This window comes from Pituophis catenifer, unplaced genomic scaffold, assembly GCF_029215685.1.
Source record: "Pituophis catenifer annectens isolate HBS135680 unplaced genomic scaffold, rPitCat1.0.hap2 SCAF_2, whole genome shotgun sequence".
NCBI lineage: Eukaryota > Metazoa > Chordata > Lepidosauria > Squamata > Colubridae > Pituophis > Pituophis catenifer.
This window is the reverse complement of record NW_027256882.1, coordinates 228,156,972-228,229,060: the sequence shown is the minus strand read 5'-3', so window position 1 is coordinate 228,229,060 and position 72,089 is coordinate 228,156,972. Positions and strand designations below refer to the sequence as shown.

General features: G+C 38.7%; 1 protein-coding gene across 1 annotated transcript; it reads right to left on the bottom strand.

Annotated features, from left to right (window-relative positions):
• Window positions 1–38,936: 38,936 nt before the first annotated feature.
• Window positions 38,937–71,203, bottom strand: LOC139311217 (cytochrome P450 1A1-like). The gene is given in 8 exon segments (XM_070935605.1): window positions 38,937–39,268; window positions 40,847–40,933; window positions 41,434–41,554; window positions 41,916–42,005; window positions 44,604–44,727; window positions 45,805–46,633; window positions 71,102–71,122; window positions 71,124–71,203. Coding segments are annotated over 8 exon segments (1,635 nt in total). The 3' UTR covers window positions 38,937–38,985.
• Window positions 71,204–72,089: the final 886 nt, after the last annotated feature.

Below are 72,089 nucleotides of genomic sequence, written 5' to 3'. Positions count from 1 at the left end.
TTTTTCAGGTTATCCTCCTGTCATTCACATTACAACTAGTCAATTGAGACGAGAGGGCATTGACCCTTCGAGACCCCAAAGTTAGACTATTGCCTTGATTCATTCCAGGTTGGTCTAGTGGTTAAGGCACCAGGCTAGAAAGCAAAAGACCATGAGTTCAAGTCCTGCCTTAGCTATGAAACTCAGCTGGGTGACCTTGGGCCAGTCATTCTCTTTCAGCCCAACTCATCTCACAGATGCAGGAAAGACAGGAGGAGGAAGGTGTGTTGGATATGTCACTGTCTTGAGTTATTTGTAAAAATAATAAAGGCAGGAAATAAACAAATAAATAAATACTGGATTAAACGGTGGAAGTCTTATACAAAAGAGTCAAGGCCAGTGTGGGCCACAGGCTCAAAGCATCAAAGAGCTTTGAAGGCATGAGAGACTTTTGAAGAATTAAAAATGTGATTATTTTCATCTGCCATTTGCTCTGACACAAATCTTACCCTCTCAATTTGAAGCTTAAGCTTTTCTGGGCTTTTTTTCCTGGTTCCTCCCATCAAAGTTTATTTTTCACAGCCAGGATGGCGACATCAGATACAAAGAGCAATTCCTTGGCACCTTCATCTATTATTATACTTGTGATTTTTTCTTGCTATTGTTTGTTTGCTTCTACGTTGTATCATGTCAATCTTGCAAAATTATTTCAATAACTAAGAAAAGAATATTTAAATGCATTCTTGGCCTGTGATTCGCCATCTAAAACTTGTACCAAGGTATTTATAGGAGAGATATTTTACTTGCTGTTCTTCTAATGTACTGAGTGCTTGAGTGAGAGAATTTACAACTTACAAAGGTTTGATGAGCTGGAGACGCTTATATATACCATATTTATCGGAGTATAAGACGCACCGGAGTATAAGACGCACCTACCTTTTTTGGTGAGGAAAAGAAGAAAAAGAAATCTCCCTCTGCCTCTGAGCAATTTTGCCTCATTGCAGCAAACAGCAAACAGCCTGCTTTACTTTCAGTTTCGTTTTCAGCATAGCTTGATTAGCACAAGGGGAAAAAAATCTGCAATTTACCTCTTTGCAACAAGCAGCAGAGCCCTGTGCAAAACAGCTGAGAGCAAATCAGCTGAGAGTCAGGAGGCCGATCTAATCAACTTGTGCTAATTAGGCTGTGCTGAAGCTGAAAGGAACTGTTTTTTCTTGCTGTTTACTTGCAAGGAGGTAACTGCTGCAAGGCAGAGGCCAAAGGGTGGGGGCCACCCTTTGGCCTCTGCCTTGCAGCAGTTACCTCCTTGCCAGTGGGTGGGTGGGGCTACATTCAATGTATAAGATGCACCTAAATTTTCACCCCCTTTTAGAGGGGAAAAAGGTGCATCTTATACTCCAAAAAATGTGGTAAATTTGGAACCCTGGGAATATTTGTGTTAAGGGTCGTATTGAGAGGTGGGCATCACATACTGTAACAATCAGTTCGCCCAGAACCGAAAATGTGAGAGTGCGCGCCTTCCACGCATGCGCATGGCATTGAAAAATACCGATTATATAGGACGTGATAGCGCCAGGGCGGGTGGGCGGGACCAGTCGCTTGTCGGAACTTCGGTTTGCCCGAATCAGTCCGAACCGGCAGCAGCCCACCACTGGTTGTATTGGCAATTTCAGTTTTCAAGTAAATGACAACTCTGTTTCTCTACCTCTGCATTCCATACAAATGGTGTTCACAGAGAGCAGATTGTCTGAAATTGACTTAATGGAACTCTCCCAAAAGAGGATTCTTATCTGTATGGCTTATTGGCAGCACTCTATAAATATCTGTTTTGATAACAGATGCATCATTTAAACAGTGGTAGTAACATATATCTAAACTTATACGGCAAGAAAAAAAAAACATGATTTGTATATAAAGTGCTAAAAGATGCAAAAGAAAGAGGATTCTGTTTACCAGAATTAAGAATATATTTAGACAGTTGCTGTTTGGTCTGGATGAAAGAATGGATGTTGCTAAAAATAAGATATTTTTGTAATTAGCTCACACCCCAAGATTTGAATGGCATGGATATTTTTGGTATGGTAAAGTTAAAATTAATATGGATTTTAAAAATCTCATTTTATTATACAATACTGAGATTATGGAATAGACGTGAATCCAGGTTGTGCCTGAAAACACTTTGTTAGATTTTAAGTCAAGAAGCATATCTTAGCAGAAAACTGGTAGACTGATAAAAGGTTGACATAGCAAGAGTTATGTACACTGATAGCATATACACCAAGATAAATTCCTTGTATGTCCAATCACACTTTGCCAATAAAGAATTCTATTCTATTCTATTCTATTCTATTCTATTCTATTCTATTCTATTCTATTCTATTCTATTCTATTCTATTCTATTCTATTTTATTCTTGGAAAACTATCAAGGAGTACTTAAAATCAAATCAAGCTAAATCAGTGGATTGCAGAAGGATATTGTTGTCAATGATTTTCTCATTGATGATTATATGAAAGATTTAAAATAGATAAAAAGAGTAAGAGTGTGGAGCAAAGCAAGACAGAATTTGAAATACAATTGTGTACTGATGATAACATGTAATTGCTAAAGTGTTTGAAACAGGAAAAGCAGGTTAAAGAATAAATTGAACTTAGAATTTTGGTTATAATATACAGGTGGATCAATAGGGAAATGTGTGATTAAAGATGCTGAGATTTACATTGGGGTATGATCTCAATGTGAATTTTTATAAAATGGTGTTGTCAGTTTTGGAAGACAATTTTCTTTTTTGCTTCTTAACTGCTACATATTTTAGTTGGGGAAGTTGAGGGGGTTGTTGTTGGAGCGGTAGAAAGTTAGTCATAAAAACATTCCATATTCAAGGACTTTTGCCTGCATCTGATGGAGACTGCCTGAAGATTGTATCCGGTGGAGTGTGACGAGTTGATTGGACAATGTGATGAACTTGTGGGTGTGGGGCAGGGCTGTGAACTGTTAGATGGGTGGAGAAAACCTGGAAGCTTTCAGATTCGGGTTTTCCCAGATGTGCCAACATGACACCTCTAATAAATTGGAACTTTAAGGAACCTCAGGCCTCAGAGTTTTATCTCTTTGGAGGTGTTCCTTGGAACCCTGACAGATGTATTGTTGGTACTGTGGGAAGAAGTATCCATGGTTCAGTTCCAAGCCAGGAGAAAGACACTGGAAACATGGAGGCTGATTGGGAAGATGGTTTAATGATGAAACAGAACCACATGGGTTCTGGGCAAGCTGACCACATGGAGTTGAGAGTGGAGGGTTTATACCTTCTCTTGGGCTTTGCACTTGAGCTTCCTGTTCCTATGCAAGAACATGTATTCTATTGGCTGTTGTCAGACTCCCGTGGGGCCATGTAAGGGTTATGTATAGGTCGTAGTTGGCTCTGTAGGCAAAGTACAAATCCTAGGTGTTTGTCTGAGCTAAGTTTGGTTGATGTTTCTGAGAGTAATGCAATTCCTATTGTGTCTTAATGGCTTTCGTCCTGTTTTGGCTCTTGGATGAGGGTATTTGCTTATGAATACCTATGAATTATGAATTTGCTTATGAACCTTGGCTTCTTTCAATGAGCTCTTTATCTTTTAAGTGCTGACATCTGCTGAGGGCTATTTAAAAATGTGGGGGCTGCTTTCTGTCTCCAAAAGCATGTTTCTCCATTTCTTCCTTTAGGGAAATATAATATTCTGCATTTTAATATTTCCTAAAACATTTCATTCTTCTGGGGAGGTGGCTTCCCACAATACATAACACCAGAGAAATTATTAAGAATGTATATTGAAAATATGAACAACAGGTTTTTAAATATCAATATTTATTTGAAACCGGAACTTTTCCATTTAGGGCCTAATGAATATAAAGCTAGAAAAAAACCTATGGCAGAATATTTCAGTATATGATTACTGCAGCAATATTACTATATGCACAGAGATGGAAAGATTCAATACTACCCACTATGGAGAAATAGTTGGTTAACCTGACAAATTTTGCTGAAATGGCTAAAGTAACTTATTTGATTAGAGAAAAGATACTATCTACATTTATTAGTGACTGGAAACTTCTTAAGGATGTTTTGCGTAAAAATGAAAAAAATGGAATATTATTTATGGTTTTGATGATTAGACAGGATAGAAGAGTAGCATGTAGTAACTTTAGAGAAAGGGGTTAAAAATATATATTCGTACTTTAACTGCTGTGAATATCGGAAATCATGTCTTTTTTTTCCTTCTATTTTTTTTCAACTTTTTTCTTTTCTTGTATGATTTCTTTCTTTTTCTTTTTTCCCCCTGTATTCTATATTAGACTGTATTAGTTTTTTAACTTCTTGTTTAAAAGAAGTGGTTAATATATGGTTTTGCAATAAAAACCATATATTAAAACAAAACAAAATATTGATTGCCTTTACGCGTGCTAAGGATTTTTAACAAAATTTGAATGATAATTCCAATTAGCGAAATGAGTAGTTTTTACCTTCGCTCAATATACCATACATAATTGTTAGGGTGATTTGGACAGCTAGAATAGTTCTGCAATTTATTCCCTCAACATGTGTTATTTTAATTTAATCAGCTGGAACAAAGTACAGGGCTGCTAAAGGGCCCAGAAATAACATAAGCATAATAAATTATACAGAGTAATAATGGGAGGTATTAATTGCTATGCTCTTGTTCTCTTGTTTTATCCACTAATTATATTCATATATCATTCCTTGTATATAAATTTGACTTCAATTATTTTTGCTGTCAAAGAAGTAAGAAGGCAGTGGGCCCTAAAGGCAGATGGTGTTATGTGTATGCATCTTTTTTTTAATTTAAGTTTATTTTTAAACAGCTAATGAAGAGTTTACAATTTTTCAAAAGGAAAAGAAAAAGGGATATGGTGTTAAGCAACTTTATTACACAAGGTGAAAGAACCTGCTGGATGAAGCAAGGCACAGCCTCAGAAAAGTATGCAAAAAAATAAAAAACAAAACAAGCAAAATAATGGGGTAACCGCTCAGGGAGTGGTAAGAAAAAGAGAAACTTGGAAATATATTTATAGGATAATGTATGTTGTTGTTAGTTGCTAAGTCATGTCCAACCCATTGTGACAATGTTTCTCCGGGCTTTCCTGTCCTCTACCATCCTCTAGAGTCCATTTTAGCTCACACTTACTGCTTCAATGACTCCATCCAGTCACCTCGTTCTCTGTCATCCCATTCTTCTTTTGCCCTCAATCTTTCCCAGTATTAGGTTCTTCTCCAGTGAGTCCTTCCTTCTCATTAGGTGGCGAAAGTATTTGAGTTTCATCTTCAGGATCTGGCCTTCTAAAGAGCAGTCAGGGTTGATCTCCTCTAGGACTGACCGGTTTGATCGCCTTGCAGTCCAAGGGACTCACAGGAGTCTTCTCCAGCACCATAGTTCAAAGGCCTCAATTCTTTGGCGCTCAGCCTTTCTTATGGTCCAACTTTCACAGCCATAGATTGCAACTGGGAAAACCATAGCCTTGACTATACACACTTCTGTTGGCAGGGTGATGTCTCTGCTTTTTAGTATGCTAGGATAATGTATAGGAATATAGTTAGATCAACAGGAAAACAGACAAATGAAGTAATTCAGAGACAGAAAGATAGGAAAGAATGACATTTTCAAAAAAAAAAGAGAAGGATGCATGGATGCATGTAGGCAAAACCTTTGCCTTTGTATGATGGAGGTTGATGGAAAAAAATAAAAGCTTTTATCGTGCTAGGACCTGGGGAGAAGTTGGTCCAGCTAAATGCCTATCCTTATGGGGGAAAGTAATATGGAAGTTTCATTTTAGGTTATAGGTAGTCCTTTTTTACTGACCATAATTGGGACTGGCAGCTCAGTCATTAAGTGAAATGGTCACTAAGTGAAATCCACAACAGTGTTGTATTCTTACTTCAGCTTTCCTATGCTTTACAAACCTTCAAAGATCGTAAATGCAAGGATTAGTCACAAAATTACTTTTGTAATGTGAATGGTCACTAAGGATCACACACCTTAAAAGTATTTGACTCACTTTAAGACCATCGTGACTTATGACCATAAAGGGCAGACTCCATTACTTAGGCAGGCTCCTATACTTAATGTTTCTTGCTGATGATAATGGTTATACCAATTTGCTAAAATGCTCCAAAAGGGAATATCTGCAGATGAGAGCAACTATTACAATCTTCCGGGTCAAGGATATGTTTCTTAAAATCTATTTTATAATGGTCAGACTTGCCCTATCCTGCACAGAAGCATTTCGTCAACTCCAGAACAAACCCGTCCTTTCCAGATAAATTTAATTAACCATGAGAGATTAAGGACTGAATATACTAGCAGTAACCTGGGTCCCTCCAGATTTTCAGGGCAAACAATTGATACTGATCTTACAAAGCCAGAATGAACTATGCAGTATAATCTCTCACTGGTATACTTTAACCCTGGGTGTCCAGCAACTGGCTGGGGAATTCTGGGAGTTGAAGTCCACAGGTCTTAAAGTTGCCAAGACTGGACACCCTTGCAATCTAACCAAACGATTAATATATGAGCAGATTTGGCTGCTTGTCTTGTCAAAACATTTTACAAATCAGGTGCACTCGACTGAACAAACCCATACATTCTAGTTATAGCAATCTTTTTTCAAACAGAGACCCAGGTTGTTCATTGTCCTTATAGCATACACCAGGGGTCCCCAACCCCCAGTCCAGGGCCGTGGCATGCCAGAAACTAGGCTGCGCAAACAATCGAAGCCCCATCAACAGGACGCAGGCAGTATGTTAAACCACACCCTCTCCGGTCCACGGAAAAACCTCTCTCCATGAAACCAGTCCCTGGTGCCCCAAAGTTTGGGGGCCATTGGCATATACCACATCCGTTTGGGGTTTTGTTTTGTTTTTCTGATTTCCCCTTCCACCAGCACAACCAACACTGCGCAACAGAGAAGTGTACCAAGTGCAATTAAATTCAAATGTAAGACTCTCTGAGGAATGTGAATAAGGAATATCAGGAACGTTCCTGATAACACAACATTTGCTTAAAGTCAGAAGTCCTGTACTGAAATTAGTACAGACTAGACAAAACAGTTAGGTTAACATTTCAGAAATTATATTGATTGGGTTATGCTGAACAACTTGTGAATATATGAAGCTTTTATATATCAATTGATTTAACAAGTGAAGTCTGCAGTATTATTTCTTAGTAACAGATTCCTTGTAATAAGAAGAGGATTCTTTATAAGTTTATACGATCAGATTTTAAAATAATAAAGGTATGTTTGTTTCTTTGTTCCAACAGATGATGAAAATATTCCTATGTCATCACACTCTTGGCTGTGGAAGAAAAAAAGGAATTCCATCTTTCCTACAGTTGAGAGCAAAAGTGAAAGCAAAACAGGTATAATTGATTCATTTTTTGTAGCTTTAATAATTGTAAGAAAATTGAGCAATTTCAAGATAGCAGAATCTGATTGCCAGTTTGCCCCACAATCTCTTATTTCAAAAACAAATTTTAACTCTAGGTAGAAATGCTTAGGCATAGGGTTGTGCACTTTTAAAACAATTTGGAACAGAATAGAGCAGAATAGAGCTTGTCTTTTGTTAGGTTTCTACATGAGTCTGATATAAGAAGCCACCTTCGTGATTTGTATTCAAGATATAGTTGTATTAATGATCTGACTCATTAAAGAGCTAGAAAAATGGGGTAAATCTTCATTAAGATACACTGATACACTCACGTGATAAAAAGACAGCACAGAAGAAGGCATGGAGCACATAAAATATGTAATTCTTTTTGGGGTACAAGACCCAGAGGAAAGGCAAAGGCCATGTTCATGTTGCATGGCTGATGAAGTCATGCCCTCCTTGAGCCAAATGACCAGTTTCCATACACCAGTACTGCACAGGCTGGCATGTCTTAATCTGAATTTTCAAATCCTCCCAAATTTTCCCTGCTTCCCCCATCTCCCTCTCCTCTTCTGTTCTCCTTCTCTTCTCATTCTTCCTGGCATTCCTCTTTGCCATCCCAATGGTGAAATAAGAATAGGTGCCGCCACAGTCAGGGTTATGGTGCAAAGCCATGGATTGATGACGTGCCATTAAGTCATTTTCAACTACTATCAATCACATGGATAGATTTTCTCCATGAGGATGATACCACATATACTCATTTTTATTTTTATTTTTATTTTAAAGGGCCCTATTTTGACTTCCCACTGACATGTAGCTTCGGGAGGACAAAATCTGGCATAGTTCTGCAGAACTTTTCAAGAATTTTATCTCTGTCCAAAAAAACAAGGGACTCATTAAACACCTCTGTCAGTTATGTCAATAACATAGTTAACTGGAGGGAATTACTCTAGCTTCAAACAAACTCTGGCTATTTAGAGCTAAAAGTAACTCTCAGAGCATTAATTGACCCAGGTCAGTTTTCTTCTATTCAAGGATACCACAGACACCCACAACCCTTTTCAGGATGCAAATGTGGCTAGTGGGTAAAGAGAAAGAAGAATTGCTAATACAGGTAGTCCTCAACTTACAACCACAATTGAGCCCAAAATTTATGTTGTTAAAGCGAGACATTTGTTAAATGAGTTTTGCCTCATTTTATTTAACAATTTAAATAAATGATTCATTTTAACAATTGCCACAATTGTTTATTTATTTATTTATTTATTTATTTATTTATTTATTTATTTATTATATTTCTATACCGCCTTTCTCCTGTAGGACTCAAGGCGGTGTACAGTCAAGAAAAATATAGACACACAAACATCATAAAATTGCTAATTAAAATTATTACTTAGTTTGGTCAATTAAATAAAACCCAGAATTAGATAACATTTAAAAAATCAAATTGTTAAGTGAATCATTGCAGTTGTTAATTTAGTAACATGGTTGTTAAGTGAATCTGGCTTCCCCCTTGACTTTGCTGGTCAGAAGGTCGCAAAAAAGTATTACATGACCCCAGGGTACTACAACCATCCTAAATATGAACCAGTTGCCAAACATTTGAATTTTGATCACCAAAACTAGCAAATTATGGTCAGAATATGAATGTCAGGGTTCCAAATAACACCCCCAATGAAAGAAAACTACGAGACTTGAGTTTCCTCAAAGTTCCATTTTATTAGAGATGTCATATTGGCACATCTGGAAAAACCCGAATCTGAAAGCTTCCAGGTTTTCCCCACCCACAAGTCCATCACATGATCCAATCAAAGCACCGTCCCAACTGGAGATGCCTCCCAGTTATAGCCACCCAGGTACAGGGCAAAATGTCCTTGACTTTCTGAGAAAGGAATATATAGTCATAATATCACCCTGGCTCCATACAATCCCCCCTCCCAGTTTCCCACAGTAGTAAATGTGGCAGGCCTGAAGATCCAACGAACAAAATGTCTTCCAGGCCTGACAATGAAGCTACCTGATGACATTAGTGTAATCATAATTCAAATTTAATTCATGATTCATAAATTGGAGGCTAGACATTATGTGACAAATGTACTTTGTTTTCAGATTTCAGACATACAGTCAAGAGAAGCTATAAATCTCTTACATTCACATTGTAAGTCATTACGGTATTTCATATTAGGTGAATGCAAAGTTATAATGTTGCTTCTATGAGTCTGGCAGTATTAAGAGTAATTATATGTTCCAATAGTTGACATCATGGCTGTAATTTTCCTCTTTGTCTGAGGTTTTCACAAATGAATCTCACAAGATACTGAGAGCTTCATAAAAAAGTGAATATTGTAAGGATGTTTAACTGTTTGCCTGAGTCTGCCCAGAGGCATATGTATAATCTTATGAATACTCCCTCTTGGCCAAAACCCCTTCTCTAGGAATTTAGCTGAGAAACTCTGGAGTTTTGTAATTTTCAAACCAATTTTTCATTTTCTCTGGAATTAGTGAACAGGAAAGTATCTTCTCATCACGTTTCCTGTCAGTTTATGCCTCACATTCTTGCAGCCATTTTGATCACTGGGTTCAAGATTTGTTCAGTACCAGAATGAGGCTTTTCTCATGTGTGCTAGTATGTTACCCAGACACTGTACAAATCATGTGGAAAGGTTTAACACGCTGTATGGTCCAAGCTAATTCAAAATACGCTTCTAGCATTTCCTTGTGCGTTTCCATATTTACACATTTCCTTGTTAATGTGTATTCTATGAAAAAATACCTCAACATTGCTCCTCAGCAAGGAGGCAATGAGTAGAGAGCTACTGGCATTTATTCCTCAAACCGGGTTTAGTGCACCCTGTTATTAACACAGCTGCCTGCAATTTCTGCTGGTTCGAATCTCTCCAAGGCTCAAGGTTGACTCAGCCTTCCATCCTTTCTAAGGTAGGTGAAATGAGGACCCAGTTTGTGGGGGCAATAAGCTGACTTTGTATAAAATATACAAAAGAATGAAGGCTATTGCTTAACGCATTGTAAGCCGCCCTGAGTCTCCGGAGAAGGGCGGCATATAAATCAAATTTTTTTTTAAAAAAAAAAACATGGTTACCTTAATCCTAGATCTATGTACCCAGGCCTCTCAACTGTTACAATCAAACTTAATCTGAATAAGAGTGCACAGGTATTCATTTCAGAATTAACATTTAATTTATTTACCTACTAAAATAAACAAAGGGTTTTCTCATGTCCCATATGTTTACCTCGCATATATACTTAGGTGTGTGTTTAGACATATGATGATATAGATATAGATATAGATATAGATATAGATATAGATATAGATATAGATATAGATATAGATATAGATATAGATATAGATATAGATATAGATATAGATGTATAGGTACAGGTACAGTACAGGTACAGATACAGATACAGATACAGATACAGATACAGATACAGATACAGATACAGATACAGATACAGATACAGATACAGATACAGATAGTGGTGTGGTAACCTAGAGGTGGAGCTCACAATCAGGAGGCTGTGATTTTGATCCTAGGTAGTAGCAGATATTTTTCTCTCTGGACGCATTGAGTAATTGTCTGCTGCAAACTCCACATAGGCATCAGGAAGGGCATCCAGCCAATAAATGCTTGAGCTCTGTTCAGGCACCCCGACTCCACCTCAATGCAACTGGCCCACAGTGCCTCTGCCAGCAAAAACAGAACTCGGGAGGGCTATGTGCGGGGGCCCCCGAGCTCTATTTTCACTGGCAGAGTGGGGCAGGAGGCTATTGTGACTGAAAACGGAACTCAGGAGCCTGTTTTCACTGGCAGAGTAATGTCTAGCTGGCCACGTCCACCTTGGCCACGCCCACCCCATACCCCAAGGTCAACCACAACCCTGATGTTGCCCTCAATGAAATCGTGTTTGACACCCCTGCTGTAGAACATCCGTATACATTCTTCCATCTCTGTTGTAATAGAGAAGAAAGAGGATGTGGCCCTTTCACTGGAATAAAATAAGCCAAATTTGAAGTCTTTGACATTGCCTGATTTCAACAACCATTGAAACACTATTGTTACATTAAAAATCTGACTATAATAGTTTCTTGTGTGTACAGATGGCATATCCTGTGAGACTGTGGTGAATTACATTTTTTTTGAACAAATAGCCCTAAACTGTTTTTCCCAGAGGATTGTGAACAATTCAGGGAGATTTGCATTAGGAATTGCTTATGGCAAGAGCCACACTTTTTCTGGGCCAGTTTTATTTACAAAAGCTTGTAAACAAGCTTTTACATTTCACTATCCCTCATGTAATTTGCTCCAGCCTCACCTAGCAAGACATAATGTTACAATTAGGAGACCGAATAGATAAAATCTGGAGAAGCATGAATGTTTTGTCCTCTGCATTATAAAAGTAGTCCTCGACCTACGACCACAATTGGGCCCAAAATTTCTGCTGCCAAGCAAGACAATTGTTAAGTTAATTTTGCCCCCTTTTACGATCTTTCTTGCCGCAGTTGTTAAGAAAATCACTGCAGTTGTTAAGTTAGTAACATGATTGTTAATGGGGGGGCTGCCCAGAAGGTCACAAAAGGAGACTGCATGACCCCAAGACACTGCAACATAAATACATGCCAGTTGCCAAGCATCCTAATTTCAATCACGTGACCATGGGGAATGCTGCAGCAGTCGTAAATACTAAGTCACTTTTTTCAGTGCTGCGGTAACTTCGAATGCTCACTAAATGAATGGTAGTAAGCAGGGGTGAAATGCTCCTGGTTCAGACCGGATCGCCCGATCCAGTAGCGATGGAGGCGGGTGGTTCGGAGAACCAGTAGGAAAAATCCCTTCCACCACCCCCCCATGCCCAGCTGAGCCATGCAATCATCAGAGGCTTTTTTTAAAAAAATTTAAAAGCATTTTTTTTACAACCTCTTCGGCAGAAAAAATGCTTTTAAAAGTTTAAAAAAAAGGCTCCGATGATCGCATGGCTCAGCTGGGATCATCAGAGGCTTTTAAAAGCATTTTTTCTACAACCTCTGAAGACAACCTCTGCTTTTAAAAGCCTCTGACGATCCAGCTGAGTTGCCTGATTGGCAGAGGCTTTTAAAAGAAAAAAAGCCTCTGCTGATCAGGCAACTCAGCTGGGATCGTCAGAGCCTTTTGAAAGCATTTTTTCTACAACCTCTTCATCGAAGAGGTTGTAGAAAAAATGGCTTTAAAAGTAAAAAAAAAATTGGCCACGCCCACCCAGTCACATTACATTCTCCCCCACTCCCCAAGCCATGCCCACAGAACCGGAAGTAACAAATTTTAGATTTCACCACTGGTAGTAAGTCAAATGTACCCAGCACAATATTGTAAGCTGAGAAGAAAAGGGAAAGGAGAGGGTCATTTCTAGTTGATTTTGCCTCTGTGCAGATCTCATGACACAAACGGAAAGAAGTGTGGCAGAAGAGGGTAGATTTTTAGAATACGTAGCCTAGAAAACTGCATGTTTATCGAAGCAGCAGTGCAAGAATAGAAAACTGAAACTCAAAGAGGAAGTAGAGACAGGTTGGAAAGTGTTTATTACTGTTTTAAGCCTAATCACTGACCAGAGTTATAATACTGGTATGTTCAGCATCCAATTATGGAAAAGAATTTGCAGCATGGAGAAAAAATAACTATAGAACACAGGTAGTCCTCAACTTACAACTATAACTGAACCCAAAATGTATGTTGCTAAATGAGAAATGTATTACGTGAGTTTTGCCCCATTTTACGACTTTTCTTGCCATGTTTGTTAAGTGAATCTCTGCAGTTGTTAAATTAGTAACCCAATTGTTAAGTGAATCAATGGCTTCCCCATTGATTTTGCTGGTCAGAAGCTGGCGAAAGATGGTCACATGACCCGGGGACACTGTAATTGTCATAAATGTGAGTCAGTTGTCAAGCATCTGAATGTAAATCATGTGACCAACTTTGAACGGTCACTAAGTGAATTGTTGTAAGTCAAGGATTACCTGTATTTTGAGAAAGCAACAGAATATTGAGGGAAAAATCACATTACAAAAGCAGGTTAGGAAGGGTATTTTGTACTATAAAAGTGAATGAATGATTTGATTGGTCTATAATTTTTGATATGTAACCTGCATTATATTGAACAACCTAGCAGTTCGAAAGCAAGTAAAAAATGCAAATAGAAAAATAGGGACAATCTTTGGTGGAAGGTAACAGAGTTCCATGCGCCTTCGGCATTTAGTCATGCTGGCCACATGACCACGGAGACGTCTTTGGACAGCACTGGCTCTTTGGCTTTGAAACGGAGATGAGCACTGCCCCCTAGAGTCGGGAACGACTAGCATGTATGTGTAAGGGGAACCTTTACCTTTATAGGCTGCAAAAATCCAGACAATCAATAGATAGTAGTAAAGATAATTTTCTTCATCGCTTGGCTGAATTTTGCATATCTTTAGTTGGCCCACATCATGAAATTCTGTACAAATGGAAAAATCCTGATTTTTTTCTATACTTATTTCTCCCTTTATTAAGGATGACATACAGTACATGCTTTTTGAATGCAATGGTAAGAGTAAATCATAAAGATACTGAAAGAGATCAAACAGCAGGACAGTGAAATTGAAAATGTTGGTTCCCTTACAGTAAGCACAATAAAACTGATTGATCTACAGCTTTATTATTTGGTTCATTATTTCCTTCTTGTATTTAAATCCTGCTTTTTTTTTTTTAAACTTGCCATCAAATTGTGGTGTTTTAAAAAAATATTTCTTAAAGGCAACGTACATTTTTATTCAGAACAGTATTCAGATTTTCTAAGAGTATATTTGATACAAAGTTCCTGAAATACACTGTGCCATAAAACCATACTTTGAATCTCATGTCTCATGTCCTACCTTAACCATGAAAACTCAGCTGGCCAGTCATTCTTTCTCAGTTCAGCCCACCTCATAGGGTTGTTGTTGTAGGGAAAATACAAGGAAAGCATGTTGGATATATTTGCTGCCTTGAGTTATTTTAAAAGTAATGAAGGGAGGGAGGGAGGGAGGGAGGGAGGGAGGGAGGGAGGGAGAGAGAGAAGGAAGGAAGGAAGGAAGGAAGGAAGGAAGGAAGGAAGGAAGAAGAAGAAGAAGAAGAAGAAAGAGAGAGAGAGAGAGGGAGGGAGAGAGAGAGAGAGAAAGAAGGAAGGAAGGAAGGAAAGAAAGAAAGAAAGAAAGAAAGAAAGAAAGAAAGAAAGAAAGAAAGAAAGAAAGAAGGAAGGAAGGAAGGAAGGAAGGAAGGAAGGAAGGAAGGAAGGAAGGAAGGAAGGAAGGAAGGAAGGAAGGAAGGAAGGAAAAGCAAGCAAGCCTTGGTGGCACAGTGGTTAGAATGCAGTTTTCCAGGCTGCCAGCAGTTCAATCCTGACTGGCTCAAGGCTGACTCAGCCTTCTATCCTTCTCAGGCCGGTAAAATGAAGACCCAGATAGTTGGGAGCAATGTGCTGACTCTGTAAACCGCTTAGAGAGGGCTGTAAAGCACTAGGAAGCAATATATAAGTCTTAAGTGCTATTGCTATTGCTAAAATAGTCACCATCACAAGCATGTTGATGTTTGAGACATGAAGTTCTCTCTGTCAACTACCTTTGGATTTCAGAAAGAAGTGAAGGGATTTACAGCACTGAACCCCCTTACATTCACTGCAGTTTCTCTGATACAGAATATTATTATTTTTTTAGGTTTGATTTTCTAGGTTTAACTATATGAATGAAAGACTTTTTTTTTCTCTTCCAGGGGCCTGGATACAAACAGATTTCCCATCAAGTTCCCAAGTATCTGAAGAGGGCTTGAGAAATAACGTGGAGTCCAAATCACAATCAAATATCATCTCATGGATTTCCTTGCCTGGAAGTGTTACTGATGTTATAGAGGAGATACAAGCTCATCCAACAAAAAATGCAGCCATGGAGGAAGAAATTGGACAGAGTAAGAAAGGCCAATCATTACACAAGTTACTAGGATTACAATTTCTAGAATTATGCTTGCAGGGAATTAATTATTTTAATTCATCTGACAAGGATAACTTTGAAGAAGTCATAGATCTCTATCTGAATTTCAGTGCTGCTGTCCTGACAAGGCACCAATGCTGAATGTTCAAGATAAGAAATATCCATTGCACTAATGATTGCATGTATACATACAGGTAGTCCTCGAATTGTGACTGCAATGGAGACTGCCCATCACAGTCATAAGCCATAAGGTGGTAATTTACCACAGTTTTCTTGTGGCAATCATTAAGCGAACGCCATGGGTGTCAAAAGTGAACATGGTAGTCATTAAGCAAACAAACCCATTGTTTTCTGTGGCACAGTTTTGCCAAAAACCAGAAGTGCCAGTTTTCAACAAAACCATTATAAAACATAGGCATGTGTTTATGAGACACTAAAAAGGGCTATACAGGTGGCTGGGTTGCTGAGCCCCCAAAGTATGGACCGGGGTGGGTTCTAATTTTTTTTACTACCGGTTCTGTGGGAGTGGCTTATTTTGTGGGTGTGGCTTGGAGGTCATGTGACTAGGTGGGCGTGGCTAGCTGATCAGTCATTTCTGGAAGGTCCTCGCATTTACGACCAAGTCCTCGCACTTACGACCTGACTCATTTGTTTATTTTTAACACTGATCAGCTGTAGGACGGCCCTTTGAAGCCCTGTGGCAAGAGTTTAAACAGGTTTTTTCCCTCTAGTCATCAGCTGGGACTCAGGAGGCTGCAATAGATTGGGGGGTGGGACCAAATAAAAGGTAAGAATAACGTGGGTGGGGGGGGCTGGGAGGGGGGGGAGAGAACCGGTTCAGTGACGTCATATTGTCACCGCTACCGGCTCGGCCAAACCGGACCGAACCGGGAGGAACCCACCACTGGTATGGACCTGTGACTTCAGGGAGGAATGTGACTGTCCGAACTTTGGATCTGGACCGTAAATCCCCTTTTTCAAGGTGGTCATAACTTTGAGTGGTTGTTACATGACCAGTCATAAGTGAAGAAATATGTCTATATGCATACAGTAGATATGCACCCATCATATTGAGGGAGGGGGGTAAGAAACATTATGAAAGTGCATAAAAGGAGTAATCTGCAGCACACATGGGGAAAGACAAGGGAAGAAGTACATATAAAGCCAGCCTGGTTTTCCACTTGATTTGTTTTGCAGGTGAAACTTTCTCAAATGAGAACAAGAGTTTTGACAATAGTAAGACTTCTTTTGCAAAACGTCTCAATGAAAATGAAGAAAACCAAAAGGAAGCAGAGGAAGGTACTTTGCACAACATACGCAGAAACTAATACCATTGTAGCCCGCCTGCCATTTCATAATATAATTCTCACAGCAAAATTTGAGTCTTTCCTTTGCCATGTCTTATTTTTATACTAGATATAATTTCTCTTTCATGGCTGCATTGAACTTAAAAGCCCTGGGAAACTTGGGGAGACGAGAATGTCCCCAAATTGTAAGGCAAACTGGTATCCTCCAACTTTTCCAGGAGGCTAATGAGTTGTTGAGAAAGACCAAAACTGCACAAAGTACCTGTGCACGTCCTCCTCTCACCTCCTCCCTCAGTGAGGTGAATTATGCTGCCTCAATGGCATGAAACGCCTTACTGAAACCATCACATATAGGCCTTCTGCTTTGTATCACTTGAGTGCATCTTATTTTAAAGTCCTTTTACTATTGTGTTAATGATAAATGTATATGTATTCTTCATATTTTTATATGTTGCAGGTTATCCGTGTTCTCCTGGACAGTTGTTTCCTGATGTTCAGATGGATGGATGCCAATCCAAAGAAGAGTTATTTTATATTCCCTATAGGTCAGCTAAATTATACATTACCAAGGTAAACAGTGATGATCATTTCCGACATACATTGATTTTATCCAATAAGGAATATGGTAGCAGGATGGGAAACAGAAAAAATACCACCACTGTAAGGGCCCTTGCAAAACATCACCAAAAGTACCAAGAAAACGATATAGAAAGGCAAGTCTCCTAAGAAAGTGGGACATTATTTGTAAATAATGAACATTAATATATCAGTGGTCCATTTTCACATTCATTCTCATTTAAATGTACTGAACACAAACCAGTTCTTTCTTCCTTTTCCTATTGCAATATTTGTCTCTTAAGAAAACGTTTTTTTCATGGTCATCTATTAAATGAATAATAAATGTCAAATCGGGGTTTTTAAAACATTCTGCCCTGAGATAGAACTACGTTTACACCTGGTTCAAGACACAGACATTTTTACTCAAGTGCTCAACAAGGTAAGATTGGAATGAGATCTTCCTTTGCAGCACCTGATTTGAAGAGCTGCCTTTCCCTTGACTCACAGAAAGATCCCGCTGATAGAAGGACGTTAAAAATGTTTCACAAATCTACAAATATTCATCCAATGAACAAGAGAGTACCATGAATACAAAATACATGCCTTAAATGTTAGTTGTATGTCCGCCGAGCCCAATGGTGGGTTTCAAAAATTTTTACTACCGGTTCTGTGGGTGTGGCATGATGGGCATGGCATGGCTTGGTGGGCGTGGCAGGGGAAGGATACTGTAAAATCTGCATTCCCACCCCACTCCAGGGGAAGGTTACTGCAAAATCCCCATTTCCTCCCAATCAGCTGGGACTTGGGAGATAGAGAATAGATGAGGTGGGGCCAGTCAGAATTTTTACTACTGGTTCTCCGAACTACTCAAAATTTCTGTTACCGGTTCTCCAGAACTGGTCAGAACTGCTGAGAATTCTCTCTGGCCGAGCCATACACCATACCGTGTATGTACAATTTGTTCCTTAAACATTTTTATCACTTTACTTCTAAACCTGTCTCAGATTTTAAAAATTACAGTTGCTAAGTATTACAAATAGTCCTCAACTTAGGACCACAATTGAATTTCTATTGTTAAGGCGGTTGCTAAGTAAGTCATGTCTGATTTTACAACGTTTCTGCAACGATTGTTAAGCGAATCACTGAGGTTGTTAAGTGAATGACAAGCTCATTAAACAAATCCAGTTTCCGTCACTGACTTTGCTTGTTGGAAGCTGTCTGTGAGGGTCACAAGTGGTGATCACATGACCCTAGGACATGTTGTAAATACATGCCAGTTACCATGTGCCTAAATTTTGATCACGTGACCTGGAGGATCCTAAAAAAACTTTAAATGCGAGGACTGGTTGAAAGTCACTTTTTTCTAACTTTGAATGATCACTTAAAGGATGGTTATAAGTCAAGGATTTTTCGTATAAGAGTTGTGAATTGATTGAGCCTTCTAAAATTAAATGCGGTTAAGATGCATTTTGGTCTTGCTGTCTGCTTGTGCTAGTTCAACATATCTATGTTCAGTGGTGGGATTCAGCCAATTCACACCTATTCAGGAGAACCGGTTGTTAACTTTCTAAGCAGTTCGGAGAACCGGCGTTTGAAAGAAATCTTGTTTTGTTTTTTCCACTTTACAGGGCTAATCCTGTAGGAAGGCAGAAAGAAAACATTCTGCTGTTATTTCTAGCCTAATCTTTATTGCCCTGCTTACAGAAACTGCCTCTCTGGTTAAGCCTTGTTACATTGTAACAGCTAAGGCGAAGCACCCATTGGCATGAGTGATGTTGAGTTGGCCACACCCACACAGTCATATGTCCACCGAGCCGAGCCTCCCCAGCTGGTCATTAGGGCAGAGAACCGGTTGTTAAATTATTTGAATCCCACCACTGTCTATGTTGTTTCTCTTATAGTACAGTACAGCCAAATGTTGACTGAATGTTCACCCGTGACACATTGTTAAGGATCTGTATTCAATAATGACATCGATTTGTTTTTTTCTGTTTGCATTTCTGTGCAGCTTGCAAAAGACATGCACCAGATGAAAATCAGATACGTGAAAGTTATCAAAGAGCTGGAGCATTTTGGAAAAGAAAGTCAGGTGATTTTTTTTTTTTTTTTTGTTCCTGTTATGACAGAAACAATCCAAGTGCTCAATTGCTTTTCATGTCATCGTGAGAACAAACATGAGCCAACCGAATCCGTTCTACTTGAGTTACATCTGATAAAGGATGTCAGATGGTTGGCATGGAATATGACTTATTTCGACTGCAATTGTCTACATAGATAGGTAGGACATAGATAGGTTGTACATTTGTAAGATGGCATTGTTGGGGGGGGGAATTCCAAATGCAGAGGAATCAGTCTCTTCCATCTCTTACTTATCGGATGTATTGGAATTCCCCAGATTTTTAACACATTTGGAAAGCACCAGATGAAAAGAGCCTATAGCAACTTGTTGAAACTAATGAGATTCAAATGCAACAAACCTTGTTTAGGATTAGGCCACATTGAAGAAATGTTCAGGAGAGAAAATTATCTTGAAAATGTAGAGAGACTTCTCTCTTATGGTCTAATTCATTTACATCCATGGTTTTTTTTTTTCAAACTTGGCAACTTTAAGATGCTGCTTGGAAGTTGAAGTCCACACATCTTAAAATTGCAGGCTTCAGAAACCTATGTTGTGCGTTCTGTTCTCTTGCCTTTTGCCCCATTCCGAATATGATGGTGACTTTTGAAAACATAAACTCCAGTTTTCATAGAAGAGAGCGCCCTCTAGTGGTTTTTGTGGGTGAAAGCATTTACAGTAAAGATCCAATTATCTGACAATAAAAAGGTATTGTCTCCTTGAACTGAGCCTGTAATGACTTTAATCTGCAGACACAATAGGGAGGAAATAATTTGACACTCTTTGGGATATATTTCAGCATCCTTAGTATCATCCAAATACTAAACAGATACTTGACTCTAGCAATTTTGGGGTTTGTTTTGTTTGTTTAGATTAACCAAGGTCTGAGAATAACCTTCTGGAAAGAGTGCATATGTGTGTTTTTGTGTGTTTGTGTGTTTGAATATATATGTAACATACACACATATACTGATACCCATACCCATACCTATACCTATACCTATATCTATACATATACACAGTGGTGGATTGCTACCGGTTTGCCCCGGATCGGGCGAACTGCTAGTGATGGCGGCAGGATGCTCCGCCCACCCACCCGGACATCTCTGCGCATGCGCAGAAGCATTGTGCACGTGTGTGCACCCATGAGCGAACCGGTAGTGACGGGATTTTAATCCCGCTACTGCATATACATCAGGGGTGAAATCCAGTAGGTTCTGACAGGTTCTGGAGAACCGGTAGCGGAAATTTTGAGTAGTTCAGAGAATCAGCAAATACCACCTCTAGCTGGTCCCAGAGTGGGGTGGGAATGGAGATTTTGCAATATCCTTCCCCCAGGAGTGGGGAGGGAATGGGGATTTTGCAATATCCTTCCCCTGTCACAGCCACCAAGGCACACCTCCAAGGCACAAAACGTCCACCAAGGCACACCCACAGAACCGGTAGTAAAAAAAAATTGAATTTCACCACTGATATACATATACAGATTTTGTGTCTCTGTCCATTAGTTTTATGGAATAAAAATAATAGAACAAAAATTGGAAAAAGATGGAAGGGAAAGAAAGACAGAATGTGTGCTTTAAGAAAGAGAAAAAGCTGTCCTTTCAAATACATGGAAATATTTCTATATATTCTTCTGTGTCTAAGTTCCTAGTACAGGGATGGACCATATTTAAAGGGACTACAGCTGCAGTCACCAATCGTGCACAGAGACAGACACAGAAACATGGATGGGTATGCATCCAAACCTCCCTCCTGCAAAATGAACCCCCATTAATTATGTCCTCTTATTGGAGGAGGAAAGGAAAGGCCATGAGGGACCTCAATACTCCTTTGTTCTTCTTCCCATCAACCGCCAAAACATTCTCTGTTTTGCTGGGAAGAAAGCAGACACAATCAGGAATCTTCCTTTCCTTCCGGTGAAATAGTTGAATGTTGTATTAGTTTTGTTGTAACTGGGCTTATTATGTGTCTTCCCTAAGGAAAAAAAAGCTTCCTCATCAGTCGAGGTGATGGTGGTTAATTTAGATCTCACTTGAAGGCATAAGCATGAGCAGTTTTACTGCAGGTTTATGCAGATGTCCATTACCATTTGAAGCTGGAAACTGTGATCTTCTAATTCATGTTGAAATTAGGCACCCTTGTGTTTGACGTAGTTGCCCTGTGGATCTGTTGTCTTAGAACATAATTATTTCACTAGCTGCTCTCTGCATCACAGCCAATACATTTTTAATGCTGTTATTAAAACTGCATAATTAAGAATAACTAACTCTCCAAATGATTTAATTTCATTTGGAATGTCGGAGGTCTGTGAACTGTCTAGTCATTTCTGATGAAAATATAATTCTTTGATAAAGCGTATCAGCAGGACTTTGGAAAGCCTAATACTGTAAAACTTGGTCTAGTACACTGTGCATGGGGGGGGGGGGGGAATCTCGTAAAATTTTAAAAGTTCTATTTGTATCTGGATATTTAGATACAACAGCAGACTTTGTTTAACAGCAAAGGCAGACAACATTTTCCTTTATTCATCCTATTCCTTTATTTACTTACTTGCACATGAGGCATCACTGGAGGCTTTCAAAGAGAGACTGGATAGTCATTTGTCTGAAATGGTATAGGGTCTCCTACTCAAACATGGGGTTGCACTAGAAGACCTCCAAGGTACCTTCCAACTCTATTCTATGTTCTATGTTTCATTTTCTATGTGCCAGTCCCTGATTATAATGTTGAAGGATTGCCTAACAAGAAATGTTTGCCTTGTTGGGCCCAAATAGGTCTATATTAGTCCAATTGTTGCAGGCTATTATAATTCTCTCCTTATTTCCCTGGCCTTTGATTCTTTGTTAGGAAGATGCAAATAATCAGGATTACAGAACCCATTACCCCTCTCAGCTATGGGATAAATGAAATAAAAGAAATCCCAGTTCTCTGGATGGATTGTTTTACCTGACTGCAAAGAAAATGTTTTGCTACCCAAGAAAAAGGATGAGACAAGTAGCTGTAGAATATGTAATCCTGAAGAGTGTTTGAGATGAGATACTATACCCTGTTTTCCCAAAAACAAGACATCCCCCCGAAAATAGCACATGCGCTAAAATAAGCCTCCCCCCGAAAATATTTAAAGACAGAGCTGGAAATCAGGTAAGACAGCAAGAGGAGCCTCATCTTGCTCCACACACCCCAAAATAATAATATCTCCCTGAAAATAAAACCAAGTGCTTATTTCAGAGTTCAAAAAGATATAAGATAGAGTCTTTTTTTCAGGGAAACATGGTATTTAAAGTATTTGGGACTTATAGACAGTACCGATTTGGACCGAAAATATTCTTCGAGTATAGTAACTCACTTTTGACCAGAGTTGAGTTCTATTTTCTCCAAAATAGAACTCAAAATAGAACCCAAAATAACAAAAGAATTTTCTGGTATTTTCCATTTTCTCACAAGTAAACAAATAATAATAATTCCCACAACACAACTTTCTACAAATGCCTCTACTATTCTTTCTACTATTCTTTCTGCTGGTTATTCTTTCTTCCTTTCAAAAATGGAAAGGAATAACACAGGGGTCCCCAACCTCGGTTCACAAACCACTATTGGTCTGCAGACTAGTGGAAACCGGGCCACGCAAGCGTTGAGCGAGCTCGCAAGGCTCCATTTCTGCATGCGCAAGATTAGGTTGCATGCACAAAACCATCCCCTTCCCCCACCCCTTCCCTCACCCACCGCTACCAGTCCACAGAGTCTGAAAGTTTGGGGACTGCTGGAATAACAGCAGACAAAAAACAGTGTGGAGAAAAAAGTATTCAGACTTTGTTTGAAAGCTCCATGCATTTTAAGCTAGGGTTAATTCCTCAGGGGTACTATCTCTACTAACCTAAATAAAATATTTTGTAATTTCAAAATCTTTGCAGGTGGAAGCACCAAACACTCCAGGAGATTAACAATGTCATGTAACTTGGACCATTTTATTGATTTATTTAAATGGTTTCCCCATTCTTGGTCCTGTGATACTTGTCAAAATCTTTTGATAATATAGACAGCTACATAAAGGCCAAGGTTATGAATCCCTAATTTCCTGGTGTATCCCTAACCAAGTAAGCTACCAAGTTGTTATCAAATGTATGTTACAAAAGAAAAAGAGAAGCATAATCCAAATGTTTAGGTTCAGAGGATTATTTTCTCCCTCGATAGCTGTCATTAAAGATTATTTTCCTCACCATAATCTGTCAATAGAAGCAAGCCGTAATGGCAGTGAGAAACCAATACAGTGACAAAATAAAGCACCTGAGATCTTCTCTGGAAGCTTATCAAGAAATGGTAGGAAAAGAAAAGAAAAGCTGGCAAGACACAAGAAAGGTAAGAAGCAAAACGCAGTCATCTTGAATGAAAGGTAGGCAATTACATACGTATTACGTGCATGATTTATGAATTGCTTCTTGTCTTCTTCTGCATTCTTAACGATTGGTAGTGCTGTACCGCTGTACTTTCGCTCTTTATTTCTTCAAAGTCTCCTTGTTAAGGAAATAAAATGTCTAGCTTTCCACTGTATATGTTCAAGTTTTGATGGGGTAGAGTAGCCACACAAGAGCTGACCTCATTTCAAATCCACAGTCGTAGATCCAGAAATACCAATCCCTTCCAATGTAACCATCGGTCAGTGTTACTTTGATAACTGCTAGGTGAGATGACCGAATTCATTTTCCTAATATACGAAATGAAACAATAGTGAATCATCTTTCATGTTTGAAAACATGCTCCCTTCTTAGCTTTTTATTACAGCAGAGATACCATTATTGACACTCCAAGATCAACCAGCAGACCCTCATTTCCATTGTATCATTTATTACACATCCAGAGATTGGAAGAAGAAAACAGGAAGTTGAGACAAGAAAAGGAGGAGCTCATGAACCAGATCCAAGTACAAGACATGAATGCAGACAAAGAAAAGGTAGTCCAGAATTAGGATTGTTAAACATTCTTGGAAGCACACCAGTTTTTTTAAAACTAAAATTATATTTTCTTCTTCCTTGTGTGTTCATGTAGATTATTTTAATAGCTTTCTCATTAGCATCACTTTTGTTTTCTGTGTTGTTTTATATTCACGGTCATAATTATTTTAAGGTTTATATTGCACTTACTGCATCCTAGAGGACGAGCATGCATTTAAGCAGTTAAGCTACTGCATGTATGATCTTTCTCTTCTATTATTGGTTTATGAAATAATGGAGGACAATTATTTCTGGTTTCTGTTGTTTTTTTTGCAGTCTTGGCTCCTAAAAAGCATTATGCAGAAGCTACATTGTCTGTATACCCAGCATAATTTAAGTAAGTGTTTTGCCTCAAAAACCTTGGTTTTTTGCAGTCATTATGCTTTTATTTATTCTTCCTTTATGTAACATTTGTTCGCTAATATTAAAGCATTTTATACCATAGTGTGTTACTCTATCAGCTTCTAAAACCTGATATTATAGAAAAATAGAGTTGAACAATTATAACCCTACCTACCAGATCAGATTTTGGATTTTTATCCACCTAATCAAGTCCTATCCAAGGACCTGGGCTGGGCAGATCTGGATGTTTGATGCCATTAAATGTACCATCACAGGATCGAAGCTGTTCTGAGTAAAGCTGCCTTTTGTAGTTGACTGATGGTGAATGTGTCAATGCCGATGGTGTTCAAATGGTGCTCCAGTTGTTTTGGAATTGCATCCAAGGCACCTATGACCATTGGGATCACCTTTGCTTGCTTTTGTCACTCTATTTCTATTTGCAGGTCTTTGTATTTGATGATCTTCTCCATTTCTTTCTCTTCTGTTCTGCTGTCTTCAGCTACTGTCACGTCCACTATGTAGACTTTTTTGTCTTTCTTATGAACAATTAAGTCTGGCATGTTATGCACCAGGTGCCTCTCTGTTTGAATTTATAAGTCCCAGAGCACTTTAACGTCTTCCTTTTCTATTACTTTCTCTATTTTATGGTCCTACCAGTTCTTGCTTGTTCGCTAATGGTATTTCTTGTAGATCTTCCAATGCAATTTTCTTGCAGCAACTAAATGGATGTGTCTGCGTGTATATGTGTGTGTGTTTTCTGTTTTTTATTTATTTTATTTATATATGTGTTGCTATCTCAGAAATTATACATATAATTCTAATCAAAACTCTGTTTTCAAGTTTTCGTCCTAATTGCCTTCTTTCTATAACCTATTCTTCCTAATCATCAAAACCATATGTCACAAAATCATTTTCTTTTTTTTAAAAAAAATCCATTGATGAATGCCAATAAAAATATTTCTCTAATGATCAGTTTTTAATACATTTTCTTGTACTGTTCAGCTATCAAGGAACTTCGTAGAAGTAGATGGGACCTTGAAAATGTGCAGAAAATGGTAAATATCCAGATAAAATTGCATTGTGGTCAGCAAAATGCCTCAATGTTAGATGAAATAAATATTGGACTTCAGATGAAGAATAAGTAGTCATGTTAAGTTGCTTATAAAGAATGAGAAAGAATAATTCAACTGGAAGGGGAAAAAAGTATGATGTTTTCTACCGCAGTAGTTTTTTTCCTTAATTGGAATCGTCTTAAACTTTTGGAGTTAGGCTGAGTTTGTTTGAGTTTATTTTGGAATGCTATGAGGTTTGTTTTTAACTTTATATTTTTAAGTGTTTTAATTAGTCTGTGGAAAATTGGACTGAAAATTTTGTCAGATTCATTTTCCTGCTTTGCTCAGCTAACATATAATTTTCATGACTATGCTGACTTAGAGATAAGCACTAGTAATAGTTTGATGAGCGATTTGTTGGTTTCAAAACCCCATAGTCCAGGGGTCAGCAACCTGCAACTTGGGAGCCACATGTGGCTCTTTGGGCCCTCTGCTGTGGCTCCCTGTCGGGTGATCCCACCACTGGCTGGCCCCACCCCTCCTCCTATCCTCCCAGTCACTCTCGCCTGGCCTGAGAGGTAAGGGGGACGGCAGGGGATGGAGAAGCGGCCAAGGCAGAGGCAGAGAGATACAGAGAGAGGGGGAGAGAGAGAGAGAGAGAGAGAGAGATACAGAGAGAGTGGAGGAGGGAGAGAGGGGAGAGAGAGATATATCAAAAGGCTTTTGCGGTTGCCAGTGTTTTTTAGCAACTGGTTCTCTGCCCTAATGACCGGCTGAGTAGGCGTGGCTAGGGGGAGTCATGTGACTGGTGGAAGTGAGCGAAATTGAGTGGGCCATGCCCACCCAGGTTTTGTGGCTCCCGATGTTTTCTTTTCTGTGGGAAACGGGTCCAAATGGCTCTTTTTTTTTTTTTAATTTGATTTATATGCTGCCCTTCTCCGGAGAATCAGGGCGGCTTACAATGCGCTAAGCAATAGCCTTCATTCTTTTGTATATTTATACAAAGTCAGCTTATTGCCCCCACAACTGGGTCCTCAATTTACCTACCTTAGAATGGATGGAAGGCTGAGTCAACCTTGAGCCTTGGCGAGATTCGAACCTGCAGTAATTGCAGGCAGCTGTTCTTAATAACAGGGTGCTTTAGACCACTTAAGTACTTTGAGTGCTTAAGGTTGCAGACCCTTTCCATAGTCCATGGCCAACATCTTTTCATATAGAAATGAAAATACTTTTAGTAGCAAAATAATAATAATGAATGAATTAAAGTGAATTGGATAAAATTTAATTTCTTTCAGGTAACTGAAAATAGAGAAACAGAAATGAATGCAAGAGAAATTAAATCTGACACCATAACACAGAATGGACATGGTTCCTTTGTGGTAAGACTCATCTTCATCTTTCAGCAAAGGCCAACATCTGGACTTTTTCCCAATCTGTAATAAATCAGAGGTGCTTTGAGCTGGCATCATATGAGATTTTGTTCCAGGAAAACATTTTAAATCCACAATTCCTGTTAATTTTTGTACTAGGGTTTGTATAATTTTAGAAAAGCATCTAAATTCAAATTTAAGATGGCAAGACCTTCATTTCATGTAGGAGCACCACTAGGGCATTTCTAGCTTAACTTTTAAACATTGCTTTTTTGTAAAGTTTTTAATCAAATACTTTAAACATGCATTGTTGTTCTTTAACTAGAACTACGAGCTAATACATTTTTACATTTTGCTAATCTGGGCACAGTGGTTTTACCATTTTTGAGGCAATATATCAAAACTTCTTGGTATCACTCAGGTGGATATAGAAGAAGCACAAGATTATTTACCAGAAAAGAAATTTCTGTTGGAAGTTAAAACCAATCTGGAACAGATCAGGTCATCCTTGCAGAAACGAGAGACAGAGCTCAAGGATCTTCTACAAACTGAACATTGGTGCAACCCTCAAATTACAGAAACAGAAATGATTCAATGAGTGGAGAAAGGTCAGTATGGATGGGCAACTGAGGGGAGGCTGGTCCCAGAGGTGGAAATGACAAAATAGGCATCATGCGTTGCCTTGATTTGTATATTTTCTTCTGTTCTGAGGATGCAAGCGCTTTACTGCACCATACATGATGACCTCAACACATCAGTGTCCTTTTTATGATGTCATAGTAGTTTGCTGTGGATGCCTCCAATAGTATGTACTTCAATATAGAAGACTGAAATAAACAAAAGTACCATAACAATCTGGTCCTAGGATGTGAGTGCAGTAGGGTTGAGTTTTGCTAGATATTTGTAAATGTCACTAGCTAGACTATAACCAAGTAATTTTAGGCCCACACCCCAATATAGGCATACATGCCAGGCAGTGGTGAAATCCAAATTGTTTTACTACTGGTTCTGTGGCCGTGGCTTGGTGGGCATGGTGTGGCTTGGTGGGCATGGCAGGGGAAGGATACTGCAAAATCTCCATTCCTACCCCACTCCAGGGGAAGGATACTGCAAAATCTCCAGAAGGATACTGCAAAATCCCCATTCCCTCCCCACTCCTGGGAGAAGGATATTGCAAAATCTCCATTCCCACCCCACTCTGGGGCCAGTCAGAGGTGGTATTTGCCAGATCTCCGAACTACTCAAAATTTCTGCTACTGGTTCTCCAGAACCTGTCAGAATCTGCTGGATTTCACCCCTGATGCCAGGGCTTTTTAAGTGTTCTCCTTTCTCTACTGCTTTATATGTATGGTGCAGGTATATATTTATGTATGTATGTAGCATGTGTATATGTGTGTTGCATATGTGTTTAGATAGATATACACTTTCTCTTGCGAGCAGGCAACAGAATTTCATTTTTATTGTGGGCCAGTGTGCTTGCATTAAAAAAAATGATAATAAAAGTTATCTTACCTTATCTTTTAAAGTCCCCTTCGGGAGCAAAAATCGGAGTCACATTTTATGAATGGGTAGAGATTGTAGGAGGCATGGCACTGAGGTGCCATGTAGGCCCAATTTTTCTAAACTTTTGATCAATGTGACAGGTTGCTGCAATTTATTACTTCTACTATTTCTGTAGGCTTCGTGCAGGTTATTTGTTTTTCTGCTCATGTTCTCTGGGAAATCATATCATATATGTTGGAAAACATCTTGGAGACCATAAAACTGTCATATACTCCACACAGAGACACACACATGCCTAGATAGACTATTGTAAATATTTCCATTGCAATGCAAATGGAGGGAAGAAACTGAAGAATACAGAGGCTCATTAAAAGCAGGCGATATACCAGATACTCTAATGCTCTCTATTTCTCATGGTGACTAGAATTAGACTTGAATGAATCCAGCATTAGGGAAGTCTCTGTATGCATTCTGTTTTCAAGGAGTTGTTCTTGTACAACTTTGTACTTATATTTCTATTTCACAGTCTTCAGTCTTCACAGTCAGTTTGTTTCCACTTTGATAGCTAAAATGTATTATAGTTAGTGCAAGTAGTCCTTGTTTAGTGACTGCCTCATTTAGTGACCATTCATGGATATGACAATGATGAAAAAGTAACTTTATGACTAATTCTCACCTTCACAGATCTGTAACGCAAAAAGAAAGCTGAAATAAGATCATAAACGCAGTCATGGTTTCACTTAAACAGCTACTTCACTTAACAACTTAGTTTCTAGTATTAATCGTGGTCACTAAACAAGGACTGCCTGTATAATTATTAAGGCTATATAATGCTCCAATTATTTTGCAACAGATTTTTTTGGAGCCCAAGCACAATATCTGTCTATGGCTCACTAAAGCAGCTTTCCAAGACACTGCAGCTGCTACAGTTGTGTACCAATGGTGACTTATGACCATTGCAGCATTCCCATGGTCATGTGATTTACATGCAAATGCTTGACAACTGATTCACAAACTCAATGGGGAAGCCAGATTCCATTAACAACCAGGTTATTAATTTAACAACTGCAGTGATTCACTTTTAACAAATGTGGCAAGAAAAATCGTAAAATGGAGCAAAACTCAACAAATTTCTCACTTAACAACATAAATTTTAGGCTCGATTGTGGTCATGCAATGTTTTTAGGTTTGTTTGGAATAGATTTTTTTAAATATATATCCCTTTCTCAGCCCTGCATAATAAAATTAGAAGAAATAAAAGAGATGATTGCATCAACTTCAAACTTTTTTACATAGTAAAAAAAGAAACAAGGGAAATGGAAAAAAGCATCCACAAGACATTTTCAGGATTATTTTATGCTATCATTTAGGGTGACCCGCTCCCTACTTCAGGTGGGGGTACGGGAAGATCCCTTAAAGGGTCGAGCTGAGGATTTTGTACAATTCCTGCATGATAAAGTCGCTCAGATTCGGGAAGGCCTGGACTCCGATTGGGTAGATCCAGGGGAGGAGACGGGGGCAGGTCTTGAGAGCGTTATCTGGGAAGAGTTTGACTCTGTGGCTCCTGAGGACGTGGACAGGATTCTGGGCAAGCTTAATGCTTCCACATGTTTATTGGACCCGTGTCCCTCCTGGTTGGTACTGGCCTCCCGGGAGGTTACACGAGGCTGGCTCCAGGGGATTATAAATGCTTCCCTGAGTGAGGGTGTCTTTCCTGCCGCCTTGAAAGAGGCGGTTGTGAAGCCCCTCCTCAAGAAGCCTTCCCTGGACCCGGCTATATTATCAAATTATCGTCCAGTCTCCAATCTTCGCTTTGTTGCGAAGGTTGTTGAGAGTGTGGTGGCGCGACAACTACCCCGATACCTGGATGAAGTTGTCTATCTGGATCCGTTCCAGTCGGGCTTCAGGTCACGATACAGCACAGAAACGGCATTGGTCGCATTGGTGGATGATCTCTGGAGGGCTCGGGACAGAGGTTGCTCCTCTATCCTGGTCCTATTAGATCTCTCAGCGGCTTTTGATACCATCGACCATGGTATCTTACTGCACCGGCTGGAGGGGTTAGGAATAGGGGGCACTGTTCTTCGGTGGTTCTCCTCCTTCCTCTCTGACCGTTCGCAGTTTGTGTTGGCAGGGGGGCAGAGGTCGACCTCGAGGCACCTTATTTGTGGGGTGCCGCAAGGGTCAGTCCTCTCACCCCTTCTGTTCAACATTTATGTAAAACCGCTAGGTGAGATCATCCGTGGTTTTGGGGTGAGTGTTCATCAGTATGCTGATGACACACAGCTATACATCTCCATCCCAGACCACCCCAATGATGCCCTTGCTGTGATGTCCCGTTGCCTGGAGGCCGTGCGGATCTGGATGGGGAGAAACAAGCTCAGACTCAACCCCTCCAAGACCGAGTGGCTGTGGCTTCCGGCGTCCCGGTATAGTCAGCTGGTACCATCACTGACAATAGGGGATGAGATCTTGCTCCCCACAGAGAGGGCCCGCAACTTGGGTGTCCTCCTGGATTCACGGTTATCTTTAGAAGATCATTTGACGGCCGTGGCCAGGGGTGCCTTTTATCAGGTTCGCCTGATCCGCCAGTTGCGTCCCTTTCTGGATCGGGACGCCTTGCGCACGGTCACTCATGCCCTAGTTACCTCCCGTATGGACTACTGTAATGCTCTCTACATGGGGCTCCCCTTGAAAAGCACCCGGAGGCTCCAACTGGTCCAGAACGTAGCCGCGCGGTGATTATGGGCGCAGCTCATTACGCCCATGTAACACCTCTCCTACGCGAGCTGCACTGGCTCCCGGTGGTCTTCCGGGTGCGATTCAAGGTGTTAGTTATCACCTTTAAAGCGCTCCATGGCTTAGGACCTGGGTACCTACGAGACCGTCTTTTGCCACCAATAGCCTCCCACCGACCAGTTCGTTCTCACAGGGAGGGACTACTCAGGGTACCGTCAGTCAAATTATGTCGACTGGCGACTCCCAGGGGGAGGGCCTTCTCTGTGGGGGCTCCAACCCCTTAGAATGAACTGCCCCCGGAGATACGGAATATCCCTGATCTCCGTGCTTTCCGCCGTGCCCTCAAGACCCTGATGTTCCAACAGGCAGGGCTAAACATACAAACATGCAAATGATTTTTTAAATGTTATCTAATTCTGGGTTTTATTTAATTGACCAAACTAAGTAACAATTTTAATTAGCAATTTTATGATGTTTGTGTGTCTATATTTTTCTTGACTGTACACCGCCTTGAGTCCTACGGGAGAAAGGCGGTATAGAAATATAATAAATAAATAAATAAATAAATAAATAAATAAATAAATAAATAAATAAATAAATAAACATGAGGAAGAATTGTGAAGATGGATTAGCCTTCTCTGTGACTCCTGAAAGATTCGTAGCAATGAAAATTAATCTTTTTGTGTTCTGAATTGTATTTTGTATCATTTGGTGGCAAACATTTGGTGGCAAACATTAGATTATTTGTTTCTAAGTATATGATTTAATCATTTCTATTCTTTTATATTTTCATGGATGAAATCAGCTCTGATTTCCAGCTGTGAACAAATTAACCAAGATATATGCCTCTCCCTCATGAGATGGCCAACTATATAAATTTTATTAATAAGTAAATAAATAATAAAATCATAAAAACATTAAAAGTAAATTTAAAAAGAGTGTTTCTATGACAGTTGCTTGTGAAAATTCTGCAAACTACATTTTGAATTATAAAACATTTTATACTGTGTTTAAATCTAATTTGTTGTTCATAATTTATATGAATGTATTTATCTACTTGCTTGCTTGTTTTAAATAAAGTTTATAGGCCTTCCAACTCATAGCAACTCTAGATAGCATGTAATCAGTTGAATGATTGCCTTGCCTTGACATGAACAAATATAATAAACTTTAGAATGCCCAATGATCAATTAAATAACAAGAAAAATTAATGACTATCCTTGTTTTATCTTACATTTAATTTAACGTGAATATATATCTCTACATCAGTTACTTAAAACAGTTCATAGTCAGCCAAATAATAATAACACACTTTACTTTTTATTTTTACTTTCACTTTCACTTTTCATAATTTTGAAATTGAGCCAGCAATAGCCCATTAAATCAATAGTCAATTCTCACACTTGGAAACTCATAATCCACTCAAAACATCTACTGGGCACCTTTCAGTTTTTGTCAATGTCCCCTTGCTTTCCCACCCCATGCTACAGTGTTCTCTCATACACACACACTTTTTAAAGTTTTGAAAAATAAGAGCATTGCTGCTTTATTTCTATGAAGCTAGTTGTTCCTTGCTACAAAGTTCCCATGGGCCTAAAGAGGAATGTAGAGTGAAAGAAAAAGCTGATGCCTCTGGCTTTACAATAATTATCAGAGCAATGATGGAAATATGAAAGGTCTTTGTAGTGCCAAGGAGAACAGATGGGAAGCGGAGAGCTGAAGGCCTCCAGGTGTGCAAACATCTGGGAAAGCAACAGAAAGTCATGAGAACTATTGAGAACGGAACAAGGCCTAAAAGGAAAAGTCAGACATGGTACACTGAAGAAATCAACCAGTGATGCTGACCTTCTTTGCATGGTTTGGAAGGGTAAGAAGCCAAATCTTATGGTGGCCAAGGTACAGATTGAGCACGAGCCCAACCCTTTATCAACCACTGGAATCCAGAGTGGAATGTATTAAGAAACAGCTGGAAACAACATGGAAGACAAGTAGCTTCAGTTACAGCACAACTGTCCTAAAAGACACTAAAATCCCTGCAGTGTTTCAAGTCAAAAGCTACGAGTATCTGGTTAAAAAGTCGAGAAAATGCCAGGTTGGCTAGAATTCAAGCTAAGGCAAAGAGGATCTTAGTTTCTCTGCACTCCTCAGCTGGGGGAGGGTTAAGCCCTGATAATTCATGTTGTTGTGGATAATTCAAGGCTGCCTATAGGCTGCCTGTAAAAAAAAAAAAAAGAGGACTTGGGGGGGAGGAACAGGAGAAAATGAATTTATGAAAAATTGCAGGGATTATGATACATACATTATAAGAAGCCCATTGAATAAGATACATATTGAAAAGGAAGTTGCTGTAGATAAATCTGTAGAAGCCTATAATAGGATAACATAAGTCTAAACCCATAGAAAATCCATAAGAGAAGATACATGTATTATAGGGAGAAAATACTTAAACAATAAATGGATATCCTCAAATAAAGTGATGTTTTTCTACAATATTTTTTCCCTTTAGTCTTCATTTTTTGTTGGTGGTCCACACCATTTCCCTGTGCACAATCTTGGATGCTGGTGGTGGCAGTGAATATTGTTTGTATCCACACATTTTATTTTTCTTTTCTTTTGTAGCTGTATTATACCAGTGGAATTTATGCTACAAAGGATGGAAGTAGATATTAATAAAACTATCTCAAGAAGGTTTTTCCAAAGTCACCATGCATGCTTCCATTGGAATTTAGTCTTCCCATGTCTCTGCAGTTCTATATATCCTACATAAATCTCATATATCCCAGGAGCACCGGTTCACACCGGTTCTATAGAACCAGTAGTAAAACCGGCAGGAGGCTCCGCCCACCAACCTGATGTCATCAAAATTGCAAGTGTGGGCGCGGCCCCGTTGCAAACCGGTAATAAAGGTAAGTAGAACCCACCCCTGCCCAGGAGCAATCATTATCCAGCACTTTACGGTTAAATTGTCCTTTCTCCAACATCTGTTATTTGAGATTTTTTATTTGATCTGGATTCAATCTGGGTTGCTAACAACTGTGAATCATTCCTCATCTTCAAATTGGCTTTTGCTCTGGAAAATGTTTGTATGCTTACCCACTTCAGTTTGTTTGCTTTATATTTTACTTAGTTCATACTGCTCAGAGCAATCGGTAACCTGGAACAGAACTTTACTTTTATATACACAGTGCTCTAGATTGGCAGTGCCGCTTCAAAATTTTAAAGGTGTATATTCAAGAAAGTGACCACTCCAAAATGTAAAACTTTGAACAAATAGTACACTAAATCAGGAGTCTCCAACCTTGGCAACTTTAAGCCTGAAGGGCTTCAACTCCCAGAATTCCCCACTGGGAATTCCCACCTGCACTAAATGCATAAATGAAGGGGGGAAAGTATCCCATCTGTCTAAATATACTTAAAATTTGCATTAGGAAAGTATGCAAAAAATGTATTTTCATGCAAACCTACGATAAAAAAAATCTGATTTGAACATGGCATGAGGCACAAGGAATAATAAGAAACTTGAAAGCAAGATTGACCAATTCATCAATCCATGACTATGGACATTTCAGTTGTGTTAGTTTGGAAACCTTTGAACTTGTGATCCCAGCTCTGCAACAGCACTGAAAACTGAGTTAATGAATATCCAGAGCAAAGTTCAAACTACTTTTTAAGCCATTGCAGCTTTAGTTTCCCATTGGGGAGACCCTTCATTTGTCAACTTTCCTACCAGTTCCTGAACTTTAGATTTTTTTTCCCCCAGCAAATGTTACTTTATGCTGAAGCAAAGGAGAACCTTATAAAATGGCCAATTTCATTCCTGCTGACTCTTTAAGGTAACATTTAAGTAAAGGCTTTAAACCTGCTTCTCAATAGCCAGACAAAACTGAGCAGGAATGAAATTGGCCATTTTGTCAGGTTTTCCTTTGCTTCAGCATAAGACCAGCAAACTAAGAAAACATCTGGCTTTTAAGTTTACATTTTGTTTCTTCTTAAGACTTTGTAGAATTGTTTTTTAATATTCATCTCCTTGACAGATCTCAGCTACAAACTTATGACACACTGACTGGGAAATAAAGTTCATTGGATTTGATGAACTTTCAGGTCAATGTACATAGGACTATTCTGCAGATCTGCTACATGGAAATCCCCTTCACTTAATTGTTTTAGACAGATGTATTCTTAAAACTATATTATGTCATAGGATGCCCTGCCTTGGAAGAGTTACGCTGGAGTTCATTTTGATTTGCAAGGGAGATAGGCCATTACAAAACATGCAAAAGATTCACTTATTCCAGTTAGCCCACAAATTGCTTGATACAGGTAGTCCTCAACTTACAATAGTTCGTTTAGTGACCATTCAAAGTTACAATGGCCCTGAAAAAATTTGACTTATGAACGCTTTTCACATGACCATTGCAATATCCCTAGGATCACTGGTGGAATTCAGCCAGTTTGGGCCAGTTCAGGCGAACTGGTAGTTAAATTGCTGGCTAGCCCCGCCCCTCCCCACCCCGCCCCTTCCAGGAGTCCCCACACACTCCATTTTGGCTCCCAGGTAAGTGCAAGGAGGCCTAGTAGGCCCAAAATGAGGTGTGGGGGTGCAGCGCGTCCCCACCCCATGGCCTGTTTTTGCTCCCAGTAGGGTTCAGGGAGGCCTACTAGGCCCAAAACGGGGGTGGGGGGGGCGGCATGTCCCCCCCCCGGCCTGTTTTTGCTCCCAGGGGGTGCAGGAGGTCAAGTGCACCTGTCACACCCCCTGGCCACAACCACTCAGCCGGTCATTAGGGCAGAGAACTGGTTGTTAAATTATTTGAATCCCACCACTGTCTAGGACCACATGACCACAATTCAGATGCTTGGCAACCAACTCATATTTCTGTTGGTTGCAGTGTCTTGGGGTGATCACCTTGTGCGACTTTCTGACAAGCAAAATCAAACGGGGAAGCCAGACTGAACTTAACAACTGTAGTGATTCACTTAACAAATGCATCAAGAACGGTCATAAAGGGGGAGGGGGAAACTCACTTAACAAATGTCTCACCTAGCAACAGACATTTTGGGCTCAATTGTGATTGTTAAGTTGAGGAGTACCTGTATTTGTTAGTCTGGTTAAACTTTCTCAAAAAAAAAGTGACATATTTTAAATGGATGCTATTAAGGGCTTCCTTTTCTACTACTTCTGAATTCTCCTTCACAGTATAAAGGCAGCATCTCAGCTTCTCCACATATTTCATATGCTCTGTAATGAACAAAAGCCTCAAGCTCCTGATTCCAAAACCCAACAAGTGTTTCAAGTGGTTGCAAGCAGAAACATCTACAGAAAAGATTGTGTCAATATTGAAAGCATCAGATCCTGTGAAAGCCTCTGACTTCAGCAATCTAACAATACACTCACACCTACAGCTCTAAAAGGGTCAAACAAACAGTAAAAATAGCTGCTTGTACACAGGTAGCACAGAGCATCTTGCAGTGCTAAATGGATTTACTCAGAACAGAGAAACATACGTGAAAATATTTTATTTCAAAGTTAAGTGCATCCAATACAGAAGGGACATTTTTTTAAAAAAAAATGGTTATGATTATTCATTGATGGAAACAGCTTGCCATGGCATGTATTTTTATTTATTTATTAAACTTTCTAAACCACCCCACTAGCTGAAACATTCTGCGCTGTTTAAAATAAAGTACGCTGCAATATTATATTTGAATAAAAACACATACAATCAAATAAAATGCAAACTAAAAAGATAGGAAGCTGCAGGCATTCATTTGAAAATTAAAACCACATGAACTAAATCATAAGTAAAAAAACAATTCACAAGTCTTTGTCAGGTGCTGAATGATGCTAATGTGAGAGTAAGTTAAGTTCTCTCGGGAGGAGTTGCGTTAATGGAGCAATACCAGAGGTGGTATTCAGCCAGTTCTGACAGGTTCTGGAGAACCGGTAGTGGAAATTTTGAGTAGTTCGGAGAACCAGTAAATACCGTCTCTGGTTGGCCCCGCCCCCATTTATTCGTTGTCTCCCGAGTTCCAGCTGATAGGCTGGGTCTTCTTTTGTTATTCTGCACAGGAGAACGGAGCTGGAAAGCAGGTTAGTGGGGTGGGGAGGGAATGGGGATTTTACAGTATCCTTACCCTGGAGTGGGGTGAAAATGGGGATTTTACAATATCCTTCCCCTGCCACGCCCACCAAGCCATGCCACGCCCACAGAACCAGTAGTAAAAAAATTTGGATACCACCACTGAGCAACACTACAGAAAAAGCTCTTCCTCTTGTGAAGATCACCTCACTTTTTTTGGGAAGGGGATCTGGAAGAGGGTTTCATTAGATAAACTCAAGGTCTGGAAAGGTACTTCTTTGGTAATCTGGTCCTAAACTGTGAAGAGCTTTAAAGCTCAAGGCCAAAACGTTGAGTCAGAAACGGACCAGCAGTGACTGTAAATGGTAAAGAACTAGCATAATATATTTTTATCAGCCAGTCACAATGTGCATTCCACATTGAACTATTCAAAGTTCTTAGACCATTTTCAAACACAGATTCATTTCCAACACATTGAAATAATCCACTCAGACGTTACTCAAAAGTGCGAATATCTTTGTCCATGTAAAGTCACAGTTGGTAAACCAGCCCAAAGGTGATAAAAAGCACTCTGAGCCAAGACCACCTGGACTTCTAATGAAACTGATGGATCTAGGAGCAGCCCTAAACTATGAACTTGTTCATTTCAAACAAATATAGGCCTCTCCAGGACAGGCAAGGCAACCACTCAAATCCACCGCCCACAATCAATATCTTCATCTCGTCTGCACCGAGTCTCAGTATGTTGGTCCTCATCCAGTCCATTATTGAGCTGGAACGTAATCTGGATTTACAAAGGCTTTCCAGAGGGCAAAGAGGCAGTGGAGCTTGGAAAGTTTGGTTGACCAAAAAAAAAAAAAAAGGGATTAAAAAGTTACACCCTAACTATTCCCAGAGTAAATCTCTAGTTCAGTGGTGAAATTCAAATTTTTTTACTATTGGTTCTGTGGGCGTGGGTTGGTGGGCGTGGTAGGGAAAGGATACCGCAAAATCCCCATTCCCTCCCCACACCTGGGGGAAGGATATTGCAAAATCTCCATTCCCACCCCACTCTGGGGCCAGTCAGACGTGGTATTTGCCAGATCTCCGAACTACTCAAAATTTCTGCTACTGGTTCTCCAGAATCTGTCAGAATCTGCTGGATTTCACCCCTGATGCCAGGGCTTTTTAAGTGTTCTCCTTTCCCCACTGCTTTATATGTATGGTGTAGGTATATATTTATGTATGTATGTAGCATGTGTATATGTCTGTTACATATGTGCTTTACTATGGCAAGATTTTGCCTATAGGTGAAAAATAAAGGAAATTACTCTTAAGTAACCCCATGTGTCATACAAATATTCTATAAAACCATAGGAGTTTTTGATTTCCTTCAGATATGCTGGACACTTATTTCTACTAGAGAGATGGAAGTTGGCATCCAACACATTTGGAAAAAAATGTAACTTCGAAACAGCAGCTTTGCATTACATTATTTCAGACAATTATTTGGTGATGAAAGAAAGCTGCTTCTTGCTCATACTCTTCTTCAAGTCAAGCCCGCTGTGACACACAAATTCTATAGGGCTTAGGTGTCATAGACAGTCCATATACTGGTGTTATATCTAGCTGTTCTTCAAGTAGCTTTTCCAATCTCAGCTGCTGCAAGATAGTAGTGAGGATAACAAAGATCTCATTGCGGGCTACTTCTTCTCCCAAACATTTTCGGAGCCCCATTCCAAAGATCAGAACTTTTTCAATCAAGCTCTTGTTGAGTTCACCATTTTCATTCAAAAATCTCTGTGGTTTAAATACGTCAGGGTCTATCCACAGGTTTCTGGAAGGAATAAATGAGTGTAGAAATAAAAAGAGGAAAACTAAAATACGATAAAAAAATGGAAAGAGTTCATATAGCCACCAGCATATTTCAATTCGTTTCAAAAATTAAATCCACCAGCCATCTATATCACTTGACCGCTATCTGAGAAAAAGAAAAGCAACACCCTCACGGTTGTCTATCAGGAGGGAAATGATAAAATGTGCAAGACTATGTCATAATCAACACTGTGATTTATGAATTTGTATTGCAACTCAAGTACATAATTGTGACATTTACATAACGTCATCTGTGTTCATCTATAGTGAATATGAAAGGTCTTGTTAGGAGAAGAACTAAACAGCATTACTACCAAGGATACAATACATAAATCCATGCTTCCTAACTTAATGCTCAACATATGAAGCTTGGGCAAAGGGTAGTCTAAATCAGGGGTCTCCAACCTTGGCAACTTTAATACTTATGAACTTCAACTCCCACAGTTCCTCAGCTAGCTTTCAATTCTGGGAGTTGAAGTCCACAAGTCTTAAAGTTGCCAAGGTTGGAGACCCCTGGTCTAAATGATCTCTAAAAATCAACCATCACAGAACTGAATGAGAGTGGCCTAGCCACAACTTCAAGGGTCAACTAAAAGCCTTTGAACATGGCTCTCTTATTTGCAGAGCTTGAGTTGTCCAGAATTTTGCTCCCTACAATTTCTTCCTCATATAGAAAAGGGACACTGAATTATTCAGGAAAATAAATGTTTTTAAAAGAATTGCTTAAAGGAGCTTCAAAAGATGAATGTATCTGTACTCCAATGGGTTACAGAATAATCTGAGAAAATACATTTGGTATGCTTTAAGGTGGGCTGAATTTGATTTCAGTGAGGAAGCTGTGAAGTTGTTGCAATTTACTGAGCAAAATGGCTAGTGTCATCATCTGGAATTTAATACAAATATCTGTACAGCCATCCACCGGGGTGCCAGATGTACTACCCTTGGGACATCTTTTAACTACTAATATCAGACTGTCCACACACGAAGTTCAGGAAGTAGCTAAAAGTGGGCCATTAAGTCCTCAGAATTGTTTAAATTTATAGTCATTTCCTGCAAGTATAGGATCCATTCTTTTTTCCAAATCAACCAAGTGTTGATGGCTTTGGAGATTCAGGAATTGGTTGTCTAAGTCTGATATTATGGGCTGAGAGTGAGTGAGTGGGCCAAAGTCACCTAGTCAATTTTCATGACTAAGGCAGGATTAGAATTTATGGTCTCCTGATTTCTAGCCTGGTACCTTAACTACTAGACCAAACCGGCTCTCAATACATTTGTAAGTAATATAAGGGGGGGAAAGCACAGTAACAAGTCTAATATCATCATCATCATCATCATCATCATCATCATCATCATCATCATCATCATCTTTATTCATTAAATATGAAACTCAGTCAACTGAACATTCAAAAATGCATCACAAATACCACTGACTGGTGCTAATGGTTGATACGGGTTGCTGCCAGCATCCTAGGTGGTGGTATTATTATTATTATTATTATTATTATTATTATTATTATTATTATTATCTTCTAATACTTACTCGTCATGATTAACTTGATACATATTAATGAAGATACAGGTATTTTGTGGAATATAATACCCATTGAGAACAGTGTCTTTGGTAGTACTAAAAAATATTAAAAATAAAACAGCATTTAGTCCAACATGGTGACCCTGGATTAGCACAATCTTTTAACATTCTTCCACACTGTTTTCAAACATGTGAACAAAATAACCTTGCATAAATGTAGGAAGACATGTATTTTCCCAGTTAGGTAAGGTCCTAACCCTTTCTAGTTTTTTTTATCATATTGTAAGCCACCCAGTCTCTGGAACGGTGACATGGATGGCATATAAATGTAATTTTTTAATTGATATTTCATTTTGTAAAGCATTTATTGAAATAAAAATTATAGCAAATTTCTCTCCTTGCCATGGTTACTGCATTCTGTAAAAATTCAATAATAGCAAATACTGTTCATCTAGTATCTCTTTCCCTTTCTTTGACAATATAAAATCTCACATTATAGGGGATTTTTGTGTCAATGCCACATAGATGTCAAATTACAGTACTAGCAGAAGCTGCCTACAATATAAACAAACCCATTCTTCAATTCTCCTTCTCACCAGTGAGGTATAGTGAATGGAATAAAAGAGCTGTGTCTGAAGACTTCATTGATGAAAGCTTCTGTATAATGCAAGTCTTTTCGGTCTTCAAACTTTGGAGGCCTTAGCCCAATCTTTCCATCTTCAAAGAATATATAAAACAGAACTTATTTAACACAAACTACTTCATAACAGCAATCTTCAATCTTTATATTACAATGGAATCAATTTGATATATCAATTCGGCAAAGGGGGTGGCTATTATACCCATTAAGTCTGAATATGTAATTATAGTGATTGATACAAGTGGTATGTTGCAAATTATGTCATTTGCAAGTTGAGATCACTACTCAAATGGAATTATTATCTGCATCGTTTTGCAAGCTGAAATTGCTCCAAAAACTTGCTCTATTGGAGTTGAAATTCATTTAATGGAAGCCTAGTAAACTACTGTTTCACAGCATGGTATTTTCTATTTATTTTAAATAACACAAAAGCGTTACCAATTTCTTCTTGAATTTTCATCTGAATTTCTGGGTTGTTTATCAGGTACAGAAAAATCCATTGCAAAAATGATGAGAGTGTACCAAAACCTGGGAAAGAAATGAAGCAACATTAGAATTGCAGCAACATTAGAACTTTGTAGCTGAAACCTGGGCACTGAAGCTTATAACCGACATGTATATTAATTGTGTTGGATATGTTCGCTGTCTTGAGTTATTTGTAAAAATAATAATGCAGATACAAATAAATAAATAAAGTAATTAAATAAATATCTAAAAACCTGGAGGACAGATTCCATATGAAACTGATTTTTCCAAATCAGAAATCTATTATTAGTTTTTTCTAAGTCAAGTTTTTTTATTTATATAAGTATTTTGAATATAGTGTATTGTCTGGGCATTTCATTTTACAGAAGGAAAAAAGAAAAAGTAATAGATATACTGATAATAATAATAATAATAATAATAATAATAATAATAATAATAATACACATAATAATACACATAATGATTCTAACCATATTTATAATTATATTAGCTTATTTATGACCTTATTAATTATATTAGCATACTTATAGTTACAATATAAACAACATTCATATTTTACTTACACATAACAATGCTCTTTCTTCATCTAATTGCTACCTCTTATCTCTAACCATTGATAAAACCTATTCCACATTAAATAATACTCTGTATCTTCTTTATCTTTTATTTTCAATGTCAATCTATCCATCGTGGCACAGTCCAATATTTTCTGAATTATATTTTCATCTGGTGGGGTGTTCTCATTTTTCCAGTATTGTGCAGATACAATTCTCACTGCTGTCAATACATGTAGCATTAAATATATAGTCCCTTTGTCATAGCTTTCTGGTATTATACCTAAAAAAAATATTTCTGGCTTTAAACCTTTATGCTGCTTAATCAAGTTTTCCAACCATGTATGTATTTTCATCCAATGTTTTCTTGCTTTCATACATGTCCCCCACATATAATAATAGCTACCTAGAGTCTGATTGCATTTCCAACATTTGGCAGACATGTTGTTAAACATTTTTGCTAATCTTGCCAGTGGCAAATGCCACCTATAAAACATTGTATAAAGATTTTTCTTATATGCAGTGGCCATTGTCAGTTTGTAATTTCTATCCCAAAGTTTTTGCCATTTATCTAGTTCTATAGTATAGCCAAAATTTTTGCCCACACTATCATTGTTTCTTTAACTTGTTCATCTTCCATTTTAAAGCTTAGTAGGTAATTGTATAATTTTCTTATCAGTTTTTCATCTGTCCCTGATAACATCTTATCAAGTGTTGTTGGTTCTTTATAGAAACTCCATATTTCTCGTATCTCGATTGTATTTGCAAGTGTGGGCACCATGTTAAATCCACACCTTGGTTTTGTAGTTCCTGTCTGGTTTTAAGTTCCCCTTTCTCATTTAAAATGTCTTTATAGGATACATTTTTTTCCAAGTTAACAACATTTGGATGTATCAATAGAAATCTATTATTTTTGATAGCTCACTTTTGCAGTTTAGCTAACAGTCAATATTTCAACATGGGACAGAGTAGCATGTACCGTATTTTCCGGCATATAAGACGACTTTTTAACACATGAAAATCTTCTCAAGAGTCGGGGATCATCTTATACGCCGGGTGTCGTTCTCCTGTAACCAGGCAGACCAGCCCGAAAGGCTCTGACGAGCCTTAAATGGCTCTGGCGATCCAAGCTCTGACGATCTGCTAATCAGGCAACTCAGCTGGGATGCCAGAGCCATGGAGAAGGAAAAAACTTTTCTCCTTTATGTGGCTCTGACGATCCCAGCTGAGTTGCCTGCTAATCAGGCAACGCAGCTGGGATGGCCAGAGCCATGTAAAAGGAAAAAAGTTTTCCTCCTCCAGCTTGCTTACCTTAACTGCTCGTCGCAACGCTTGCCTTGTTTCGCTTGCCTGAATCCATTCCATCAGCAAGTCACTCCCTGCCCTATAGAACCGGTCCAAACCGGGGGCAACCCACCACTAGTTCAGTTGCAATCACAGAACAAGTAGTCCTCAGCGTACAATTGAGTCCAAAATTTATGCTGTTAAGTGAGACATTTGTTAAGACCTTTCTGGCCACAGTTGTTAAGTGAATGACTGCAGTTGTTAAGTTAGTAACATGGCTGTTAAATGAATCTAGCTTCCCCATTGACTTTGCTTGTCAGAAAGTCACAAAAGCTATTCACATGACCCTAGGACACCGTGACCATCACAAATATGAAAAAGTTGCCAAGCATCCAATGTTGATCATCTGACCATGGGGATGCTACAAGGGTCGTAGTTGTGAAAAATGGTCATAAATCACTTTTTTCAGTGCCGTTGTAACTTTGAACATTCATTAAATGAACTGTTGTAAGTCGAGGACTACCTGTATGACGTCCATTCATTATAACTTCATATAAGGTTTGTATATACGAATCAGACTAGAGATTGTTACAGAGACAGCCTGGTGTCAATCATTCTTCATTTGAATTTCATCACTCTGAAATTGTTGCTCTGTTGCTTGCTAAACCCAGCAAGAAGAATTGGTGTGTGTGTGTGTGTCTGTGTGTCCTTATAATTCTTTCACATCTTCTCTGTCGAAAAGAGGATCACACCAAAAGACACCTTAACTTAAAGTATGGGGGGCGGGGGGAATAATACTTACCAGCTCCAAAGATATCATTGACAGTAATTATTATTTTTTCATTTGATAAGGTTACAATTTTCTCATCTGCTTTTCTTTCATTGCTAACATTAATTAAGGCATCGGTGATGTCTCTGAGAACGTTCTAAAGGAAGCAAACAAAATATAGGATGCTATTTTCATCTAAAGTTCTCATACTATACACTCTGTAAGCTGTAATTTGTTTAATTCTATATTGAGAGAATTTACATTATTTTTCCTATAAGTCAAATGTAGGCCTTTAGAATACAAAGAGAAGTTCTTTTGGGGAAAAAAACAAATATAATACAAAAATAAATTAATCAAGAGCCATGAAGAGTTATGGGCTAAGAAAAAGCAAGCTAAGAACATAGAGGTAGCCCTTGTTTATTGATGACTCATTTGGTGATCCTTCTAATTGACAACAGGGAGATTTATGATTGGTCCTTATAGTTGCAGCCATCACTGTGTCCCCATAGTCACATGATTGCTATTTGGGCACTGGCTGGCAATTACAATGATCAGAGCATCCTATGATCATAAGATCGTCACTTGCAAACTTCAGTGCTGGCTTCTGACAAGTAAAGTCAATAGGGAAGCCAACCGGAGATCATAAATGGCAATCAAATGACATGCTTAATGGTGGACTTGCTTAATGATTGAAACCAGAACTGACACAATTGTCACCATAAGTTGCCGCAATCACGTGACATTGCATTTTATGACGGCATTGCTTAGCAACAGAGTTGCAGGTCCCAATTATTGTTGCTATGCGAGGACTACCGGTAGAACCTCTAAGTATATGGTGGAAGTATAAGTGTCAAGGAATCGCACAGCAGGTGTTCAAATGAAGCCAGAGATACTGAAACAAACTTGTAGTTTTATATAAATAAATATATTTAACATCTATATTCACAGCAGACAAGATAGTCAGGAGCATCATGAGGTAAATCATCAAGTAAATCTCAGAACATCATACAGAGCACACAGAAGAAAAAAGGCGGGAAAAAGGGAAACTCCCCCTTCTCACCCAGCAACCAATCATAACATAGATTGCCTCGTGCAGGAACCCACACTCTCCAACCAAACAACTACAACTCTGTGTTCTGGCCCATTATACACTTTACTGTTCAAGCTATTAAATTAAATATCTTAACAGTAAGCAATACAGAAACATTTTCAATTCCCACTGTTAAATGCTTACCTTATCATACGTGGCATAATGGTCTTTCACATGTTGTGCCACAAAGTTGTTGAACTTTCCATAAAACGCGCGGGCAACCGTCGCAGCAGGAAGTGGAAAATAACGAAGGCACGGGATGAAGTCAGCGGGATTGAAGACACTTGAGGCTTTTATAAGATCATGATTCATTTGGATCACACTCAGAAATTCTTCATCACTGTGGCCGTACCTCTTGCCAAAACAGAGGGCACAGACTACATTAGCCACAGTGCAGGTTGTCACCGCAACGGGATCAAAGCTCCCTTTCTTGGAGAGTTCTAAAAAAGTTTTCACCAGTTCGGATGCCTCAGCACAAACATGCTCTTCTAGAAGACAAGAGCAAGTGGAGGACTTGGCTTCAGATTTGGCCAGTGATCTCAATGCCTTGGCAGCAACCTTTTTCTGCAGCTTCCAACTCTCTCCAAACTTCACCGAAAATGTTAAGCTCTCACCATTGGCGAAAAAAGAAAAAGTGTGCATATCGGGCCGGCCAGCAAAACTTTCTCCATCCCTCAGCAGGACATGTCTGGCAGCATCCAGGCCATTAACAACCACAACAGGAACCCTTCCAAGCTGTATCTGAAATACATCTCCATATTTCTTTCTCATCTGATCGAAGAAAACATAAGGATGATCTCCAAGCTGGAGAAGATTCCCCAATATAGGAAGTGACCAAGGTCCTGGTGGGTATGGTTGTTTGTTCTTTGTTAACGTTCGTACATAAATGAATACTGACACCACAATACATAAAGCAATCATAATCCCTGAAAAGGAAACTTCCTCAATTGCAAAACTCATTTTCAGAAAGGATCTGCAAAGAAAAATGCCAGGAATTGAATAAGCCATTGATTAATTCTACCATGGTTTTGCACAAGTTATGATGTTTTGATTGATGTATCATGTTAAGCCGCAAGCAATGTTGAAAACCACAGTAGATAGGTTTATAGCTTGCATTAAATCCAAAATCAACAAAAGACACTTAGTCCAAAGTGGCAACTCAACATTTGACATTAGAGGGCAAGCAAGGTCAACTCTTTGCAAAAGAAAATTTCAACCAGGAATGGCAAACCGGGTAGAAGGGCATTATTAACATCAAGAAGAATTAATCTAAGAAGGTGTCCAGCTAAAGCAAAAACAGAACATAAAGCAACTATTTGGAGGAAAACACAAAGTATTTTTTTTTTTTGCAACTAAAATACTACTTGCAATTGGATTTCAATTTAATCTGCATTTTCTAGGGGTCTTGGAGACTATGAAGATATGAATATAAGGCATTACGAGAACTAACCACTTGCACAAATGGCAATATTTGAGCTGATCCAAACTTCAAAATTTTAGATGTTTGTGCCTCTAAAACTAGAACTGTTTATTAGCATCATTCCTTTCTCCTGATACAAAATTCCTGAAAGACATTTTTGGCTTTTTTCCTGGGAAACTGGGGAAGGATTAGGAGTGATTTTCAGACAGAAGAATTCTGGACAACATCCTGCTTGCAAAAGGCTTAAACAATCTTTTAAATTTCCATCTCATATACAAGCAGCAAGAAATCTCCCTTCTAAAAAGAACTTAAGGATAAAACTCCGTAGAATTTACATCCACCAAAATGTTTTCCTCTCATGCTAATATGAAAGAATGGAAATAAAGTTGGCCATTTTCATAAACTGTGCTTATAATGAATTTTGAGGGAGACATGTTTGAAAGTAAAACAAATACACTATTTTCAAACGACTTTGCATTAGCTTTGCACTACCAACATTCGCAAGATTAAATTCAAAAGAGAAAAAGGAGCATTTTTAAGCATGACTCAGGCTATTGCCATTATAAATATCACTAGTGCCAGCCTAGCTGACATTACACATGAGAATAGGACATGAGTTTTGCTTTCTTTGCTTTCATTGTTTTTTATTATTGCAAAACCAAACTTTATTACTTTTATTACTATTATATACAGGCACAACAGATAAGAACTGAAGAAGCTACTTGGGTAAGTTTGGTTTCAAACCAAAAAGAAAAGAAGTCCAGTTACCATGACTGAACTTCCAATTCTAAGTTCAATATATTTTCTAAAATACGATTTTAAAAGTAAACAGCGCTAGGACCTAGAATGCGTGTAGCTTGTCCTCATTCAGAAGACTTCCTCCCGTTCCAGCCCTTCACAAGTTCTTAGGTCGCTCTTTCTCAGGATGTAAAAAGAAACCTCTACCTAGTCCTTTTTCATCCTCCTGATGAAAGACGAATCAAATGAAGCCCAACTATCTATCAATCATCTTCCAAAAATTGAACTTTTGAACCTTGGAAGAAGGGACACTGGCGCGCCTGCCATCATCTGGGCAACCCTGAAAAGCTGGAGGCCTGAAAAAGAAATCTCCTTTTACTGTCTAAAGGCTTTTTTGATCGGATTTATCGGAAGAAATCCTTCTCCGTCCCCTTTTTTTTTTTTTGATTGCCTTTCCTAACCACATGCGGTTCACCCCGGAGTCAAAAGCCTGGCGGGACACCGAGCAGAAGCGCCCAGCCAGGAAAACCCCACACGGGCACCGAGGAGCCCCGATCCCGCCCTGCCCGAGGACACCATTCCCCAAACTCACGTGTCTCAAGACGCAGCACAAGTTGGGAACGCTGCCTCTCTCGGCGTTGCGCGATCGCCCCGCTTCTTTTGCGTCCGGCGGGGACTCAGCGTCCCTTGCGCAACGCTTCCTGCGTGGGACTTTGCCGGCGGCGGCGCAGAACGACCCACCAGGGTGGCTCTCGGCGCCCCGTCGACTGTCGCCTTGCCCCCCCCCCCCCCAAATCCCCGTTAGTGTGATTGTTGGCTGGACCCAGCCCGAACTCGGGAAAAGTCCATCCTTGTGCAACAGTCGAAGAGATGACGCTGGAATTGGTTGCCGGGGTGTGCGATCGTATTCTTGAGCATGTGAAGAGATTTATCTCTCCGTGGTTAGGTTTAATGCTAAGCTTCACGTACTCTGTATGTAGGTTAGACTGGGAAGTTAAAACACATCCTGAAATGATATGCTGTATGTAGAGGAAAGGATGCGAGGGCCCCGGAACCCTTTTTTCCTCCTATTTTCTGTTTCATGTGAACAGATGATTTAAAAAAATATTATGCTATCCCGCTATCCCTTTTCTTCTGCAAGAAAAACTGTCCCTTACTAAGTGAATTCCTGAATTAATCACAGAATTTAAGTTTACAACAAAGAAAGTCCAGTTGCCTTTTGAAGAAGCACCTTTGGGATAACCATGACTTGGATGACTGAGAATCTCTATAGACAAGAGTTTAAAAGAGTTTTCCCTTCGCTGTGTAAACGCTGTGTGTTGCATCACAACTTCCATCCTTCCCAGCAACAAATATAGATGGGCAATACAAAACTGAGTCTACAATATTTTGTGATCAAGAAAGCGAAGACTAGTTTCCAAGAAAATTGCTTCCCCATGCCCCTCTTTCGTCAATTCTGTGCAGGTTAAAGGTTTTTCTGCTCTCCTATAATTTCCAGATCCTTCAAATGTTGTTTGAAGGCTTCTGCTCTTCTGCCATTGAGAACCAGGATCAAAAATCTCAGTCTTCCTCTGACTAGCTGTAACCCTTCAGTAACAAAAAAAAATTCCTTTTATTCGTTCCACATTAAAGGAAATTAAAATAAATTACTTGTGCACAGACACATTATATTCACATCTTTTCCTTCATACTGCATTAATTTGTTGGGCTGGCTGTAAAGGGTGGCATATAAATCGAATAAATAAATAAATACATACATACATACATAATTGAATGAATGAATAATTAATTAATTAATTAATTAATTAATTAATTAATTAATTAATATCCTTATGCAGGAGGAACTGAAAAAATCCTCAAAGCATCTTTCCCCTTGAAAGACTTGCTAGCCCAACTGTGATCTGGCAGAGTAGCAAGGATTTAGCAAGACAAATGTTAAAGGGCACCACCTGGTTATAACTATGCTATAACTAGGAGGAGGAGGAGGTGGTAGATGAGAAGGAGGAGAAGGAGAAGGAGAAACCAAATCCAGTCTGAACAGCTGGCTGATTGTGCAACAAACCATAATAATGATGATGATCAGGCTTTGTACCCATGTTTGAAAGACCTGGCTCTGGGGAAAAGCCTAATGCTGGGAAATATGGAAGGAAAAAGAAGATGATGACTAGCAGCAAGATGGATTGAATCACAATGGTGATGAGTGCATCATTGGAAAACCTCATTTACCAGGACATATCGTCATGGAGAAAATCTGTCTCTGTGGTTGCTAAGAATTAATAAGTAAACGGCACATACCCAATGAAATGAATCAATATACAATCAAAAGTATTTTTACTGGGGTGTTGCATAACTTGTGAAGTTTTTCACAGTCAAGATAGCAATAGCACTTAGACTTATATAGCTCTTCACAGTGCTTTACACCCCTCCCTAAGCGGTTTACAGAGTCAGCATATTGCCCCCCGAATCTGGGTCCTCATTTTACTGACCTTGGAAGGATGGAAGGCTGAGTCAACCTCAAGCCAGTGAAAGTCAAATTCCTGGCAGTGAGTTAGCCTGTAATACTGCATTCTAACCACTGTGCCACCATGGCTCTGTCATGTTTATAAGACCACCATGCATAATAAAATGACCCTTTATGTTTTTCACATTTGCAGCAGTGATCAGAAATGCCTTTATACATCTTAGACAGTTTCTTGGTATCATATACCAATGGTGTATCGTTTTTAAAAAATAGAGTTTTCCCCCAACAGCATTACTTCTGTGTTTTATGGCATATAATAAGCACCCTTTTTCTGCAACTAGGATATATTTTCAGTAAATGGCTGAATCTCCTGGAACAACCAAACTGGCAAGATGATCAATAGCATCCTAGCCTTAACAAGGTCTAGAGATCAATGGGTACATTTGATCTCCGGATTACACTGAATATTTAACAATATATTATAGACTCTACTATGATTAATGTATGATTACTATTAAACATTAAACTTAAATATCTGTCTGATCAATGAGCATAAAAAAAGATTAAAACTGATCTACTGATATCTTAAAGTGTTTTCATATTATTTGCCAGACCGATTGCCCAGGGCAATTCCTGATTGTTTCAGGACAAGTTATTATGGAACAACCAATACAGAAAGGTTTTCAGGAACCCAAGAAAGACAAATGGTGTTGGGATTCACATTTTAATAAAAAAATATTATATAATAATATATAATAATGTTATTACAAAAGGCAGCTTTACTTGGAACAAATTACATCCTGTGATGATACATTTAACGTCATCAAACATCCGCATCAGAGGTGGGTTTCAGCAGGTTCTGACCAGTTCTGGAGAATCAGTAGCGGACATTTTGAGTAGTTTGGAGAACCGGTAGTAAAAATTCTGACTGGCCCTGCCCCCATCTATTCTCTGTCTCCCAAGTCCCAGCTGATTGGGAGGAAATGGGGATTTTGCAGTAACCTTCCCCTGGATTGGGGAGGGAATGGAGATTTTACAGTATCCTTCTGCCACGCCCACCAAGCCACGCCCACAGAACCAGTAGTAAAAAAATTTGAAACCCACCACTGATCCACATCTGCCTATCGCAGTCCTTGGGAAAGACTTGAGCCGTCCCATCTGGTCAAATAGGGAGGGCATGCACTGCATCCCATAGGTCAGGAGCTTCGACTGGCAGATATAGAAGGAGGGCCTTCTTACCTGCTGCCTCCACCTTAGGGAATATTTTACACCCTACCCCACCCCAGAGGTGAGGTGAACCTTGGCTTTGCCAATTAGCATGGGGATCTAAAAGTAGGATGGAGCCCTGAGGGTGGCTGCTAGCCTAAAAATATTCCCACTGTCCTGTTAACCTCCCAGCCTTGGGTTTTAACCTGATTTATTTTTACCTGTTAGTTTTATCTTGTCTTTAATCCTCTTTTAAGCTATGCTTTGATTCATGCACTTACGGTTTTATTATGTCATTGTAAACTGCCCAGAATCAATTAGGTTTAGGAAATTAATAAATAAAATAGAAGAAATAAATAAAATAAAATACCAGTCAAGCGACAGAGCCAATGCAGCTGGATTCTACCATACTTTCAATATGATGACCTAGCTCAGCCTTTCCAAATCTGGTGCCTTATATCAAGGTGTTGGGCCAGAGTTCTTATCTAAGCAATTAAGAGTTTGGGAGATTAATGATTGAAACACAGCTGGATGGCTTACATAGGAACAGATGGATTGCTGTGGCATTACTTTGTTCTGCTCAGTCTAGATAAATCAGCAGCTGTCTTTTCCAAAACAAGTTCTAATGGGACTCCAGTATTTCATGCAAAGCTCGCTTGACCTATGTGCCCAAAGATGGCTCAGGGTCAGTATTTCCTTCTTTTCTGCCCAGACAAACTATCACCAAATACAGACTTTTCTAGAATACGACCTAGAAAGAGAAAATCTTGATCAAAAGTAAGCGTTGGTAAAAAATGAGTGGCTGTCTGAAAAATAAAAATCAGATTTCAGGAATGATGCATAAAACAAACACATCCTTCTCAATGGAAAAAAAATGATTTTAAATCTAATTATTTCATTGTTTATTTTCAGTGAAATGGTGATATTTTATATTTTATTTATTTATTTATTTATTAATGAGATTTATATGCCGCCCTATCTCCAGCCGGACTCAGGGCAGCTCACAACAGGTAAAAAATCTAATGAAAAAGTTAAAAAGAAATTAAATCCAAATCTCATAATTTAACAGTTAAAAGTGCAATTAAGACTAACAAGTTAAAAATTAAGACCCCATCAGTCCAGGCCAGCCAAATGAAACAGCCACTTTTTCAGGTCATGACGGAAAGAGCAGAGGTCGGGGGCCACCCGGAGCTCCAGGGGCAGTTGATTCCAAAGGGTAGGTGCACCCATAGAGAAAGCTCTCCCCCTGGGGGTCGCCAGCTGACACTGTCTGGCCGACGGCACCCTGAAAACGCCCACTCTGTGGGAACGCACCGGGTGATGGGCAGCTGTTGCTGGCTGCAGATGGCCCTCCAAATATATTTTATAGAGGTTGCATCATTATTTTACTTGATAAACAAGTGAGCATCTAATTATCAAAAGTAAACGATCTATTACCGTGTTTCCCTGAAAATAAAACCCTATCTTATATATTTTTGAACCCCGAAATAAGCGCTTGGCCTTATTTTCGGGGAGGTCTTATTATTTTGAGGCACATGGAGCAAGACAGGGCTTCTCTTGCAGTCTTATCTGATTTCCAGCTCTGTCTCCCTAACCCTAACCAGAGGAAATGGCAGGGACCAGCTGCACATGCGTTTAAATATTTTCGGGGATGGGTTATTTTCAGGAAGGGCTTATTTTTTGGGGGGGGATTTTAGCGCATGCGCTCAAAAGCCCAATTGGGCTTATTATTTTAGGGGAAACCGGGTACTTGTTCAATTCTAATGATACATATTTTACTAGAGAATATTTAGAATAGTAATTTTTATCAGATTTGTTCCATTGTGTTTACTTCCTTTACTACATAAAAAATAATCTCAAAATATTTGGCCCATTTTATTATTAGAGAATAAGCACTCATTTGAGGAAATTATGGGACCACAGATTTCGAAGTCCCTGACAAATTTGCCTTCAGGTTTTTGTGACTGGGACTAGTATAGTAATTTTATATTTTAAATCACTGATACATGTTTCTAGTATGTCCATGTTCACCTGTTGGTGAACTACAGTTCACAGCAGTGCCAGATATTGCTAGGAACTGTAAGTGAACAACATCTGGAAACCTACAAGTCCCCTTGCTTACTACCCACAAAAAATTCTCACCCTGAAAGTTTCTAACACTTTTTAGCCACCAGGAGGTGCAATTGAGATGCACTTCAATAGCAATTTTATCAGGTTTGCTTGTTGCATTTTCATTGACTTTCTTTATCTCTGTTTCTTTTATCCATATTTGTTCAGAAATTTACCAGCCATGATGTTAGTCTCTGTTAGGACTGACTCACTCACTCATGTTTGGTCCTAGATGTGTATATCTCCTGTGAAATGCAGTTGTTTACATGTGTTCTTTCTCCCAAGTATTATATAGTTTTTGCTGATGTCGATATTCCTTTGGTCTATAGTTATGTCTAATTAGTTATAGCTAATAAATAAAGGAAATAGTCTGTTAGAACAAGGGTCTCCAACCTTGGCAACTTTAAGACTTGTGGACTTCAACTCCTAGAATTCCTCAGCCAGCAAGTCTTAAAGTTGCCAAGATTTGAGACCCCTCCGTTAGAACATAGCTATATACCTCTAATGGTGAGCTTTTGAAAGTTTTCTTCATCTTTCTTATGTATGTGAATAAAAAACATTGTGTTGCAGAAGTTACTACTGATACTCTGAAATTAGAGTAAACCTAGAATTACCTAGATAATAGAAAGAATGAAATCATGCTAAAACTCCTACTTGTGCTGGTATTGGTATTACTATTGGTAGTAATTTATGAAAGGTTACCTATTATCTCCAACAACTACAGCAATATAGTTAATGATTAAGATGCTGGCTTTGAAGGATTGAGAGCCATAATCAAGTCCTATTCAATCAAAGGCTTCAAAAGGCCCATCATTTTCTATCAGTCCAATCTATCTCACAATGCTACTGCAAAGATAAAACAAGTGAACCTCCATCTCTATCCTAAGTTCTCAATTGGATACAAATATACTAAATGTGTCTCTACACCTAATCACTGATATTTTAATTGCACTGCTTTGTATACATTAACATATTCCATTGATTTCAGCTGGTACTTTCTTGTCCATTCTTCTACTGTAATTGCTCCCAAAAAGAGGTTTATCCCTCCCAATATAGATAAAAATCATAATAAATCAAAGATTACCTTAATCTAACACTAAGGTGAAAAGGTTAACAGGACTATAGCTCAAAGTGTAATGTAATTCTTGGGTGTTCTTTCCCATTATGTTGCTGCATAAGAAAAAAATTGGAAATATTTTTGACTTGTCACATACTACTTGTAAATCTTGCATTCTGTATGCCTTCTCTTCAGGAAAAAGTGAATACTTGGGTCTTATGCTAAAATGAAAGAACATCAGAACATCAGTGTCCTTCCATGAATTGATAGAAATGGATTGCTGTAGATCAGGGGTGTCAAACTCACGTCGTCACAGCGGCGTCACATGACATATTGGGATTTTTTTTCTCCTTCACTAAACCGGGCGTGGGCATGGCCACCGCATGACGCATCCAGCCTCTGGGCCAGGAGTTTGACAGCCTTGATGTAGATGTATTGCTCAAGACCTCCCTGTATTATTGACCGGGAGGATAGCAACTTCCATGTCAACTACACTCGATCCAAAATCCTTGGAGTTATCAGAATTACTATGGATTTTGTTAGCTCTCCACACTCACAAAAAAAATGATCCAGGATGTTTTTGGGGATTTGGGGACCTTCACCTGATTGTCCATTGAGGTTTCTCATTCCCCATTACAAAGTTCCTTGGTACATCTGAGTTAAAGATTATCAAGCAAAGTGGAAAATATTTGACTCTTGATAGAGGAACAGTCATGCTTTGCCCTCTTTTTATAAGGCAGCTTTTGAAATGAGATGTATCTTACTTAATCAATATACTGGATCAATGTATTATCTTACTTAATCAATGTACTGGAATACAAATAATACCTGGGTTTGTATAACTGCTGGTAAGTGTCCAGTGGTATCTTTAAAAATAAGTTACTTTGAACCAGTATTACTCATTACTAAAAGAGATATCTGTTTCAGGGACTTCAGTTTCTGTTATCTTTGCTGTGATATCTCCAATTTCTTATTTATTTTGCCTTTTTCAACACAAAAGATCTTGAGGACTTTTTCAAAACTAAAGGTTTTGAGATTATTATTATTATTATTATTATTATTATTATTATTATTATTTGCAAAATACAGAAAATTTACAATATTTAGTTTTAATTGTTATAGACAAGATTGTCTAAAGGCTTCTCGGGTTCATTTATAATGGTGAAATTGTAAATGAGCTAATAGAAATTTCTGTAGTGATATCTAAACATTTTGTGATATGATACAAAAAGATTTAGTAGAACTTTTAGCAAGCCTAATGAAGGAGAATATGTCATGCGTGAACAAGTAAAGTACTAGATCTAATGCAAATATATACTTAGGGAAATCTGCTTAGAACAATGCCTGATTATGCCATATTAGAGATTATGAGATGGTGTCCATCTGTCTAGGACAGTGATGGCTAACCTTTTTTCCGTCACGTGCCAAAAATGGGAGCACAGGGAGGGTCACATGCGTGCATGCCCACACCCATAATTCAATATGATCCGCACCCCGCGCATGCGTGCGTGAATCCACACACACACTCCCCCTGCTTTTGGAACACGATGGCCGATGGCATGGTGGGCCCGGTAAGCCCATTTTGCTCCCTCCCCAGGCTTCAGAGGCTTTCTTGTAGCCTGTGGAGAGTGAAAATGGCCTTCCCCACCCCCCTGGAGGCTCTCCGGAGGCCGGAAACAGCTTATTTCCCAACTTCCAGTAGGACTGGAAGGCCCGTTTTTCACTCTCCCCAGATTTGGAGCCTGGGGAAGGGTGAAAACAGCCTTACTCACCCCCCGGAGGCCAGAAACAGCCCATTTCCCGAATTCTGGTGGACATGGAAGGCCCAAAAATCAGCTGGCCGGCACACAAATGTGCACTGGAGCTGAACTAGGGCAACATTCGCATGCCCACAAATATGGCTCTGGGTGCCACCTGTAGCACGCATGCCATAGGTTCGCCATCACGGGTCTAGGGTGTTGGTGAGATGACTTTTAGGCTCCCACTAACTTATACTCACTTCCTGTGAGGCAATATCTGAGATGTCTAATGAATTAAACACTGTTTACTGCTTAATCATTTGTTTAATTTACCGATGTTAGTTTGCTAATTTATCAATAGAAATGTATTCATGTCCAATTCCACATGGAGAAACCATCAGTTCTTTAGCCTTGCTAGAAAATGGGTGTTTTTTTTTTCTTTCTAGTTCCAATTCAGACTTTTCAAAAAATTTCTTATTTTAAGAGAAAATATGCCAGTTCTAAAGACAGCCTGCCTTTTAGAGTTTTCTGGCTGTTAGAGGAATCAGGAATTCTGAATGCAGTGGATCCAAAGTGTCATTTGCCAAGTCAAAAAGTTCCTTGTTTTTGTTGTGGTGTGCTACCATGGACAGCATAGTGAAATCTTGGTGCTTTCCATGTACAATTGGAAGCTTCCAGTAGTAGCTTCTTCCTTATTTTAAATTAATTGATTGATTATATATGGTCAAGTCAGGGTCAACTCTTAATGACTACCTAGACCAGGGGTGTCAAACTGGCAGCCTGTGGGCTGGATGCATCATGCACAGGCCATGGCCACCCCAGCTCCACGAATTGGAAAAACATCGCAAAATATCATGTTACGGCAACGTGACATGGCGAGTTTGAAACCCGTGACCTAGATTGATTTTCACTTTGGGTTACTCCTTCCAAAATGGAGGAAAAAATGGATGGCAAAACTTTTAAGAATGCCTGCTAGTTTTAATAGAATATGCTTGCATTGTAACATGGCAGAACTATAAATAGTGCTTTGCAGCACATCAGTGTCATGTTTAATTCCTATTCTTAATTTTTTAAAAAATGTAAAAGAAATGAAGTAAGCATTGAGTCTGGTTAGCACTGAGGGAAGTGTCTCTGTGCATGCTCACCATAGCAGGCACTATGTTTAGGTCTCAGGACTCTTCGAAAATAGATGAGAAAGTGTAACATTACAAGAAAATAAAAACACTCACAAGAAACCCATCCTAAAAAGTAGAAGCAATACCAACATCCTTATCACACATCAAATGTGGTGATAACAAAAAGATACCCCAAGAAAGATTTTCTATTTTTAACTGTCAATTTAATATCCCTTTCATTCTGCTCTTGGGGTTCAATGGAAATGTTACTAATGGTATTGATGGAGCTCTCAACATTGAATGAATGCAGCCCCAGCCAGCACTGCCAATCAGCTGGTTGGTATTCAGCTGGTTATATCCGGTTTGGGTGAACCGGTAGCAGTGGCTGCAGGAGGCTCCATTCAACCGCCCGGACCTCATCATGTCCCGTTTTTGACCCACTGTGCAAGCGCGGAAGGCTCTGCGCGCACTACATTTGCGTACCAATAGCAAAGGTAAGTGAATACCACTCCTGCTGCCAATGTACTTACAGCTCTATTTCATTAACATCTGGAAGCACACAGAGGTTCTCTGCCTCTGGCTGTAATATTTTTAAAAACATACCAGTGGAAATAATATGTCACAATACAGAACACGCCGCCTTATCTAAAAAAAAAAAAATAGAAAGAATGCTTGGATTTAAAAGTGCTCTTCTGTTATTGAAAGGAATTTTTAAGTCCACCTTTACTTTATATAAAAGAAAAAAAGGAAAATTAAGATTCTCAAGCAAATATAAAGATAAAACCAGAAAGTTTTCTCTTGGGTTTAATGGAAAAAGACTTGGGGGGAAAATTGGAACATTGATGTTATATCAGGGGTGAAATCTAGCAGGTTCTGACAGGTTCTGGAGAACCGGTAGCGGAAATTTTGAGTAGTTCAGAAAACCGGCAAATGCCACAATGCATTTGGCAAATGCACAATGCACAATGCAAATGGCAAATGACTATGGCTGGCCCCAGAGTCGGGTGGGAATGGAGATTTTGCAGTATCCTTCCCCAGGAGTGGGAAGGGAATGGAGATTTTGCAGTATCCTTCCCCTGCCTTGCCCACCAAGCCATGCCCACCAAGCCATGCCCACAGAACCGATAATAAAAAATTTGGATTTCACCACTGTGTTGTATATGTTGATGGCTTATGCACAAAAATGGAAGGACACTCCCCATAATGGATACATGCTGATCGAAGTTAGCAGAGATAGCTAAATTGACTGATTTGATAAAAGAAAAAATACTAGTGCTTTTGTTTCTATTTGGAAACCACTTCTAGTCTTTGTGCTTGAGGTGGAAAAAAAATGAAACTTTGATTTTGGGTTTATTGATTAGATAGACCTGTTGTTATAGAAATGGCTAGTTTATACTATTATGTAAAAGTAAAAAGTTGAGGTTTAATGTTACTTCTTATTCTCCTGCACCAAAGGAAGTCGGGAGTCAATGCCTTTTCTTTCTGTTTTCCTTCTTTGCTAGGCTTTTCCCTTTTTCCTCCCTACTTTTCCTATTATTTTTGCTTTTGTATTTTTGTATTTTATATTATAAACTAATAAAAAAGCAAAGATGAAAGATACATACATACATACATACAAACAAACAAACAAACAAACAAACAAACAAACAACATATTTCTGGCCATGCAATCCTCTGATTCTCACCAAAACTAGAGAGTTGGGGGTATAATTCCACTAGGAATACTATAAAATATATAATCTACAGGCCTTTCATATCTGTTCTGGGCATTGCAATGATACAGAGCTGCTAGTTTAGAGGCATATACAAGCATGGATCAACATTTATCCAGCATGTTTAGATAATACATGAGTTAGTTAGTTAGTTGAAGTTGTTGATATGTTACAGACTATAGTTCAGCAGCCTTTGCCAAATAGCTAAATCAAATAGAGACAGCAATATTAACACTGATTAATATTAATGAATCATTTTGAAAAAGCTTTTCTAGATAAGACATCAGTCTCTATTTGCTAGGATATTCATTGAGTTTGAAAGAAATGCATGGCTTAATTAATAGTTAAGCAATTCTGTGTAAATAACACCCCTGTTTACATAGGGAAAATAGATCTTAATGCAGAATGAATCACAGACTTCTGCTAAAAATCATATTTCACTGCTCTCTTCTTTAGTAAAGATATCTTATGATGACATATCGTCACCATTATTATCATGAATCAGTGTTATCTCTTCAACCAGCAAATTACATAGATTTTATCATTAGTATTTTTTAATGATAGATGGTAATGACTGGAGACTTTTTGATTGACCAAAATACTTCCTCTCATTTTCACTTCAAATGTGGATACATTTTCTAGTCAATTTGATTCTATCGAATCAAAACTTTTTTAGATCGGATTATTATTTTTAATTCATGTATCTTCCACACTATTTCAGTATATTCAAACTCATAAGATACATAAGATCATGGTCTAGTTAATTTATAAAAATAATTCTAATAAAATAGTGTACCATCTGACTCTTGGTTACTTCCATTCTTCTTTATCAATTAGCTTTATTTAAAAGATTAATTTTGAGATATCATAATCTTTTGAATTATTATAGCTAGTTTCTTGACTTTTGATTGGAAAGTATAAAATGCTTACATTCATGATCATATTGCTTTTACATGCATCAAATAGTTACCAAAAAAAATCATGAGAGTTAATTGAAAAATAAACTAAAAACCTTTTGGTTTTGGGCATGGCTGGCTCCCATCAATAGTTTATATAAAGTGGTAAAATTAAATATAAGCAAATTAATTGCCATTAATATGTTATGTCAAATGTATTAGAAAAATGGAAAAGACCCAGTCAAATCTTAGCAAACAATTGAAAGTTTATAATTTTTGTAATGGTTAAAGGTGAAGAAGATAAATTATGTAATTCCTGTGAACTGGAAATTTTCAATTTTAAAATTGTACTAATATCTGTATAACCAATCTGAAAAAAAATTTCATGGAGAGATAGAGGTTATTGTTGCTAAGATACCTTTTGAAAAGTGCAGATGTCCATTAAAGAGAATTATTTGTTTTTCAAATTGTATCTGTTGACTAGTGTCAAAGTTTAGGTAAATCTCCTTAGTAAATATTCTTCTTCTTGTCCCCACTATGTGCATTAATATAGGATACTATTAGTTGGATTAGCATCCTCTATTCATATATGACACCTTTAGTTAGTCACTGTTGAGATCAGTAAATTTTTATTTATTTATTTATTTATTTATTTTATTTTATTTCTATACCACCCTTCTCCTTCTCCTTTTCAGATAGTTGTTACTATTACGATTCAAGGTGTTGGTCACCACCTTTAAAGCGCTCCATGGCTTAGGACCAGGGTATATACGAGACCGCCTTCTGCCATCAACAACCTCCCACTGACCAATATGCTCCCACAGAGAGGGACTCCTCGGGTGCCGTCGGCCAAACAATGCCGACTGGCGACACCCAGGGGGAGAGCCTTCTCTGTGGGGGCGCCAGCCCTCTGGAATGAGCTGCCCCTAGAGCTTTGTCTTAGCCCTGATCTGTGTACTTTTTGCCGCGCCCGTAAGATCCTTCTGTTCCAGGAAGCCGGACTGGCCTAGTACGAATTTTAAAATTGGGTGTATGTGTGTTTTAATTCGCTGGCCAAATTTTATATTCGATTTTAATTGGTTTTAAATTTTATAAATCTATGTGTTTTAATATGGCTGTACACCGCCCTGAGTCCTTCGGGAGAAGGGCAGTATAGAAATCTAATAAACTAAACAAACTAAACTTTATTACATCAACTTGAAAATTGAATTACATTTTTTCTTGGAAATGGCATTTTGATCCTTTATCTAATACTAAGTTGTTGGTGCTATCCAGTGAACCAGTTGTCAGAATTACGTTATGGAAAATGTGGATGGAAACCAAGATTTATACTCTGAAAAAAATGGAATTATTATTATTATTATTATTATTATTATTATTATTATTATTATTATTATCTCTTTTATTAATTAAACATGAAACTCAGTCAACTGGACATTTAAATATGTATCACAAATATTATTAACTGGCACTATTGGTTGATACGGGTTGCTGCCAGTATCCTAGGTATCGACCAAGTATTTTCTTAAAATATACGATGTTCGGAGTAGCAGAGTTTTTTGCAGTTCCGCTGGTGTTATTACAGGAAGCTGCAATTTCTTGATGTACTGTGTACAATTCTTGGACATGGTGTCAAGTGCCCCAATGACAATGGGTATCACTGTCACATGTTTCATTCATAATCAGGTAGTTTTGATGGCCAGGTCGCGATATTTTGTGATTTTTTTCTAGTTCTAATTTTCTTCGATTCTGGCGTCTCCTGGTACAGTGATATCAATAAAGTGTACGCTTCGGTTTTTGATGACTGCGTTATCTGATGTGTTGTGTTCTAAATGACGATCCGTCTGTATTCGAAAGTTCCACAAGATCTTTACCTTCTCATTTTCAACAACTTTTTCCACTTTGTGTTCCCATGACTTTTTGGATACAGGCAAGTCGTATTTTTTACATAATGCCCAGTGGATTAGTTTAGCAACTTGGTCATGTCTAGCTTTGTAATCAGTTTGCGTGATTTTGCTGCACTCACATATTAAATGTGAAACAGTTTTGACTTTGTCGTTGCAAAGTCAACAGTTTGGATTGTCAGTGGTTTTTTGTATCTTCGCTTTCATGGCATTAGTTTGTAGTGCTTGTTCTTGAGCAGCGAGTATTAAACCTTGAATTTATTTCTTGATGGTTCCCATCTTAAGTCCCGCCCATGTCAAGTTGTTATCACATTTTCCTTCAATGTTTTTCAAATGCTGTCCATGCAAAGCTTTGGTTTTCCATCTCAATAGCAGTGACTGTGAGAGGGATCTTTGAGTCCTAGTGGACAATCAGCTAAATATGAGCCAACAGTGTGCAACCGCAGCTAAAAAAGCCAATGCAATCCTAAATTGCATTAACAGAGGGATACAATCAAGATCAAGTGAGGTACTAATACCACTCTATAAAGCCCTAGTAAGACCACACCTAGAGTATTGCATCCAGTTTTGGTCACCACACTATAAAAAAGATGTTGAGACTCTAGAAAAAGTGTAGAGGAGAGCAACCAGGATGATTAGGGGACTGGAGACTAAAACATATGAAGAATGGTTACATGAACTAGGCATGGCTAGTTTAGTGAAGCGAAGGTCCAGGGGAGACATGATAGCCATCTTCCAATACTTGAGGGGCTGGCACAGAGAGGAGCAAGTCAAGCTGTTTTCTGAAGCACCTGAAGGCCAGTCAAGGAATAATGGATGGAAACTGACCAAGGAGAGATTCAACCTAGAAATGAGGAGGAACTTTCTGACAGTGAGAACAATCAACCAATGGAACATCTTGCCTTCGCAAGTTGTGGGAGCGCAAGAACCAGTAGTAAAACCGGATGTCATCATAGGTGATCTGCGCATGCGCAGAAGCTTCTGCACATGCGCAGAAGTTTGGTGCATGAGTGAGCACAATCCTGTTGTGAACCAGTAGTAAAGGTAAGTAGAACCACCCCTGATGTAGGTGTACTGTATGCATTTGTGAAATTATGCCTGTGTTTTGGTGTGGAGTGCAACCTTCCTTCCTTCCTTCCTTCCTTCCTTCCTTCCTTCCTTCCTTTCCTTCCTTCCTTCCTTCCTTCTTCACAAATAATTTATCGAACTCTGTTGATGTTTCCTCTTTTATATTCCATGCTTTAAGCTGCTGAATAAATACTATACAGTATTTAAGTAGAATATCTCCTGGCCTCAGCACCCTGGAATTTTGACTTGAAGGATTTTCACCATTCCTTTCTAGTCTGTCTGGGGTGGGGGGAGCCTTAAAAAGGCAACAGCTTTACTCCATTTATTCTGATTATTTGTGATAAGGTGCTTTCTCACAGTTTTACATTGGATGCTTTTAGCACAATCAAATTTATGGTTTTTTTCCCCCCTTTTTATTTACTCTGATATTTGGAAATCACTTACTTGTGCCAAATTTCTTTAAATAGAATTTCAGAAACATAGACATCTTCTCTGCTAGAGTTTCATTTTCCGACATCTGAAAATGACTCACTAGTTCTCTTTTGTTAAAGAAAAAAAAAACATTTAAAGCTTTTTCCTCTCTAATTATTACGGGCTTTAGAACTACAGATGGTTGCTTGGCAACATATTTAGTAGTTTTCTAACTAATTCTCTCCTAGAGAGCATCAGATTAATTTGTTCTTTTTTTTAAGCCAGTGATGGAGTCCCAGTCTTTATTTCATCTATTTCTCAAACCGATACCTGGCGTCTTACCAAGATAGTTTTTGAGATACTTTCGGTTGCTTGTAGAGTTGAGAATTTTTTAAAAAAATAAAATCTAACTTTCTTACCTCCTTCATTTTGTTTTGATCTTCCTTTCAGTCTTTATAAATGTTGGCAAGACCAGCTCCCAACTGACTTCAATATTTTTTTAATTAATTGTAATGAAATATTTGGGACCCAGAAGAGAGCCACAACCAGGAATTCCCCCCGTTTTCATGACTCTTACATTCAGACTATTGTGCCTTTCTCCTACATACAGGAGAGATAAATCAGCCTCCAAGTATTCCTGGTTAATACTTTAGGATAACTTCTACATCCTGCTTCAAGTTGTTTTGTTCTGTGCTAATATCCTATGTTGCTGATTCCATTTCAGTTCTGCTGCTAACCCAATTAATGGACACTATCCTGGGCACCTTCTTCAAAGAGAAGATCAAGGTTGGACTTTTTGAAGTCATTAAAGAACATCTTGTCTATGTTCCTATCTAAGTGCCTTTTTGTGGAAACATGAAGACTGGTTTTAACTTGAAATATCTACGTACATACCCATCAAACACATTGGGAGCAGGCAACACCTTAAAAAAAATGAACAGAATGGCTGCTAATCTTTATTCTAAGCTTCAGTCTTACCTACCTTTCTTTCTTTTTATCACAGCTTTCCCTTTCCCTGTCACATGAACCTCTAGACTGGAACGCTGATCAAAGGATTTGTCTCTGAAGTTTTCTCCTACCACATTCCCAATGACAAACAAGCTCCTGATATTAATATATTAGTAATGTTTTCCTTAGAGTCCAACTTGCCTGGAAACCCAAGAAGCCATCATAAATATAGAACTGGAAAGATAAGTTTTATTGAAATGAATGAAGTGAACCATGGTACAGAAGAAAGGAGGGAATGTCAAAATGTGGCATTTTCACAGTGTATTGAATCAACTCAGCAATCCTAAAATTGCTGGGCCAGCAAAAACCTGGATTATTATAAAATTCTGAATACTCAGCTTGAGCCAAGCCATCTCAAAGGCAACGACTGAGCAGAGAAGAAAGTACTAAAGATCACCAGTCTATGTTCTTCTTTAAAGGCATTCAGTCACTGTGGAGACATGATGTATTTATAATAAAATGAAGCCTGGAGGTTGCTGTGTTTTCTTATCTAGGCATATTGCAGTTAAAGTGGATTGAACACTATTTACGTGTTCTAATTCTATTCAATCTATAGAAATAGATGTGTTTCTTCCTGTTAATTTAAAAATTACAGTATATAACAGCGAGGCTTAATTCTCAAAAACATTTTACAGAATAGAAAAATTCCAGTTTGGTCAAACGTAATGAAACAAAGTTCCTCGATATTATCAAATGATAAATTCTACTGCAAAATGCTGTTTTTCTTGATGGTCTGAGAATTTCTTACATGCCTGAGGAAACTTCAGTGAATGAGGAATGTGGAAAAATAAGCAGATTTTGCTAATATAGAATTCACACCTATTGTTCAAAGCTGTCCCAAAGGTGCTTTTTTTCAGGAAGCAACTTTTCTTTGAAGATGTTTCCCTTCTCATCCAATAGGCTTCTTCAGCTCTGTCGGTGTCCAGTTGCCTCTTGAAAAAGCATCTTTGGGACAACCATGACCTGGATGACTGAGAATCTCCATAGACATTGTTCAAAGCTGTTTTCATAGTCCGTATTTAAGTTAAGCCAGTTTGGTGTAGTGTTTAAGAAACTGGGAGACCATGACTTCTAGCCTGTCTTGGGCACAAAGCCAGGTGGTGACTTTGTTGCCAGTCACATTTTCCCAACCTTAGGAAAGAGGCAATGGCAAGCCACCTCTGAAAAACCTTGCCAAGAAAACTACAGGGACTTTGTTCAGGGGGTCTTTGAGAATCAGACATGATTGAACAGTAGGGGGAAAAATGTATCACGGTTATTTGCCAGACTTAGCAGGGTGTCTTTGTATCTTTAGATATTTCAGAAGCAAAATGCTTTGTTAATTATGTTTTGCAGTACAGAGTTGGAGTACGTGCATTCTTTAAACAGCAAGTGCTTCCCAAGATCATGTATTTTGGAGAATTTAGCTTTCTCAGCCTTCAACTGCTAACATGTTCTTCAAAAGCAAAAGAGCTTTTACAGCATTTCCCTTCTAATCAGTAATGTATCCTTTGTTAAGACTGGAAATCTATTTTGGCTTACTTTGACTCAGAAAAAGTTCCCAAAAGAACTTTGCCCCTTTGTATTTTGGATGAACAATTCTGTGCCTATTTAAGGAAATGAAACTCTTTGTTCCCTTAATATCATGATTGAGATGCCTTCGGTGTACATTTCTCTTATTTGGTTTTTTTTTTCCTCCTTGAACAGGATCAACTCATTTCACTTCCTAATGGTATCCAACCATTTAGTAGCAAATTAGTCACAAGCATTTGAATTCTCTATTTCATTTCTTTTTCCCTAATAAAATTAAGAGAAGCTTGGTATTGCATGAAAATGTACGCAGACACATATTTATTGATGTCAAGAATGTGCAAAGCTCTATCTTTAGAGAGAAGAAAGAATTGCCAAAGAATTTCCCAAACTTTTTTTTTCTCTTGCAGTACACAAGGATCTAATCTGGGGGTAGTTGATAGTTTTCCAGAATTATGTGTGCTTGGAATGAGCATGGTTTGTAGAGAACTCTCTGTCTCTCTCCTTCTTCATCCTCCTACCCCTCTCTCTTTGCCACGCCATATGAAAACGTTTCCAGAAATGCCTCTTATTATATTATCTATGTGATTGAAATCAGAGCAATATTGTCTTTTAAAAAAATGGACAGAGTTACAATGCTTGTAGAAGACAATCCAGGCAAGCAAATGGTCAATTGAAGTATAAAGGGGCAAAATGTTCCTTACCTTATCTGCTCGGATGGCGAATAGCAATTTCTGAACTTGCAGGAACGGCAATGCATTGGATGACTTTTGGGCTCAACCCAAAAAGAGTTGTAGTAAGAATAAAATTCAGATTCTCATTTAAACCACCTTAAGGTCTTGTGGTGAGAAAAGGGGAGTACTAAATAAAACAAAGTGAATAAATGAAATGAATAATGTGAAAATATTGTCCTACATAACCTATGTAATTAAATAAAGAAGCAATGGGATTGCATCTTTCCTGTGATCTCAGGATTCTTATATTCCAAATAAGGATAATTTAAATCCTTAAATTTGTGAGAATAGAATCTTCATTATCTAGGATAAAATTATCCAGGTTATTTTTGAAGAATGCCAATAGGTTCACTATTTATTTAAATTTGAACTTTATCTAATAGCAATTACCTCTGGATAATTATGGTTAGCTTGTTGTTTACAAGGAAAGGAAAGGCTTACCTAATCTTGTTACATTTGTTTTTTTTTTTCCCAACCCCCTGTTCAATCTTTGAAAGATGTACATGAGCCTCTTTCTGCAGTCTGGTACCCTTCATTAGCATTGGACTACAGTTCACATCAACTCCCATTATGAGCTACCCTGGCTGAGAAAGATGGAATACATCTGGAAATAGTTTGTTTCTGAAAAATAATTGTTTTCCTTTTATTGTTTCCCAAAAAAAACAATTGGAAGTAAAATATGAAATACCAGGATTTGCAGATCAAGCGTTGAAAGCTTATTGGGGGGGGGGACTTTTTAATACTAATTGTGATTACAGTCTTGTAGCAATACCTAAAGGATTTCTTCAATATCCAGAAATATTGAATTTATCAGACTTGAACATCCTAATTTTACAAAAAAGCAGCCAGCTTTGGAATTGCCTATATTCTTAGACGTTATTCTTGTTAAGGTCTTGAATTATTAAGTTTCCACCAGTCTTAGACTGAAAATCTAACTGTTGATTACCGACACATAATAAATAATAATAAAAGTTACCTAATTTTGTGGCATCTGTTCCTTTCCAACCCCTATTCAGTCTTTGAAGGATGTACACTACATAAGTGTCTTTCCCAAGGCTTGCACCCTTTATTAACATTGGATTACAATTCACACCAATGCCCATCTTTAGCTACACTGGCTGAGGATGATGGAATGTACCTCAAGAGTGTGAGGCCAGATATGAAAGGCCACTTTCTAATCTCATTCTTTCTTCTTCAATCTCCTTCTCCCGATATCTCAGTTCTGATCTGTTCCACCTTCTTCTTCATTTTGCTTGGTCTTCTGACATCGTCTGAGGTGGTTAGGATACATCAGCTCACACCTCAGCCTGTCAGGACACAGTGCCTCCTTTTCTCCAACCCATCACTTCATTTCAACTTCAAAGAGGGTTGCTGACTGACCTGCCTTGTTAGGCATAAATAATGTCAATGAACCGTGTTGCCTATTCTTCCCCTTTTAAGTTTTGGAAAGCAGTAGAAAGCATTCTCTTAAACCCAGTCAAGCCATGACCAACAAAGGCACACATATATATGTACAGAAAACAAAGTCTTTACCAAACATGGCACTTCTGTTTTGTAATAGAATCAGCAAATACACCCTGTTCCTATCAACCTAGAATGCTGACATTCTGATAGCTTCTTTGCTATAATTCTCATGTCTTGGAATTTCTACTATAATTCCTATATCATCTACCTCAGTTCCATTGTAATTGTGTATGTGTATGTGGTGCATGTCTGTGTGTCTGTGTATAGAAAGAGAGGAGCCAAAAATATTGAATTTATGAAAAACCACATTCCTTGCATGGTTTAATACCACTGGGCCAATAATTAGCAATGACTTCTGATACTTGGGCTTCGACTCTGACAAGATCCCATGGTCACTAAACCTTGCAGGAAAAAAAACCAAAGCTTTCTAGAAGATCAGGAATATCTTTACCATCAGTAAATTGGGAGCAGAAAGGCAAAAGAAAAGAAGCAGAAAGATAGCAAAAATTCTTGGAGGAACATATATTGCTCCTCTATTTTATAGCTTTTGATTCTGTTCTTTCTACATAGGGGAATTGTCTTTTTCTTGATAAAAATTTTGCATAACTGCCCCATGCCATGATAATAGTCTTTTGAAAAGAGTGGCAAAGTTGCCAAGGTGTACGTTTACACAAAGGAATGCCAAGGCTATCCACGCCAGCAATTTCTATTGCTGTAATAATATATAACTAAAGTGGATGTACTTTAGATTGCAGAAGTAATGGTTGGATAATGCTGTAAAATTTTGGCTAGGTTTCCCAAAGGAAAAGTGCAGGCATACAATACTACAAATCCAGAATTCAGTTGAATTCACAGGTAATGCACAAATTGGCTTCTCATGATCTTGCCAGGTGGAATCCTCTAGATATTAAATATCATTATGGACAGAGCAGAATTTACTGTGTTGGGAAGGCAGTCTTTTGGTATTCGCACCCATGAATTCAAGGTTGCTGTATAAACACGTCTGTGTTTGGGGGGAAAAAATCTCTCATCTGGCACATTACACTCAAATCAGTTATGTTAAATCAGGCCAGCACAGCTGGTGATCCAACAAGCTGAAAATGAAGTCTCCATGAATGGAGATGGAGAAAATGAAGTGGCAATATCAGGTTTTGGTGACTCTCAGAACTAAAGTCTGAGGCAAGCAGCGGAACTCAAAGACTGTCAGGGTTACATGTGATGCTTCAACAGTTGTGCAGACCTACATTAAATTGACAAAAGGCTTGATTTGTTAAAAGCTGCTTATCTAAACTTCTAGTCCTACTGCAGTACCAAAACAACAATTTCCACCAGCCCTACATATAGTAGCTGATAGGTTTCAGCCAAAGTGCTTTAGCTTTATTATTTCAAGAGCACATGTTAGCTGCTACCTGAGTTATGTTCCCAGAGAAAGAGGAGACTTTGGAAGGTGTGCCTGTGGTAGCATGCCTAGTCTGTTGCCATTTCCTAACCTTCCTGTTGTGCAGAATTGCACTCTTACCTGGATTCTGAGGCCCTGTGCATGGTCACTCGTGCCCTAGTCACCTCTTGGCTAGATTAGCGCAGCATACTCTACATGGGGCTACCCTTTTTTTATTTTTTATTTTTATTTAATTTGTCAAACATGTACTAGATAATAGGTATAAGTATAAACATGGACATGAACTAGGAATGAGTACAAGTAAATGGGGATGGTAGTACAGGGATGGTAGGCACGATAGTGCGCTTATGCACGCCCCCTTTACAGACCTCTTAGGAATGGGGTGAAGTTCACGGTAGATAGTTTAAGGTTGAAGCTGTGGGGGTTTGAGGATGTAACAACGGAGTCAGGTAAAGTATTCCAGGCGTTAACCACTCTGTTGCTGAAGTCGTATTTTCTGCAATCGAGTTTGGAGTGGTTTACCTTGAGTTTGTATCTATTGTTTGCCCGTGTATTATTTTATATAAAGTTTATTGTCATTGTACGTATATACGCACTATACCCATACAACGAAATTCACATAACACCCAGAGACCAAGCCCAATACACATGACAATCTCCAGACCCACCCCCACCCACCAAAAATTCCCCACCCCTAAACCACCCAAGCATCTACACAGCAGACCAAGTAATTGATCTGAGTATTATGAAGTATTATTGTGGTTGAAGCTGAAGTAGTCATTGACAGGTAGGACATTGTAGCAGACAATTTTTTCTATTACACTTAGGTCAGACCGTAGGCGGTGTACCCTGGAAGACTATTTGGAAGCTGCAACTGGTGCAGAATGCAACAGCGTGCAGAGTCCTGGGAGTTCCTAGGTCTGCACATATAACACTGTTACTATATGAGCTGCATTGATTACCAGTTTGCTTCCAGATCCAATTCAAGCTGTTGGTTGTTACCTTTAATGCGGCATGGATCCAAGGTATCTGAGGAGCCATCTCTACCCAACAAGCCTGCCTCACTCGTGTCAGTGGAAGAGGCCTGCTAGGGATCCCATCTGCTAAAGAATTGAAGAAGGGAACAAGGAAAAGAGTTTTTTCCGCTGTGGCCCCATTCTCCTGAAACATTCTACCATCAGAGGTGAGATCTTCTGACCTTCTGGAAGGGTATTAAACCTGGCCTGGGACTTGAGAGAATCGCTCACCACTGGAGATGGCTAACCCATCTCCCATCCCGTCCATCTCTTCATTCTTTTGTTTCGTTAGGTTTTAGTACAGTTTTTAATAAATATTTTACTCTGCATAGTTTTTAATGTTTTAATGTTTTAATTTTTTTTTACTTGTTTTATAACTTATAAGCCACCCAGAATCAACTTGTAGGAGAGATGGGTGGCATAAAAATTTAATTGATAAATAAACCAAGAAAACAGAATCACGTCCACAATCTTACCTTTGTGTGCGCACACAGCCTCAGTGTCTTTCTATCATGGCCCGTTTCACCATTTGCATCAAGGAGAGAGAAAAAGAGAAGAGCTGCTGCTAAAGGAATCATTGGATCCTCTCTGCCTCCCCTTTGGAGAAACAACAGAGTGTAGAATGCTGGATATATGTGATCTATGAAACATGTAGGAGGTAACTGGGGACTAATTTTATTTGCTTTTTGGCTGTTGACTATTGAATGGCTCAGAAAAAATTAACACTTGACTTAATAATAATGGGCAATTTACCCGTGTTAAATTAATGTTCCACATCTACGCTATGACATAATAGTTAAAGCCCATCAGGACCATTCATGGAGGAAGCTCTAAAAAAATCAAGATGACATCCAGAACTGAGGAATTGAACCACACCCTAGTCCTGAGGTGTCCAACCTTGGCAACTTAAGACCTTGTGGACTTCAGCTCTTCGAATCCATGCTGACTGGTGAATTCTGGGAATGAAAGTCCACAAGTTGTCAAGGTTGGACAACCCTGCCCTAGTCATAAATCCATTGTTGACTTCTTTTATCCTCTCATGGGGGGGCCCTGAAGCTTATTCTAATTGCTTTCTATTGGCTGATCTTGGCGTATGTGGTAAGAACAACAGGATGGATGGGCCCAACCAAAAGATGGACACCAATTTGTCAGCTGCCTGATACTAAAAGGAGACATTTTCTGAAAGGGACTCACAAGATTCTTCCTGCATTCCTGGCTACAGGCCTTTCATAGCAGCAAAATGAGCTAAACACACCAAAAAATGACTTACTAAAGTGCAGACTGGCAGTTAAAAATTAAGCCAAATCAACCCTTCTTAGCCCACCATAAAACAAATTGGCCATCATTTGACTAATTTCAGGAAATAATGCCAAAGTACTGGAACCAAAACTATTATTTATTATTTATTTATTAAATTTATTGGCTGCCCATGTTACCACAGGGTAATTCTGGGTGAATTTGTAT